The 60,948-nt window shown below is 47.1% G+C and overlaps 2 protein-coding genes across 7 annotated transcripts; one reads left to right on the top strand and one right to left on the bottom strand.

The window, feature by feature from the left end:
* Window positions 1-307: 307 nt before the first annotated feature.
* ZFYVE21 (zinc finger FYVE-type containing 21) lies at window positions 308-26,921 on the bottom strand. 3 transcript variants are annotated; one of them, XM_083166874.1, is made up of 8 exons: window positions 26,586-26,914; window positions 11,772-11,822; window positions 10,629-10,797; window positions 9,526-9,601; window positions 8,504-8,595; window positions 6,946-6,993; window positions 4,009-4,151; window positions 308-1,762 (listed from the first exon to the last, which is right to left on the bottom strand). In XM_083166874.1, the coding sequence occupies exons 1-8, from the start codon at window positions 26,709-26,711 to the stop codon at window positions 1,727-1,729; spliced, it is 741 nt and encodes a 246-aa protein (XP_083023000.1). In that variant the 5' UTR covers window positions 26,712-26,914; the 3' UTR covers window positions 308-1,726. The 3 variants fall into 3 exon arrangements, with proteins under 3 accessions (XP_083023000.1, XP_083023001.1, XP_083023002.1); XM_083166875.1 differs by lacking the exon at window positions 6,946-6,993 and having other exon boundaries at window positions 26,586-26,906; XM_083166876.1 differs by lacking the exons at window positions 308-1,762; window positions 4,009-4,151; window positions 6,946-6,993 and adding an exon at window positions 7,002-7,187 and having other exon boundaries at window positions 26,586-26,921.
* A 78-nt stretch (window positions 26,922-26,999) lies between these two features.
* On the top strand, window positions 27,000-53,451 carry XRCC3 (X-ray repair cross complementing 3). Of its 4 annotated transcripts, none has more exons than XM_083166870.1 (8): window positions 27,000-27,176; window positions 30,996-31,056; window positions 35,759-35,896; window positions 37,863-38,075; window positions 38,699-38,853; window positions 39,839-40,051; window positions 52,247-52,293; window positions 52,805-53,451. In XM_083166870.1, exons 1-8 carry the CDS (start codon window positions 27,087-27,089, stop codon window positions 53,025-53,027), a joined length of 1,140 nt encoding a protein of 379 aa, XP_083022996.1. In that variant the 5' UTR covers window positions 27,000-27,086; the 3' UTR covers window positions 53,028-53,451. The 4 variants fall into 4 exon arrangements, with proteins under 4 accessions (XP_083022996.1, XP_083022998.1, XP_083022997.1 ...); XM_083166872.1 differs by having other exon boundaries at window positions 27,118-27,176; window positions 31,000-31,056; XM_083166871.1 differs by lacking the exon at window positions 27,000-27,176 and adding an exon at window positions 27,182-27,300.
* Window positions 53,452-60,948: the final 7,497 nt, after the last annotated feature.

Here is a 60,948-nt window from a genome sequence, read left to right as displayed (position 1 = left end):
AGAGATAAAATAGAAGGTAATAACGCATCAGCTAATAACTAACTGTCATTTTTCAAACACAGCTGATTGGATGGTGCTTTAATCGCCTTCCACTTTTATCTCTTCACCAGGCTGAATACATTTGCCCCTGTTTGTGATCTGGTCTCCGTGGAAGGAAAAGCCAATGGTCACTGAAAGAGTTAAACCAACAAATGTCGCTGAAGCAGTTTATGGCAGATCCCCATAACAGAGCTGGAACTGCAGCGTTCCGGTCATTGTCTGATCACAGAGAGACTAGCGCCATAGAATTCACAGTCACAAAACCAAGGTTTGTTGTGCTTTTTATTAGGCAAACACTGAATCTGTACAAAAGCTGTAGAACATCCCTTTTATGTCTAATGAACAGAAAATCGAGGCTCCCGCAGAACCACGAAGATCAGTGATGGAACCGAGGCTATCTTACCGTCACACACAGCAATGCATTATAAAGTCTACAGATAAACGATATAGCCTAGTTTATAAATGTATAGAAATCTGCAGCATCAAGCAAAATAACTGCTCTGAATAGACTTGGTCCACAGCTCCGGATTAATGGAAAATAAGATTTTTAATACACAAGTGATATGTAGAAACTCCTGTAAATATCATCAGTGATGTCATCAGACCGGACTGTTTATACAGCGTTCGTTAGGGAAGATTGTGCGATATAAGGACCAACACCGCTCCTGCTGTACGTCCAATAGAATGCTTCCTTTCCCTGGTATAACGGCGGTCGTATAGGTCAGTGATGTCAAACCTTGGCCCTCCAGCTGTTGTTGAACTACATATTCCAGCATGCCCTGCAACAGAGCTAGCATGGACAAATAACAAAACTGTTGCAGGGCTTGCTGGGATGTGTAGTTCAACAGCTATAAGTGCTAATCCCCTCTGACGGTAATAAAAATAAAAACCAGTAGGGGGTGCATTATCCCATCTATAATGTGCCGTCAGTCGGACACAATATAAGTTCTAGCATAAAGAACAAACATCACAGGAATGCGTATCCCCGGTAAATAAAGCCTTAACATTAACCTATTGCTTACACAAGCTGATAGCAGCCACCTTGCAGGCTTTACAGACACCAACCAGTGACATCACTGTACCCCAAGGTCATGCCCGTGGGGAATGGATAGTGTGACCGTTGGGTGCAGCCTCCCTTGGATAAGCAACAGGTCCGCATTAATACCAACTACAACGATAATGTACAATTATGGAGAGTGCACACACTCCGAACCTGCTTCAAGTGCAGGAATCGGGCATATCATGAAAACATGGCCTGCAGACGAGATTTTATGTCCGCAGATGGAAGAGAACGTTTTTCTGTGATTATAGCTTCTATAAAAACGAGTCACATTTTGTATTGCCCAGAAATACTAGTGAGGGAGTGAGGGAACCTGAGATGTAGCAGAGAAAGTCGCCGTTCTACAGCAAATCCGAGAGTCGAGTCTCGATCCACCTGCGTGACCACCACGGTGTAACCCCTGCGGCTACATTAGGACTACGGTACAAGGTTCTGCGATTTATACTGTAGTCTGAAGCGTTATTAAGTGTAACAATATTGCACAATTGGGGAGAAGAATTCTGCCTGTATAAAGTCTTCAGTTAGGACTTTGATTTACATACTGTATAAAAAGGAGGTGCTGTTATATTGCATCAACAATGACAATTACAAATAAAACTTTGCACTGTTCATCTTTCCTCGCTGCGGTCACTGGTCACGGGACTCGTACAGGAGTTTGGCAGCCTGTGGAAACAGCAATGAGAAATTACAACCCAGACATTCTGTGGGCAGAGGCTGACATCTGTGGGCGGAGCATTGTACCCCAGAAGGCAGACCCCAAGAGGAAAATTTACTATGGGATGGTTTGCTTAGAGCAACCAATCGGAATCTACTTATTTAGCACCTTCTAGAAGATGAAAACCAGAAATTAAGTCTTTGGCGCTGGAGACTAAGTGCTGTAACTTGTTCCCCTGCAGCCACCACATAAGAGGATTGCCAACCTCTAAAACAGAGAGAATAAACAGAAAAAATATGGGGCACTCAAGGGTGAACAAGAATAACAATTTATTAAAACAACACACAATACACTTACATACAATACAATTAATAAAGTCACATTAAATGGTGCACCATATTTACTATCACTGGGATGTGAACACGACCATATTTAAAGATCCTTTCTCATATGGGATGCGTCTACCACTTGGGTCCTAGTGGAGTTCCTGTTGGGGACTACAAATGTCCAAACAGATAGATTGTATGATTTTCAATGAGGGCTGTTATCCGCATTCAATTTTTGGCACTGAAACACACTGATTTAGGTGTATGGGTGCCCGTGCAGAACATGCGTCCGTGAATCAGGCCCAAGTGCATCACCTACTCGGAGATTCTCCATATTACGTTCCATAGGGGTATTGTCAGGAAGCACAGGCCAGGCTGACCTTGTGCAGTGCTGAACCATTCCCATCAGGCACTGCTCCAGTACATCATGGGTGAACATAACAGGCTGCCCCTGCCCTCCATATCGCCCCTCTATGCCGCATCACCAGGTGCCCCCATACGCCGCTGTTCTTGTGTACAATGCATATGGATCATCCCTCCCATTTTCCAGGCAGATTGGGACAGCGGACAGAGCCCTCAATGACAATCAGATCTCCCAACCGTCCTGATCTCAGCACAACAGGCTGCAGGACTAAGCCGCGTTCCCAAGGAGAGAATAGGAAAATCTGAGGGGTACATTTACGAAGTTGGGAGTGCTATTGAAAATGGGATGTTGCCCATAACAACCAATCAAATCTTAGTTTTTATCTATTTAGCACATTCTAGAAGACAATGGATATAATCTTATTGGTTGCTATGGGCAACATCTCATCTTTTTACCCCTAAGAGCATGAAAACTGCAACAGATTGATATAAAAGGACATTGAGCTTTGCAAACATCCACAGGAGTGGATCAATAAGTCAGGTAAGACGACCTTTCACGTGTAAGGGAGATTTCCCACCAAGCCAGAGCCGGTAGACTGCGGCTTCCTCTCACGGCCATTAGACTGTGCCTCATATCCGCCATACTGCCCCAACATCCAGTGGTGTAACTATAGCACCGCGGGGGGGGGGCGCTGTGCATATGGGGGCGCCGGAAGCTGCGGTGCTATAGTTACACCTCCCCCCAATCCCCCGCAGGCTTACCTATTTCGCTGGTCCCGGCGGCTCCGTTCTTCTGCTGAGGACCACCACAAAATGGCCACCCCCATACAGCAGACAGAAACTGTCTGCTGTATGGGGGCGGCCATTTTGTGGTGGTCCTCAGCAGAAGAACGGAGCCGCCGGGACCAGCGCGGAAGGTAAGGCTGCGGGGGATTGGGGGGGGGTTTGCATGGGCGGCGGGGGGCGCCCCCTCCCCCCCCCCCCCCTAACGGCAGGGGGGCGCCCAAAACGTAGCTACGCCGCTGCCAACATCAGTTGTAAGGCGGTCGGGCTGGCGGAAACCAGTTCACACACTGAGATGCGTAGCGTGCTTCGATTTCTGCATCAAAAGGGCACATCAGCAGCGGACGGGATATTGGCATGTGACGGAATCAGGTTTGGGTTTGGTGCACCTTCTCTGATAACAGCAGGACAGACTCAAGTCGAGCAGCAATTTAGCTGGCCAAATACGTCCAGCACCATGACCATGTTTCCGCCAGCCCCAACATCTTACAACTGATGATGAGACAATAAGGCTGATACGAGGTGCAGTGAATGCCGGGAGGGGAAGCAGGGATCCACCTGCTCAGCCCTGGCTCTCCAGCTGCTGTGAAACCTCAAGTCCCAGCATGTCTTACCACAGTCTTGCTATAAAGGGTAGGCTAAAACTGTAGCAAGGCATGCTGGGATGTGTAGTTTCACAACAGCTGGAGCGCCGCAGGTTAGCCAGGCCTGCATCAGGGCATATGAACACTGTGGTTTAAATGGTATAAATGAATGAATGAATAAATCCCAATACTCTGTACCTTGTGCATGGCGGCCAGCCAGGATGCCGACATGTTCTTGTTGCCATTGAAGTCTTCACTGGTGGTAAACCTCATCTGTAGAAGGTCATCGGAGCCGGGGGTTTTATACTGCAGCAGCATCCCAGTGGCACGGCTGTTTCCTCCTGTAGGATAAATGCAATTATATTAATATGTATAGATTTTTTTGGTCATCCACGGAAAAGAATAACCCAATAGGTTACCAACCCCAGTATCCAAATTCTTATTTGCAAATCAGGAAATTAGAAGCAGTTGTCCCCTGTGAGAATATTTCTGTGCACTATATTCGCTAGGGGCACCTACAAGTTACTGCAGCATTGTGTGGGCTGTGTCTGTAACCTATGGCGGCTTTGATAGTGGGGGGGGGGGGGGGGGGGGGGTGTGAGAGGCCTGATTTGCTGTACCCCATCATAGCGGAACAGCATAGACTAATATAAGAGTATCATAATGGATGCTATAGGTTACAGGACATGTCCTCCCTACACCAGCTGTGCAGACCTAAACTTCTGCATGAGATATTACAAAAAGTAATAGGAAACCAAACGGATTCCCGTGGCAACCATAGAGTAATCACAGAGGGTTCTTTCATGTATCAAGCAATACCAAAAACTGATCAACATATTCTTGGTGCCACTCATCCAGATAAGATCACTGGACATACATTATACATGCAGTACATGTATGATCCAACCTCCTAAGAGTACACACTGGGGAATTAGTAAGATTAACTGACCAACCACTGACAAAAAGGGGGGGGGGGGCTTACTGCATCTAAAAGGTTTGTCTAATGCTTGTAACCCAAACACAATGTTAGATTAGGGAGTTTAGAAAAGACAGAAGAGGCTACAAACAATGTGATTTGTTAGCTAGACTCTGACTACATGCTGCACTTATGGATATATAGATACATACAGAGAGATAGATCTAGATAGATACATAGATAAATACATACAGAGAGATATATATAGATAGATAGATATCTTTCTTTCTCTATCTATCTCAACATCAATAGGTCATTGCCAGTATTCACTCATGGATCTAAGGCTACGTAAAACATTTATCAGTGTGGGCATTACAAGTTGTCGGACAATTAAATTGGACAGTAAATGCAACCTATGTATCCCATAAGTGCTGATTATAATCATGTCACATGGTGGCTACATTACTTTGATACAACCATCACATTACCATAGAACGTATACATCAGTAATATCTATACATTGACATAAGGGCTTAGTAACAATGGGTATACTTTTATGTCACACATGCGCATGGAATACTTCCTGCTTTCCAGTGGTATTGGTTGGTATATACGTAATAAGGCCATTCCCAGCGTCCCCACAGAAGTCAGGGTAACTACAAGCAGTAGCAGGCAGAAGGCCGCTACACACATGGGGGGGGGGGGCAGCTGCTTCAAACAAGATGTTCCTCTTAGCTTTCCAGCCAAGCCGAAGGAGGGCTGAGACCCCCGTAACAGGGAGCATTGTATACAGAATCAGACGACACTGATTGGCTTTAGAAGACTCATTTTCAGAAAAGAAGGAACATCATATTTTTGGGCATTTCTGGTCCTTCCTGCTGAGTGAAGAGATACACTCCCAGTGCGGAGGATGCCATGTTTAGGTAACGTGCATGGCATGGGGACAACTCCAGTATTCGATGGCCGGCAACCAACGAATGATGTGGGTGTTTCCACATAGGCTGCGAATGGACGTGTGTTAAACATCCATTCGCAGGCCGCACTGGGGGGGGCAGTCCGGTATCTGGGGGACTCGCAACCAGAATAAGGTCCATTTTCCAGCAGTGAGTATGTATGTATGTATGTATGTATGTATGTATGTATGTATGTATGTATGTATGTATGTATGTATGTGTATGTATGTGTATATATATATATATATATATATATATATATATATATATATATATATATATATATATATATATATATATATATATATATATATATATATATATATATATATATATATATATATATATATATATATATATGATGGTTTAACCCTGAAGTCAAACAAATGAAATCCGCACACCAGCTGAATAAATTTTAAAAGAGTGTATTGAGCATCATAGTAGAAAAAAAACACATGGCATCATATTGGCAGACAAAATATGCAAAAAAAAGGTCCAGGTATAACTTATCTAGCGTAGCTCCACCAAGGAGACCTGCGACCGGCCATATAGCCCAGATACCCGACAGCCTGTTTCGGTGGGTGCTCCACCTTCCTCAAGGGTACCCTTAATATATTATGTCTATGTGACCCTGCACCCTATTAAACGGATTGGGACAGTGTGCGGTTTTTCTGGAATCTATATATATATATATATATATATATATATATATATATATATATATATATATATATATATATATATATATATATATATATATATATATATATATATATATATATATATATTTCACTCAGCAGGGACAACTCGGCAACGCAGGCGATTACCTGTATAATAAACCAAAGTCTCCCTCACTATTAGTCAGAATCCGCATATTTCTTATGAAAACGAATCACATTCAAAAGTTTTAAATGTATAATTTCACCAGAGGGGAAAATCTAGAAAAAAAGCCTGCCAACATGCTAAGCCGTGATGTGCCCGTGTGCATGGCTTGGCACAGATTGGCATAACAGGCCTTACCGGAATCAGATGCATGCAACATGCGTATATCTGCAGGCACAGAGTGTTTCAGCCCAGTGCCTACAGACTGCTAGTGAGTCAGCAATGATTGAAGTCATTCATTTGGATTAATAGAAGGTAAATCAATGTTAGGATAGAAGAGGTGGAAATCTGGGTTGTAATATTTTTGTGATTTGCATGGAAAGCAGCCGAACACAGGCAATACAACATGCGGGCAGGAGCGAGCTCCACATCACCTCCGCTGACCTTCAGTAACGCACTGGCTCTCCAACAGGCTGGTGTATGTGTGAATGTCTGATCATCAAAGCAGCGTGGGGAGGAAAGAAAGTCACAGGCTGAGCATGTGCTACATTATCACTGAAACAGCAAGTTCATGTTAGTGGGGGCAAACACAGGGGGTCACGAGGAGCAAACAAAATGGCTGACAGGAAAAGGAGGGAAAAAAATTACATCATGCTGTGCTATTCTGAGAGGAGTCGGTCTGAGCTCTATAAGAAAACATATAAAACCAAACATTAAAATAAAAACAAAATACCACTTTCCAAAAAGTAATGATATTGCCCAATCCACTTCATAATCATCATTAGGTTTGTGGTTCTCAAACTCCGTCCTTAGGAACCCAAACCGATCACATTTCCCAGGTCACCTAGCAGGCTCACAGGTGTACACATTACTAACTGCCACATTTCCCAGGTCACCTAGCAGGCTCACAGGTGTACACATTACTAACTGCCACATTTCCCAGGTCACCTAGCAGGCTCACAGGTGTACACATTACTAACTGCCACATTTCCCAGGTCCCCTAGCAGGTGCACAGGTGTACTCGTTAGTCAGACTCATTTCCAAGGTGCACAGGTGTGCTCATTTCGGGGCAGATGCAGTATGCCTGGTAAAGTGTTTAAGTGTTGATAAATCCGTGATAAAGCACCAGCCGATTGACTCCTAACTGTCATTTTTCAAAACACAGCTGTCTGGTGCGATATCACCTTCCACTTTATCCCTTTACCAGGCTTAATACATCTGTGAGAAGCCTTAGAAAACATGCACTGTTTGGCAGGGGCCCGAGGGCTGCATTTGTTAATCTATCCATTATATCACAGGTTCTGAAACTCGGTCCACAGGACCCCCACATGGTGCATGTTTTGCAGGTCTCCTCACTGTGGGGTAGACTTATGAAGTGGTGATTAGGGGCATATGCGCTATCCCCATGCGCTAAAGCCGGGGCTAGCGCTTCCCCTGATCTATGACACCTGCTGAGCGGGTGTCTAGCGTGCGGCGGTGCGGGGCAGGAAGCAAAGCGCAGCTACGATATTTTGTACTGCGCGCCTACCGCCTGCCCAATTTATGAACGGTCGATATCGCGGACCGTTCCGCCGCCTGCAGCCACCAACTTCGACAGCTGCAGGCGGCGATGCCCTATACCTACAGCAGGGACAGCGCTGTCCCTGCTGCTGGCTCTGAGCTGCGCTGGGATATCGCGAGAGTAGCGAGATCCCGCACATGCGCTGCTGTAATAAATCAAGCCCAGAATCATAAGTGAAATAATTAGCTCTACCTGTGGCTCTTTTAAAATGTGTCAATGAGTAATGAATGCACCTGAGGACTGAGTTTAAGAACCCCTGCATTATAATTAACTTGTAAATATTTCATGAATGGATTAAAAGTATTTATTTCTAAATACGGATAATACACTATTTTATGATGGAGGTGTGATGGGGGGAATATACCCACAAATCCTGAAACTACAAGTTTTGTACTGTAAGTCTGCTACACAGGAGAACAGGATAGGAAGGCTAATAATTACCCCCAGGAGTAAACCCTTCTGTCAGTATCTGTACAGTTGAAATTCGAGCAACTTCGATTTCATAATGATTTTCTCCATCAAGGAAAAGATATCTATGGAAAAAGAACACAATGAATGATACAGTCTCAGAATATTACGCACACAAAGCATTCTGTTTCGGAAAGCACGTGGGTAATGGGAATATTCATTTATTCCTTCATTGGTTCAATGATTAATTGTGTAACAACATACGCAATGCTGTTCACAATAAGTGTTTATTAGGGGTGCCGGGTGACGTCTGCCACACAGTCAGGATTCCGATGGTCAGTACTCCAACATCGGAATCCCGACTGTTTAAATGCGCAACAGTCAGGATCCCCTTTTCTCCCTTGTGGGGGTCCAGCGAGCCCGCAAGGGGCTTCTTTGCGCTAGCCCCCCCCCCTGTTCAAGCATTGGTAGTCGGGATTCCGATGTTGGGATACTGACAGTCGGGATTCGGATTGTCGACCACACCCGTTTATTAGCTACCCATAACAAGTAAATGTATTCTGTTATTTTTAGTAATATTGGCGGTGCCGGTGTAGATTCCTAAACCGCAGATGTGGGTCACATGATGTGATGTCAGAGGTCAGACTTATGCTGGGGAATCTATACAGATGTGTCCACATACAGATATTCTCCGTGTAATACAAGTTGCATTATACATAAGAAATGGAATGTGTCAGTGGTTTCCTGGGAAAACAGTGTAACGTAGCATTTTGTATGCAAATACAGCCACAAGCACACACTGACTGTAAACAGAACGCATAACATTTTAATCAGCAGAAGCGGTTTGTGTGTCTTATTACCAATAAGTCGCTATTTAACAGAAAACGCCACAGAAAATGCACCTGACCCTGCCCAGGCTGTTAAACGAAATTAAGTTAGATGTAGGTGGACACATCTGTGGAATGGGTAGTCAAGTTTCTTCCCTGGAAAGTTAGTTACAGACAGCCATATCTATTGTGGTCTAAACATATGCCGGATAGAGAGGAGAGAGTCACCTGTGGTTGTTGGAAAGTCGACATACTACATTTTCAGATTTCTCAGAAGATCCCTGGGTGATGCTGAAGGCAGCGCCTGGGGGATACAGGAGGAAAGAGACACAGTGAGTCTCAGACATGTTGTACCTGCATACAACGAATACATTTACTTACTTGAAGAGGTCACTGGACTCCAATTGCAAGGATTAGGTATAGACTCTTTGACCAGAGATCTACACATGTTGGATGTAATTGGTCGTTACACTTCCAGCATAACCTGCACTTATATGACCTATATACTGCATTTATTATTATATATGCTACCCAGGGGCACTGCTGGCAACCAGCACTCACTGATGGAGATTTAAAGCTTTCTAGATTTACTCCCAGGTGATTTAAACCACATTTATTTCTGTTAACACCTGAGACCCAATCAGGAACCTGCGCTGTGAAACAGACATATGAAATAACCACTGATTGATGGAGGATATCATACAGAGCTTTCCAGTGCATACTGAGGGGTAGATGTATGAAGCAGTGATAAGGAAGGAGAAGGGATAAATTGCCTGGTACTTTATCACCGGCCAATCAGCTCCTGACTGTTGCTGTTTGAACCCAGCCTGTTACTTAACAGTCAGGAGCTGATTGGCCGGTGATAAAGTACCAGGCACTGTACGACTTCTCCTCCCTTATCACTGCTTTATACATCTACCCCTGAATCCCTTGAAAAGTAGACTATAGAGAAATCTGGAGAATCTAGAAACAAGTAGTAATGACAGATTAATATATACAGCCTGATACAAGTCACAGCTGAACATGTTCGGCCCATTTTAAAAAGTGCATTCTCAGAACAATGATGCAGATGTATTAAGCCTGGTAACTTGATAAAGTGGATTGTGATAACGCACCAGCCAATCAACTCCTGACATTTAAAAATAAACAGCTGACTGGCTGGTGCGTTTAACACATAAACAAGCTACGTGGAGACCCAGTACCATTAGTACGGACCTGCCCCGCACCCTAGATCCCAGCATCATCACTGCGGAACATAATATGGCACTGCTTCCTAAGGGATTAATAGGATTAAAAGTGTAATAATGGGGCTTCCCCCAATTCCTACGTACCATTCATTAGCACCTTCAGTTGCCGATCATAGAACTCCATCTCTTTCTGTGAAATGACGGAACATTCTCCGCACTGGCGCACTGGATCCACGAAACACATGCGGGGCAGGGGGACCTTCTTACTGCAGCACTTATCACAGAAGCACTTGCCACATCTCCGGCAATGGTGCTAGTTGCAGGGAGAGAATAAACAGAGGATTTAAGCAATATTTTACGTATAAATATGTAAGCAGGGATTTCACGAAATGAAGGAATTTTAGAATATTTTATATTTAATGGTTAAGAATTGTTTTTTTTTACACAAGGTAGAATTCAAACACACCTATCATCATCCCACAACAGGCATGTCAAACTACGGCCCTCCAGCTGCTTGTGAAACTACAAGTACCATCATGCCTTGACAGTTTTGTTATTAGGGAATGCTAAAACTATGGCAAGGCATGCTGGGACGTGTAGTTTCACAGCTGGAGGGCCAGAGAGTAGACATGCCTAATATACAGTATCAGGGGTGTGTTGTGTCTCCAATTCAACAGTTACTAATGGTAAAGAGACAATTTCCTATTTATCCTTCTATGAACGCTCAGCTGGATAAATGCTATAATTACTCAAACGGGATTGTTAAATCAAACCCAAATCCCCCAGAGACCTAACAAACTGGATGTGGACTTGAGGGGAGGGGTATTCAATTTGGTGTTGCTACAGTCGGAATCCCGGACCATTTTCGATCAGCTTGCCTGCAACTCGACAGGCAGAATTCAATGTTCCACCTGTCGAGTGGTGAAACGAACGTGAATTTGACTATCCACGGCCGATCCCGACAAATCAGATCCAACTTGTTATAAAGTCAGATCTGTTCTGTCGAAAACCGCCTTCAATGCTGTCGGAAATGGGGCCAGTCGTTGAAACCACAACCATTTTATCTGGCAGAAGCTGCATCCTACTCCGTTCCACGGAGGACCCAGCCCTTTCCACTTTATCAGTTTGCGCCTTTGCCTTTATACCCTGCAAACTCCGCAACCCATGACCTCAGTGCTGTGAGGCAGTAACCACTACACAGTCAGTACTGTCCTGTACTATGGCATATTTGTCTAATTTAGGAAATAGATAAATAAAATCACAAATATTCAGCAGCCATTTTCTTACCTTCCTATTTATGAAGTCAAACTTGGCATCACAGTGCATGCATCGCGGGCACTGAAAGAGATGAAGAATTCCTATTAGTCGACAGCTACAGAGCGGAATGACTGTTCACAGACAGCGCAGAAGGAGTTATTTTAATACACTACTGCCCACAAGCCCCATCTGGTCCAGAATGTTGCAGGTTTCACAGTCATTTAGTACAGATTCCCATCCCATGCAAGGACTGCTGTATAATACAAACCGCTTGCTGGATAAACTAATAAAAACACAACTATAATATAAAGTTCACTACAGCCAGGAATCGGGGGGGGGGGGGGGGGGGGGGGGGGCAATGGGAACCATGGGGCGGACGGTTATAAACCAGCAAATCGCTGGAAGGATTCAAGGTTGATTGCAAAAGCAAACTCCTTTTTTAATGGATAAAACCCTGCTGCACTGCAGGTGGGGCAGATGTAACATGTGCAGAGAGTTAGATTTGGGTGGGGTATGTTTAAACTTAAAATCTAAGTTGCAGTGTAAAAAGCAGCCAGTATTTACCCTGCATGGAAACAAAATGACTCACCCAAATGTAACTCTCTCTGCACAAGTAACATCTGCCCACCTGCAGTGCAGCATGGTTTTGTCCATTAGAGAAGGAGTTTGCTTTTGCAGACAGCTAATGTTGACAGAAGGAAGAGATGGAGGCAACTACCTTGGCTACCAAGTACTAGCCTGGGGACTGCTGTCTATACTACATCAGCTTCCGCCTCTACCCCCCGCCGTGTGAGCACTGCCATGTGGGTGTGGCCAGAACCAAATCCAGTGCTGCATGGGTGTGGCCACTTCCTACATTATCTACCCTTCTTTCTCCATAAACACATATAATAGAAAAAGTGCATAAGAAAGTAATAGGAAGCGGCGATGGGCCTGTTTTTATGTGGTCGGCGAGAGCTGTTAATCAAGCTCCGTAACATGTATAGTGCACTCCAAGCACACGATACAGACATCCAGGCTGCTCTGTGATGGGCCCAACATGTGCAGCACCAGAGGTATAACGTGTGTAGCCATGGTAACATCACTATATGGCGGAGCTACTGTACTGCAGAGATGGTATAACAGAATGAATGGGGACAATGCAGTGTAATGAGTCCGGAGGGCGGTCTGTCCTGTCGGGGGCGAGGTCGCATGTTAACAAATAATAAAAGACCTGTGATATACGCTAGCCTACCGGGGACCTTCCCTGTCGGCCCTATGACCAATCAGCCCCTGAGTAAGTGGTTTCCCACAAAACGACAATTTAAACTAACGGAACCAAAAATAGAGCACTGGTTCAATTTAACAAAATACTCAGGGCTGGAACTGTACACATATAAAAAGAATATTGATGTAAAAGAAAAAAGAAAAAATAGTGATCAAGTCACGTTAATTAACTATATAAAAAACACACACACACAAAAAAAAAAAACACAGGCTGGTATAATGGAACAAACACACGGATGTAAAAATACATAACCAGATGAATATTTAGCTTAGCCACTCACTAACCGATCACTGCTAGAATTATCAGTGTTGTGGAGAGAACGGTCATTACTATTACCTTGATGGCTAAACTTGACACCATCTGTTGTTGAACTACACATCACAGCATGCCCTGCATCAGATTTAGCATGGCCAAATAGCAGAACTGTACAGAGAATGCTGGGATGTGTAGTTTAACAACATCTGGTGTCAAGGTTAGCCATCAAGGACCTATACTGTACTGGTCATACCCAGTGTTGTCCCTGTGGTAAGTAGGCATTTCTCTCTGTGACTTACTACATGCAAGTAACATACACCAGAGACCACAGTAATTGATGCCCCCATAACCCATGCTGCACCAACACACACAGTTCCCACTGCAAATATGACAGAGGGTATGAGAGGGAACGGTGTGATAAACAGTCTCTGTGCTCTATACAGACTTCTAGTGTAGTACAGGTTACCAGGGACAGAGCAAACAGTATAGTTTATAGTATAAAGAGATAGGCCGGAATACAAGTACATATAACCTCTGGAACACGGTACTATAACAATAAGCTCTCCCTAATTACACCAAACCGCTCTGTCCTGTCCCTCATCTAATGACAAGGTAATTACACCAAACAACTTGTGCTGCATTTCCACCCATAAACAGGGGTGATAAAAGGCAATGCTAGTTAAATCATAGACAAGAGCTTGCAGATGGTCTTACTCAGCGTTAAGGTGCCCACACACTAGAAAGATCTGCGCATAAATGAAGGTGCCCATACACAGTGCAATGAACGTTGTGCTTTTAGTACTAGATTGCATAGCGTCTAGTACAAACAGCATACAATGTGCCACAGCAGCGTGCTTTATGTACTAGATACGTAGCAATCTAGTACCAAAAGCTTTATGTGCCGTGCGATGTGCGCGGGAGCGCGCACCTCATCGCACCGTGTATGGCACCTTTAGCCTTGAAATATTTTGTCCGTCCTGGACAAAGGATTTCAGACAAGCGCACATCTTTACCAAAGATTTAAATCTTTAGATCCTGTGTGCGTTCCTATGGATCTTGTAATATACAAACTCTGCACAGTAATAGTGTGTACAGACGGTAAGATTTAGCTTCCAATGTTCCCGATATAGGGAACATCGGAAGCCAAATCGCATGCTTTTTTAGGGCTTGCGAGCCCGATGCGTGCTCCTGTGTGAGCAGATATCGGCAGCCAGATAGAGAGGGCAGGCAACACTATATAGTGCCCCTCTAGCATGCCGTGAAATGTGAGTCCCGATGCGATCTAAGAACCATGATGGGAATCTGACCTCAGCTCCGTGAGGCAGTAATGCTAACCATTACACCGTCCGTACTGCCCCGTATATATAACACATGGTGGGGATAGAACCCATGACCTCAGTGCTGTGAGGCAGTAATGCTAACCATTACACCGTCCGTACTGCCCCGTATATATAACACATGGTGGGAATAGAACACATGACCTCAGTGCTGTGAGGCAATAATGCTAACCATTACACCATCCGTACTGCCCTGTATATATAACACATGGTGGGAATAGAACCCATGACCTCAGTGCTGTGAGGCAGTAATGCTAACCATTACACCGTCCGTACTGCCCCGTATATATATAACACATGGTGGGAATAGAACCCATGACCTCAGCGCTGTGAGGCAGTAATGCTAACCATTACACCGTCCGTACTGCCCCGTACATATAACACATGGTGGGGATAGAACCCATGACCTCAGTGCTGTGAGGCAGTAATGCTAACCATTACACCATCCGTACTGCCCTGTATATATAACACATGGTGGGGATAGAACCCATGACCTCAGTGCTGTGAGGCGGTAATGTAACCATTACACCATCCGTACTGCCCCGTATATATAACACATGGTGGGGATAGAACCCATGACCTCAGTGCTGTGAGGCGGTAATGTAACCATTACACCGTCCGTGCTGCCCGTATATATAACACATGGTGGGGATAGAACCCATGACCTCAGTGCTGTGAGGCAGTAATGCTAACCATTACACCGTCCGTACTGCCCCGTATATATAACACATGGTGGGGATAGAACCCATGACCTCAGTGCTGTGAGGCAGTAATGCTAACCATTACACCGTCCGTACTGCCCCGTATATATAACACATGGTGGGGATAGAACCCATGACCTCAGTGCTGTGAGGCAGTAATGTAACCATTACACCGTCCGTACTGCCCCGTATATAAAACACATGGTGGGGATAGAACCCATGACCTCAGTGCTGTGAGGCAGTAATACTAACCATTACACCATCCGTACTACCCCGTATATATAACACATGGTGGGGATAGAACCCATGACCTCAGTGCTGTGAGGCAGTAATGTAACCATTACACCATCCGTACTGCCCTGTATGTATAACACATGGTGGGGATAGAACCCATGACCTCAGTGCTGTGAGGCAGTAATGTAACCATTAAACCATCCGTACTGCCCTGTATATATAACACATGGTGGGGATAGAACCCATGACCTCAGTGCTGTGAGGCAGTAATATAACCATTACACCATCCGTACTGCCCTGTATATATAACACATGGTGGGGATAGAACCCATGACCTCAGTGCTGTGAGGCAGTAATGTAACCATTACACCATCCGTACTGCCCCGTATATATAACACATGGTGGGGATAGAACCCATGACCTCAGTGCTGTGAGGCAGTAATATAACCATTACACCATCCGTACTGCCCTGTATATATAACACATGGTGGGGATAGAACCCATGACCTCAGTGCTGTGAGGCAGTAATGCTATAACCATTACACCATCCGTACTGCCCTGTATATATAACACATGGTGGGGATAGAACCCATGTGCTGTGAGGCAGTAATATAACCATTACACCATCCGTACTGCCCTGTATATATAACACATGGTGGGGATAGAACCCATGACCTCAGTGCTGTGAGGCAGTAATGCTATAACCATTACACCATCCGTACTGCCCTGTATATATAACACATGGTGGGGATAGAACCCATGACCTCAGTGCTGTGAGGCAGTAATGCTAACCATTACACCGTCCGTACTGCCCCGTATATATAACACATGGTGGGGATAGAACCCATGACCTCAGTGCTGTGAGGCAGTAATGTAACCATTACACCGTCCGTACTGCCCCGTATATATAACACATGGTGGGGATAGAACCCATGACCTCAGTGCTGTGAGGCAGTAATACTAACCATTACACCATCCGTACTGCCCTGTATATATAACACATGGTGGGGATAGAACCCATGACCTCAGTGCTGTGAGGCAGTAATGCTATAACCATTACACCATCCGTACTGCCCTGTATATATAACACATGGTGGGGATAGAACCCATGACCTCAGTGCTGTGAGGCAGTAATATAACCATTACACCATCCGTACTGCCCTGTATATATAACACATGGTGGGGATAGAACCCATGACCTCAGTGCTGTGAGGCAGTAATGCTAACCATTACACCGTCCGTACGCCCTATGCTTGACAAGAAGATGAGGTAGAGGTAAGGTGCTTATACACTGCTCCGATTTGGCCAGTTTCCACCTGATTCCGACGGATCTGGGTGCCTGAATCGGGTGAATGGACCAGAATGGACCCGTTAAATGCATAGTTCTGAGCAGGAGATCATACCTGCTGTAAGTAGGCCCCCCTCCGACTTGGCCCTCCCACTACCTGCAGCAGGGAACGGGGATTGCATGCAATGTATCACATGACGCCTTCAGCACAGTTTTATGCAAAACATTCATTTGCAATGCGGCTGGGATGTTTGCACGGCGGCGGTTCGCATGAATTCCCTCGTGCCCGGCAGGCAGGTGGCGTTAGATGGCTCGCTAAGCAGCAAATTAGCCAGTCAGCCAGAATCAGGCCCCTGGATCCGGTGGATCGATCTACAGTGTACAGATAGACAGTCAATAGGTCCCTAAAAGGCCGACAGGGTCAAATAGGTCGACACGGTCAAAAGCTCGACACAGAACAAGGTCGTGATTTGTTCTTACTTATCCATTCATGTCAGCAGAGGGAGAATGTATGTAGGATGAGCAGAGCAAGGGGATGCATTACCCTAATTGGGGATCCATGTGGACAATTGTCGACAATGGCACAAAAAACTCATGTCGACCTTGACTCCATCGACCTATTGACTGTCTATCTAGACGAGCGGTGGTTCTCAACCTCAGTCCACAAGACCATCACACAGTTCACGTTTTCTAGGTCACCCCGCAGCTGCACAGGTGCACTCATTACTGACGGACACATTTTAAAAGATCCACAGGTGGAGCTAACCGTGATTCTGTGTGGAGACATGGAAAAAGTGCACTGTGTGGGGGTCCTGAGGCTTGAGAACCACTGATCTAGAGGCTGTGGGGTTATTCTGGTTCACTTGCAAAGGCAAATTCCTTCTCAAATGGACAAAACCAAGTGCACTGCAGGTGGGGCAGATGTAACTTGTGCAGAGAGAATTAGATTCGACCCTGTTGACCTTAGCCTTAACCTGCAGTAGTCAACCCAATGCAGTCGACCTTAATAGTCTCAACTTAATGACCGTATACCTACTAAAGACCCAATGCATCGCTCACACAAATCTACTTTGGAATTACAATACAACAATAAAGAATGTGGTCCAGTCATTGGTTGTATTTCCACGTTTTTGGTTTAGGAAGGAAACCTTCCAGCCCGTATGTGTGCACGGTATTCTCCTAGCCCTTTTCCTGTTCTGTTTGGAGTCTCTGATGTGAGTGACATGAGCCCTGCTCTTGAGAAATAACCAGATCTGCTGGAATGGATGTGGGACTAGATTCAATGAGAGGAGAGTGAGTGCAAAAGGAATACAGGGAGGAGACACTGAACATCCTCCTCTCCCACACAAACAGCACTTGGCCAACTAAAGACACATTTTAGCAGGAATGCCAGAAAAAGAATACGAGAACGGGATTGTTCGCTGTGCGGTTAGTGTGGGACTAGAACTGTAAAAAATCAGATGCAAGTTGGCTACATTAGCAAGCCAGCCAATTACTACTGAGCCTGCTGGCAGCTGTAGTTCGGCTTCAGCCTTATCGGAAATCATAACCAGGATTCATCTGCAACCAGGAAGTGCGCACCAGAGGAAGCCAACAATGTGTGCAGTACCCATAATGCAATGTAGCATACTGATTTTATAATCAAACATAAGCAGGCAGGAGGGAGTACTCAAAAGCTACAGATGAACAGATGGAGCCATGAGCTACTCCCTACACCCCAAATTAAAATATGACGGGTGCCTGGTACAATATTCATGTATATAGAAATCCAACAACTCTGGAAGTGACAGAAGACAATTGGAGAAAGTAAGCCAGCCTTAACTAGTTCTGGAAGTCACTGAGCTCATGCAATGGTCAACTGTAGAGGATAAATAAGCTTACGTAAGGGCTGTGTCTCGCTAATCAGCGTACATTTGCTGCACACATGGGTCATGCCTGGGCATTCCTGCTGTGAACCGGGCACAATCTGCTCTCCTTTATCTCCCCAGATGTTGGATACTAAAGCTGGACAACAAGTACAATCCAGCATTGTGCTAGCAGAGAACTATTCATCACTGCCTTGAGCGCCATTTAAATCCGTGGTTCTCCACTCCAAAGGTACCTCCGACAGGACATGTTTTGGGGATTTCCTCAATCATGCACAGATAAGTAAAGCTGGGTACACACTATGCAATATTTTGGACAATCTTCGAATCCTGAAACAATCTGTATGACCATCTTATATAGCACCTACAACCGATTCAATGGGCACAATCCAATTACCCGCCATTTACTTTTGGGTGCAGCCCAACAAATACAGGTCTAGATAGGGCCACGAGGGGAGCGAGCCCCCTTGTGTTGCCAGCATTTACATGCAATCCCCATTCGCATATGGGAGCAGGTTCATCCTATTATGTAAAGAGCTTGCACAGTCCCCACTGGATGTACTCAGATGGGGAGGAGTAGATGTAGGATACAGTGTGCGCGCACAATCCATACAATATGTCGTCCCTTTACATCACGCCAGAATGACTGCAGCGTGTACTCAGATGGGGAGGAGTAGATGTAGGATACAGTGCGCGCGCACAATCCATACAATATGTCGTCCCTTTACATCACGCCAGAATGACTGCAGCGTGTACTCAGATGGGGAGGAGTAGATGTAGGATACAGTGCGCGCGCACAATCCATACAATATGTCGTCCCTTTACATCACGCCAGAATGACTGCAGCGTGTACTCAGATGGGGAGGAGTAGATGTAGGATACAGTGCGCGCGCACAATCCATACAATATGTCGTCCCTTTACATCACGCCAGAATGACTGCAGCGTGTACTCAGATGGGGAGGAGTAGATGTAGGATACAGTGCGCGCGCACAATCCATACAATATGTCGTCCCTTTACATCACGCCAGAATGACTGCAGCGTGTACTCAGATGGGGAGGAGTAGATGTAGGATACAGTGCGCGCGCACAATCCATACAATATGTCGTCCCTTTACATCACGCCAGAATGACTGCAGCGTGTACTCAGATGGGGAGGAGTAGATGTAGGATACAGTGCGCGCGCACAATCTATACAATATGTCGTCCCTTTACATCACGCCAGAATGACTGCAGCATGTACTCAGATGGGGAGGAGTAGATGTAGGATACAGTGCGCGCGCACAATCCATACAATATGTCGTCCCTTTACATCACGCCAGAATGACTGCAGCGTGTACTCAGATGGGGAGGAGTAGATGTAGGATACAGTGCGCGCGCACAATCCATGCAATATGTCGTCCCTTTACATCACGCCAGAATGACTGCAGCGTGTACTCAGATGGGGAGGAGTAGATGTAGGATACAGTGTGCGCGCACAATCCATACAATATGTCGTCCCTTTACATCACGCCAGAATGACTGCAGCGTGTACTCAGATGGGGAGGAGTAGATGTAGGATACAGTGCGCGCGCACAATCTATACAATATGTCGTCCCTTTACATCACGCCAGAATGACTGCAGCATGTACTCAGATGGGGAGGAGTAGATGTAGGATACAGTGCGCACGCACAATCCATACAATATGTCGTCCCTTTACATCACGCCAGAATGACTGCAGCGTGTACTCAGATGGGGAGGAGTAGATGTAGGATACAGTGCGCGCGCACAATCCATGCAATATGTCGTCCCTTTACATCACGCCAGAATGACTGCAGCGTGTACTCAGATGGGGAGGAGTAGATGTAGGATACCGTGTACGCGCACAATCCATACAATATGTCGTCCCTTTACATCACGCCAGAATGACTGCAGCGTGTACTCAGATGGGGAGGAGTAGATGTAGGATACAGTGCGCGCGCACAATCCATGCAATATGTCGTCCCTTTACATCACGCCAGAATGACTGCAGCGTGTACTCAGATGGGGAGGAGTAGATGTAGGATACAGTGTGCGCGCACAATCCATACAATATGTCGTCCCTTTACATCACGCCAGAATGACTGCAGCGTGTACTCAGATGGGGAGGAGTAGATGTAGGGTACCGTGTCCGCACAATCCATACAATATGCCGTCCCTTTACATCACGCCAGAATGACTGCAGCGTGTACTCAGATGGGGAGGAGTAGATGTAGGGTACCGTGTCCGCACAATCCATACAATATGTCGTCCCTTTACATCACACCAGAATGACTGCAGCGTGTACTCAGATGGGGAGGAGTAGATGTAGGATACAGTGTGCGCGCACAATCCATACAATATGTCGTCCCTTTACATCACGCCAGAATGACTGCAGCGTGTACTCAGATGGGGAGGAGTAGATGTAGGGTACCGTGTCCGCACAATCCATACAATATGTCGTCCCTTTACATCACGCCACAATGACTGCAGCGTGTACTCAGATGGGGAGGAGTAGATGTAGGATACAGTGTGCGCGCACAATCCATACAATATGTCGTCCCTTTACATCATGCCAGAATGACTGCAGCGTGTACTCAGATGGGGAGGAGTAGATGTAGGATACAGTGTGCGCGCACAATCCATACAATATGTCGTCCCTTTACATCACGCCAGAATGACTGCAGCATGTACTCAGATGGGGAGGAGTAGATGTAGGATACAGTGCGCGCGCACAATCCATGCAATATGTCGTCCCTTTACATCACGCCAGAATGACTGCAGCGTGTACTCAGATGGGGAGGAGTAGATGTAGGATACAGTGCGCGCGCACAATCCATACAATATGTCGTCCCTTTACATCACACCAGAATGACTGCAGCATGTACTCAGATGGGGAGGAGTAGATGTAGGATACAGTGCGCGCGCACAATCCATACAATATGTCGTCCCTTTACATCACGCCAGAATGACTGCAGCGTGTACTCAGATGGGGAGGAGTAGATGTAGGATACAGTGTGCGCACATAATCCATACAATATGTCGTCCCTTTACATCGCGCCACAATGACTGCAGCGTATACTCAGATGGGGAGGAGTAGATGTAGGATACAGTGTGCGCACAATCCATACAATATGTCGTCCCTTTACATCATGCCACAATGACTGCAGCGTATACTCAGATGGGGAGGAGTAGATGTAGGATACAGTGTGCGCACAATCCATACAATATGTCGTCCCTTTACATCATGCCAGAATGACTGCAGCGTGTACTCAGATGGGGAGGAGTAGATGTAGGATACAGTGTGCGCGCACAATCCATACAATATGTCGTCCCTTTACATCACGCCACAATGACTGCAGCGTGTACGCTTCAAAGTGCGTTCTGGGATTGTAGGATTGTTCGTAAAATAGGAAGAGCCGTCAGCCTTTGTACAATGGTTGTACCCAGCTGCTGGGTACAAGTGTGTACTCCGCTTTAAATCTACTTGGCTGGGTCAGTAATTATCCAACAGGGATAAATCCTTAAACCATGACCTGTCGGGACACTTGAGAACCACCGATACACATTTACAAGTAAAAGCTATTGTGGGTCATGAGAGAGCTCTAGTTACACACTGCACTCATACTGGGATGTTCCATGTTTACCAGCCCACGTCTTGTGAGCACATGCAAACATATAGGCAGTAACATTTACAGGGGAGGTAAAGAGACAATGAAAGAACTCTTAGGAAATCACAACCCGTTAGATTGGAGTCCTTGGTGCGGATATTTGTAGATGTGATCCCAGCAACATGACCGTTCCAGACGCCAAGGTCAGCAGTAACGGGTATGGATCATTGGATAGACAACAACTAGGTAGACAGGACTGAAGGTCCACATGGGGTTATAAACTTTTTTGACCCGAATGTCGACACAGTAGACATGGACACTGAAAAAGTGCACCACTGCGCTTGCCATGCTTCGGGCACTATTTTATTCTCCCACCATGCCCTAGTGGATGGCCCTGTCGGCACATGTAGGCTCAAAAATAAGTGAAAAACCACACGGCTACTTTTTGACTGTCGACCTTCCCCATGTCAACCTAATGCTTGTGTCGACTTAATGACCCTGTCGACCTTCAGTCACATCAACCTAGTGACCATATCCCACTGCATTCTACACAAAAATTCTCCATAGGTTTAATGGGGACATCTTTTCACCGCCTCCTGAGTAGGGATGCCAATCCCGGGATTCCCAGGATATGCTTCCGCCCCGGCCGCCCGCATATTTACTTACAGGTGCGGTGCAGCTGGGCGGGCGATGGAGCTGGGCTGTAGGATGCAGCCTGGATGGGTGGGCGTCGGTATGGGGTCTGGGAAGAGCCGAATGCAGGCAGCCTGGGTGGGTGGGCGGTACAGCGGGAGGTCAGCGCGGTGCGCACAGGATCAGACAGCTGTTGTGTGGCCTGCGCAGTGTGACCTCTGACGTCATCACGCTGCACAGAGCCGCACTGCCTGGGATGGGAGAAGCCGGGCTGCATCTGTGCACCAGCTCAGACGCTGCCCGGCATAATCCCGAAATCCCGGGATTGGAAACTCCAATCCCGGGATTGAAATCCCGGCGTTTCAGGGGCCAAATTCCGGGATCCCGCCGATCCCGAGATTAAACCACCCTACTCCTGAGCACGTGAAAAGTTGGTGAAAATCCCTATTTTAAAAGGTAAAATGTTGGGAATTGATTTAAAACCCCCTAATGACTAATTAGGCTCTTTGATAGGTTTAATTAGCTGAATGTGGCCAATATTGCAGGAAGATGGGTTTAAAGATGTAGGACAGGTATATGGGGATGCTGAATGAACCGGGAAAGTGGTTTAGTCCTGCAGTGGGTTTTTTTGGGGAGGCGTTTTTTTTTTATAGATTCCTGTAATATGAGTAAAAAAATGTTAATTGGCATTTTATGCACCCCTGATTTAATTTATGCACTTATGCTGACAAACACTTGTGTTAATGCATATAACAGTCATTTGACACATTTGAATAACCTCAAAAACTTTTTTTATAGCCACAAATGTCCTTACTTTCACCTAGACTTTTAAATGGTTTAGTTGGCAAGTATTTTTCAAGCAAGTTCACCAGTTTGCTCCTAGGTGTTGGAAAATGGACAAAAGCAGTCATTGCATAAATACCCATACACATTAAAGGATATTGGCAATCAATCTTATTCAGAAAGGGGCAATGCAGGTCAATCTGCCAATATTGCTCATGGCGTTTGTACCCAGTGTTTATTGTGGATGCACAACATCTTTCATGATCAGCTCAAGGGATATTGTTCACCAATGTCTTTAAGTGTATGGGCCTTAAATTGTCCAATTTGTCTGTAGGACCGATTTGTGTCTGTTTTCCATGTTTAGGTGCAAATGGTCATTTGTCATTTGCTCCCAAAAAATTGTCCTCCAGAGTGCAGGACAAAGAGCAGACTTTCACTCTATGGGCCTTATTCAGATCTGAGCTCAGTACAAATTTGTTTGGAAAATGGGCAAAACCATGTGCACTGCAGGTGGGGCAGATTTAATATGTGCAGAGAGAGCTAGATTTGGGAGAGTTATTTTGTTTCTGTGCAGGGTAAATACTGGCTGCAATATTTTAGAACTGCAATTTAGATTTCAATTTCAGCACACCCCACCCAAATTGAACTCTCTTTGCACAGGTTACATCCGCCCCACCTGCAGTGCACATGGTTTTGCTCATTTTCCAAACAAATTTGTACTGAGCTCAGATCTGAATAATGGCCTATGTTCTTTGTGGGGACAGAACTCCAGAAAAGTAACCAGTTAAAAGAAGATACAATGGTGCTTTTAAAGTAATGTGACAAAAGCAAGGAGAAACAAATGGTTTTATACAGACAAAATAGGAAAACAAATAAAAAACACCCTAGTCCATTTCATTGTATTGCCAACTATACGGCATAGGATACCAGTTGTGGACACAGTGTCTAGCAAGGAGTTTGGCAGAATGCTCACCCATACAGTGTATTGGAGTGCCAAAAACGTCAATTCTAGTCCAAAGGTTGTTACCAGGCCAGTTTTTATTATATGCAAACAGCAATAAAGCAGCGCACACAGCTGCTGGCATGGGTCAGCACCTGATTACACAAGTGAGGATTCTGCCATTACCGGTGACATGGGAACAGTGCTGCATTGTGCCCTCTAACTACGGTCATCTATAGTAATAACAGAACCCCACACCCTTTATACAGAACCAGCAGGTTACAGGGCATACAGATGGCTTCATCGCATTGTAAACCACCCTTATTACAACACCTATTATACCCATCATGGCCCGAGCTGGCCTACAGACAATGGTCAGCAGTAACAGACATGTCGGCAATCACAATGTCAACAACCAAAAAGCTCAGCACATTGTTAAAATGACAACGCCTGCAAAACGGGGACCAAAACTAACACAAGGATTCCAAGGATAATAATTAGACAGGATGATAATGAAAGCGATGATACTAATGACGATAATATTACCGATATGGATAATAGGGATATTGATGATAATAGGAAAGAGAATTATAGTAATGAGAATGGTAGGAATGATAACAGGGATGATAATGACAGATCCTGATGATAATACGAATAAGGATAATGATGATAGTGATGTGGATAATGATAAGGATGATGATAATGACAGTGGTGTAATAGGAATGATGATGACGACGACAGGGATGGCGATAATAATGATATTGATGAGGATAATGATGATAGTGCCGATGACAGGGATGATGATAATAGTGGGGATGATGAGGATAGTGGTGTGGATAATAGGGGTGGAGATGATGATAGTGGGGATGATGAGGATAGTGGTGTGGATAATAGGGGTGGAGATGATGATGATAGTGGGGATGATGAGGATAGTGGTGTGGATAATAGGGGTGGAGATGATGATGATAGTGGGGATGATGAGGATAGTGGTGTGGATAATAGGGGTGGAGATGATGATGATTGTGGATGATAGTGGGGATGATGATGATGATAGTGGTGTGGATGATAGGGATGATGATGATGATGATGATGATGATGATAGTGGTGTGGATGATAGGGATGATGATGATGATGATAGTGGTGTGGATAATAGGGATGATGATAGTGGGGACGATAGGGATGATGATGATAGTGGGGATGATGATAGTGGTGTGGATGATAGGGATGATGATGATGATAGTGGGGATGATGATGGTGGTGGTGTGGACGATAGGGATGATGATAGTGGTGGTGTGGACGATAGGGATGATGATGGTGGTGGTGTGGACGATAGGAATGATGATGATAGTGGTTTGGATGATAGGGGTGGAGATGATGATGATAATAGTGGTGTGGATGATATAGATGATGATGATGATAATGGGGATGATGGTGGTGGTGTGGATGATAGGGATGATGATAATAGTGGTGTGGATGATAGGGATGATGATGATGATGATGATAGTGGGGATGATGATATTGGTGGTGTGGACGATAGGGATGATGACGATAATGATAGTGGGGATGATAGGAATATGACAATAGTGCTGGGAATGATGATGATACTTGGAATGATAGGAATGATGATAGTGGTGTGGATGATAGGGATGATGATTATAGGAACGATGATGATGATGATGGCAGCACATGCATACGTGAGAGGTATGTACAGTAACTATCTGCCTGCTATCCCGGGAAAGTGATACTACTGTGGAAGGACTGCAAGTCCCAGCATACCCGTTGAGCATGTGGCAGACAGACCATGCTGGGACTTGCAGTGGGGTACCCGGGACTGCGAGTGTGGAGGTATCGGGGGTAAGCGGTGGTAACACTGACACAACTCCTACAGCGCCCGAGTTCCCACCGAAGCCGGACCCCGGGCGGGGAGCGCTCACCTCTTTATCCGGCACCCACTGCGGCTCCTCCAGGCAGAAGGGGCTGCTGAGCGCCCGGTTCTCCGGCAGCATGCGGAGCCCGCTGGGGGACCGGACCAGCTTCTTCCCATCGCGGTCGGTGGACATCTTTCCTCCCTCACACACCACCGCGGGCACCACCAGGGCAGCTCAGCCAATCCGGCCGAGGCTTGCCCATGACTGACAGGCCGCCTCTGACGAATCACAGCGGAGACCTCTCCGTGATCCCTGATTGGCGGGGGCACAGTCACAGGACATTAACCCCTTCAATCACCAGGCGAGGCGGATCAGTCTCGCTCATTTTTCCTCTCACCGGCGGCGAAAGCGTTAACCGGAGCTGCACATCCGAGCTAGCTCATTGGGCAACCTGCTTTGTAGCTGATTGGTTGGCCGCACCAAGTGACGTCTTCTAACATTGCTCCGGCCAATGAGACGGCCGCGTGTGAGGGAGCGGTGGGCGGTGGCTGGCCATGTGGCGAGAGTATGAGCTGTGATTGGACGATAACTTTGTTTGTCAGTAACGCGATTGGTCGGTGTGGGTGCCCGCCATTTGCCTTGAGCTGCCAGTGCTTGGTAAGTATGTTGTATTGCAGTATCTCCCGCAGGGCAGGGTCAGGGGCCTATTAGAGCCTAGGTGCCATGTCCGGCCAGGGGTCGGTGTCCACTCACCCAGCTGCAGTCACTGCCTATAAGTAAGGTGAGCATGGTGTGTAATATTAGTCCTGGTGTCCCCAACTTCCCACAACACACAGGAAGGGATATGTGAAGCAGTGATAAGAGTGGAGAAGTTGCCCATGGCAACCAATTAGCTTTGATGTAACTTTTATGATGCATAGCAGCTGATTGGTTGCCATGGCAAACTCCTCTCATCACTGCTTCATACATCTCCCCCATAGTCTGACATTCTTCAGGCTCCAGTCTGACGTGGTACTAGTACAGTTGTGTAAGTGGCACCGGTATATGTGGGAGCAGAATAATAGTAATCGGTTCCTGTAAAACTTAATTTGGGACCCAGAAGGAAGTGTCTGTTTCTCTGTAAAGTAAAAATGTGTTGTGAGCATTTAAAGCCGTTTCTATCAACTAACCAATCAAACAACACAAACAGTTTAAAAACAAATAAACAAAAAACAGCAATATAGTTCTGACGTCTGCTGGTTGACGTGTCACCGGTGCCCACACAGGGATAGATATCTAATCCAATCCGATATTACCTTTGAAATCCAGAACACCTGATCATGGCCACACACAGAACGATTGAGTAAGCAATCAGCGGGTTTACTCAATAGTTTAATGTGGCCATGATCAGGGGTGTTCAGGGTCTGCAGCTCCGCACCCCGACGCCGCACCCCGCCGCCGCACCTCCACACCCCTGCCGCCGCACCTCCACACCCCTGCCGCCGCACCTCCACACCCCCGCTGCTGGCAGAGAGAAAGTCAGGTCGGTGGGAAATTTCATATGAATAGAGCGGCCGTTGATTGGTTGAGAGAGCTCTCCCAGCCAATTAGCAGCGGCTCTATTCATTTAAAATTTCCTGCCTGTCACCGGGTATCTCTCGCCACCTCTCTCTCTCTCGCCACCTCGTTCATTATGCCTACACATGGAACGATGTTGCCATGCCTGGGTCCTTGATCTTTCAATGAACTACCCGCGGGCACCGAATCGGATCATCATCAAACACAGGAAGTTCCGATCGGTCGGAAACGGCCATATTCTTTAAAAATCTTACCGTATGTAGGCACTTTTGAGTTGTGTGTTCCTTTCTTAGGAAATAGGGAATATTGGCTTATCTGACCCATTTAACAATGCTTCCAATGACACAGTACTTCCCATATATTCATTCATTCAACCTGAAAATGAACCCTAATACACTAACCTCTGATCCTAATCATAGTCCTAACTCTAATACCAACCAGTTAACAGTTTCTTATATAGCGCACACATATTCCGCAGCGCTGTACAGAGAATATTTGAACATTCACCTCAGTCCCTGCCCCAGTGGAGCTTACACTCTATATTCCCTACCACATGTACACGCACACACAGACATTCTAGGGTTAATTTTTGTTTGAAGACAATTCCCCTACCAGTATATTTTTGGATTGTGGGAGGAAACTGGAGCACCCGGAGGAAACCCATGCAAACACAGGGAGAATATACAACACAGTTAGGGCCATGGTGGGAATTGAACCTATGATCTCAGCGCTATGAGGCAGTAATGCTAACCATTACACCTAATACACTAACCTCTGATCCTAACTACAAGCCTCTACCTAATCACAGTCCCTAACCCTAATACCAACCCTAATATCCTATCCCTAATACCCTAACCCAGTGCTTCCCAAACTTTTTTGCATCACGGCACCCTAGATTATCAGGATATTTGTCACGGCACCCCTAGGTGCAAAGTTGCTACCGAGAATTTCAGAAAACAATATTAAATTAAATGGTACTTATGTAGTATCTGGGCTGCCGATTTTTTGATTGTATGCCTTAAGTTAAGGCATACAATCAGATGCGATGCGATGCGATATCGCATCGCATACGACCATGCGATGCGATGCGATGACCCGATTTTTCCATAGGATTCAATGTTAAAATGGACTGAGTCCATTTTAACATGGAATTCAATGGGAAAAGGGGTCCTTTTCATACCCCTACTATCCAAGTGGGCATGGAGTTGGATATAAACCTGTGGCGAGCGTAGCGAGCCACCGAGCCCGAAGCGTGGCGAGCGAACGGTATTCTGTGTCCCCTCGCGGGGCTCGCTACGCTCGCCTCGCTACGCTCGCCACAGGTTTATATCCAACTCCATGCCCACTTGGATAGTAGGGGTATGAAAAGGACCCCTTTTCCCATTGAATTCCATGTTAAAATGGACTCAGTCCATTTTAACATTGAATCCTATGGAAAAATCGGGTCCATCGCATCGCATCGCATCGCATGCGATATGGTCGGGTGCGATGCGATGCGATGGACCCGATTTCAAAATCGGCAGCCCAGTTACTACATAAGTACCAATTAAATAAGTTGCGCTTATATTTCATCCTTAGGTCCAGTTATGTGGTGAGGGACAGGATTCACTTCTTTTTATCCACATATTTTAAAACTGGAAGCCACAAGCTCTGATTTTGCCTATTACATTGACCATAAATAATTTGAATCGATTCTAGACCACCAAACTGTGGCACCCCTGCAAGTGCTCTGACGCACCCCAGGGAGCCTAGGCGCACAGTTTGGGAACCACTACCCTAACCCCATCCTCCATACCTCCCAACTGTCACGCTTACCGCGGGAACGTCCCGATATTCGGGGACGTTCCCGCGTCCCGCCCGGGGCCGCCATTGTCCCGCGGTGGGGGGGGGACAGTTAGGAGCCCCCCCAGCTTGCCGAGAATAGACGCTGTGCGCATGCGCACAGCGTCTATTCAGCGCCGACGAGCGGCGAAAACGGGGGCATGGCCGGAGTTCGCGTCACCCCGTGAGGCCATGCCCCCTTTTCTCGAGGCCGCGCCCCCTTTTCGGGGGCGCGGGAACGTCCCGACCTCCCAACTTCAAAAGTTGGGAGGTATGCATCCTCCAATCTCACCTTAATACCCGCATCCATAACCCAAAACACTAAAACAACTCGGTGCCCATACACGTTACAATTATTGTATACAATATTGTATACAATATCGCATCTCATTGCATATCGGTTTTGCGATGAGATCTAGTACAAAAAGTATGTGCAGCACATACTTTTTGTACTAGATCTCATCTTATCGCAAAACCGAGATTCGATACGATACGATATTGTATACAATATTGTATACAATAATTGTAACGTGTATGGGCACCTTAATACCTTATCCCTAATACCGTAACCCCTAACCCAATCCCTAACATTAATACCCTAATGGACATACTGGATGGGTCTTGGTTCTTATCTGCCATCTAATTCCATGTTTCCTAAGGTGGGTACACACGGGGGCGATTTTGTCCAAAATCGCGGGAAATATGGTCGCTGAGCGACCATATTGCCCGCAATGGGAGTGTGCACCGGCGATACATCGCCGGGTGCGCGCTCCCGTTTTTGCCCCTGTGGTGATCGCTGGTCGCAGGAACATGCTCCTGCGACCAGCTGATTACCGCTGCCGGGCTCCCCCCGGCAGTTTCTTTTTCATCAGCGACCATCTCTGGTCGCTGATGAACAGGAGAAACTGAGCAATATATTGCTCAGCCATATATTGCTCAGCAATATATGGCTGAGCAATATATCTCCCCCGTGTGTACACAGCAATAGACAGCTACAGGAACACCTTGTCTATAGGGAAGTATTTTGACTTGTCTTTTTGTAGCGATTAATGTCAATTCACTTTTCTTTCTTTTAAAAATGATAATGATGTTTTCCAGGAAGATATGGACTGGGAGCAGCTGGATCTGCATCCTCAAATCATTGCAGCTGTCAATAAGGGTAAGCTGTTATATTTCCTTGCAAAACATTTCCCTCTGCACTACAGTTTGGATTGATTTGTCCCATCACTAACCTAGATAAACGTACACATTGTCACTGTCCCATTGCTTTAGCAGAATTATGTATGAGCCAAATATTATTCCGGGGAGCCACCAATGGCTTTAGCAAATTGGCGGGAAAAAAAAGATTAGCACCATTTAAAACAGGGACAGGGAACCTTTGGCCCTCCAGCTGTTGTTGAACTACACATCCCAGCATGCCCTGCTACAGGTTTGCTATTTGGCCATGATAAAACTGTTGCAGTGTGTGCTGGGATGCGTAGTTCAATAACAGCTGGAGGGCCAAAGGTTCCCCGTCCATGATCTAAAATGTGCTGGAAAATAATTAGTGTAATGGTTGTAGTTAGTATATTACTGGAATACCCTGACAATGATCAGCCTCAAAGCTGTGCTATTGCTGACAGCCCAGTCAATGGTTATAGCCAGCCAAGTCCACAATGCAGTGAATGTGTTCAGGTATACCAGAGGTGATGCAGTCGGCAGGTCGGCGATAAATAGATTGACAGTCAGTAGGTCATCCACTATTGGTTGACAGGCCATAGGTCGGCCCATAAGAAAGGTTGACATTGTGTGTCGACATGATCAAAAGGTTGACGCATACATGGGGTTTTTTAGGTTTTTTTCTTCCTGGGACAGGTTTTTTTTTTATACTTTAGTATCCAAGTGGACACAGAGGGAGAATATATTGTGCCGACGCACAGCGGTACACTTATACGGTGTCGTCGACATGACTTATGTCTAACCTAGCCTGAATAAGATCTAGAATTAAGATATATATATTATAGCCAACTACTCCGCACCTCCACTCACTACTAGAGGTCACTTGACGGACCAAATTACTCCTTTGTGTGCTAAAAGATGTCATAACAGAAAGTGGAAGCAATTTTGCAGGGACACTGATCTGTTTCAAACTTGCTGGATATGGAGAGAGGGAGCTGTGGAGACAGAGATTGGAGGTAGGAGCAGATAGGGACTGGGGGTGCTGTGGAGAGTTTGTGGGCTAAAAACTGTCACTGCTCAAAGTGAAAATACATTGCAGAAGCCGTCATTTTGATGGACAATATATATGGTACTTGTGTATTATCACGGCGCCCATCGCGTCGCATACCACTAATTAAGGTATGCGATGGACCCGATTTGAGCCTTTCCCCGGGATGAGTGTACAATTTTAATATCGTGTCGCATTGCATGCCATTATAATGGCATGCGATGCGATGCAACGCGATTTCAATGTCAAATGCCCACCCAGACCCGATTTTTAATTGTGGGGACCCTGATGGGTAATGACTATGTTAAATGCCCCCCCATTGTTAACGCCACCCCACTATCAACGCCAACCCGAAGCGCGGCGGTACGCGTCCTCCAATCTTTTCATACCCCCACTATCCACGTCGGCGTGGAGTTTTTTACATAGTGTGGCGAGCGCACGCGCATTACTTCACAGGTATTACGCGTCCCCTCGCCACACTATATAAAATCAACTCCACGCCGACGTGGATAGTGGTGGTATGAAAAGGTCGGTGGATGCGTACCGCTGCCGCTCGCCACGCTTCGGGTTGGCGTTGATAGTGGGGGGGCATTTAACATAGTCATTACCCATCAGGGTGGGGATACAATAAAAAATCGGGTCTGGGGGTGCATTTAACATAGGAATCAGGCATCTGATTAAAAATCGGGTATAATTGCGTCTCATCGCATGACCCCACGTGCGCCCTTATAGTGTGAGCAGCTACTCTAAACCCCCCCCCCCTGTTAGTGGGAGGCAACAATGGAAATGGAGAAAAAGAGGTATAGAGAGCACTTTTACCACCAAATGGAACTTCCACCAGTTACAGTCATATACAGTACAATAACCCAATACAATGTATAATCATAAAACCAGAATGCTTTATTTGTGTTTCAAGAACCACATCTGGACATTGTATCCTTTTCGGAAATACGATATCAATAACCCCATATTATTTATTTATATATATATATATATATATATATATATATATATATATATATATATATATATATATATATATATATATATATATATATATATATATATGGTACTCTTTACTTAGAAGGGCGCCCATCTCGGCCATCTCGGGCATTGAATGCACTAAAAAATCAGGTGCGATGCGACAGACGAGATGCCCGAGATTTCCCATAGGGAACAATGTTAAATGTCTCAATTGACCCGATTTTCCTGTTCAATGCTTCAATTGACCCAATTTTTCCATAGGAAACAATGTTAAATGGGCCACAGAGGCCAAATAGGCACCCTGAAGTGAATAATGGCCACCCGAATTGTTAACGCCACCCCACGATCAACGTCAACCCGAAGCGTGGCGAGCGCAGCGAGCCCGCGAGGGGCGGCGGTACGCGTCCTACGACCTTTTCATACCCCCACTATCCACGTCGGCGTGGAGATGAGAATAGAAAGTGTGGCGAGCGCAGCGAGCCACCGAGCCCGAAGCGTGGCGAGCGGCCGCGGATACCTTCACAGGTATCCGCGTCCCCTCGCGGGCTTCACAGCTGTCCGCGTACGCTCGCCACGCTTCGGGCTCGGTGGCTCGCTGCGCTCGCCACACTTTCTATTCTCAACTCCACGCCGACGTGGATAGTGACGGTATGAAAAGGTCGTAGGACGCGTACCGCCGCCGCTCGCCACGCATCGGGTTGACGTTGATCGTGGGGTGGCGTTAACAATTCGGGTGGCCATTATACACTTCAGGGTGCCTATTTGGCCTCTGTGGCCCATTTAACATTGTTTCCTATGGAAAAATCGGGTCAATTGAGGCATTGAACAGGAAAATTGGGTCAATTGAGACCTTTAACATTGTTCCCTATGGGAAATCTCGGGCATCTCGTCGGTTGATCGCACCCGATTTTTTAGTGCATTCAATGCCCGAGATGCCCGAGATTTTTTACTAACTATGCCCACGATCAAAATCGTGGGCGCCCTTCTAAGTAAAGAGATATATATATATATATATATATATATATATATATATATATATATATATATATATATATATATATATATATATATATATATATATATATATATATATATATATATATATTCCTATAGTTGTGGGTACAGATCGATACCTATACATCTAAGTCAAAATTCAGAAAAACCCATAATTGTTATTCTGTAACACATTATATTGCCCTCAGTCAGGATGCAGAGTTAATACATTTACAAAGATAGTTCTTCCAACTCAGGGACGTTCTTTTACTCTATGACATTGGGCGGCTTGATGTGGTTTGGGGCATTATTATTGATTTCCAATGGAAGTCATTGTTCTATATTTGCACAGTACAAATGGTGATGTCATTGTTACCCCTGGTGACTGGGCTCTGCAGCAGGAAATGACATTATTTTGGAAGCTGTGCCTATTCCAGCTGCTGCTCTCTATGACCTCAGGATATCCTAGTGCAGATTATTGGCCATGCAGAATTGGCAACCAGCATCCTCAACGCTAAAAGTAAATTACTGGAGGTTTATGTTCCAACTGCCGTGATTTACCAAACCTGCTAGTGACACATTTCTGTACTAAACCATAGCACTAAACAGATCACCACTGATTGGATGAAACTAAACAGATCACCACTGATTGGATGAGACTAAACTAAACAGATCACCACTGATTGGATGAGACTAAACAGATCACCACTGATAGGATGAAACTTAACAGATCACCACAGAAGGAGGGGCATGCATACAAGTCGCTCACGCCCCGTTTTGTTGGAGCCTTCTGCCAGCTACCCGCTGCTCCCCCGTTGCCCCCACTAACTCTGCCAGTCTCCTTGAAGCAAAGATGGGCAGGGAATCCGCTCTCCATTGCCGTGGTGACGGGGACACGTGCACACGTGTGAGACCCATCTCCGTCAGATGGAGCATCTAACCGCCAGCTTGCACCAGCTCAGGGGATCTGGCGATTCCTCAGGCTGGCTGCGAGGCGCTCCATCTGTAGGAGCAGGAAGAGTGTTTGAACCTTCCAGGAACATGTGCATCCAGTGACCTTAAAAGAAAACTGCCAGTGATAGGCGACAGCAGGATTTTAGCATCAAAAGTATATTTGTCGAGGCTTAAAAGAATTTATTTCAGTTTAAGACCCATCTCTATGGAAGTTATCTGTCCCATGTCCAGTGACGTTCCCTGACTGCTCAGATCTCTGGGCAAGCGCATGTTAATTAACCCTCCACACCCCACGTTTGCCCTATGATTGTTTCTAGATGATTGAACCAGAGGGAGGAAAAGAATAGGCAGCTGGGAAAGGCGCACACCACATGGTATATTACTAAGATCTCCGGGCATGTCTGATTCATAAATGACAAGTTCAGGCTTCTCTTAGTGATGATCTATAGATAGATTGTTTTGTAATAGGCCCAGGTATAGGGCCCAATGCCCACAAAACCGGTCCTGTAGTACGGTACATTTGCAGGACCTGTATGCTAAGTGTCTATAGTCTCCCATAAACAACCATTGTGCATTCAGCTTACACACTTTTCCAATAGGCACAAGGCAGAAGGGTGGATGTACCGAGAGTGTAAGGAGACGCGTACCCAATGGAAGGAGACATTATTTGTGGTCTTGGGGGAGGTTTTGTTCAGTGCAACTGACCTGTACTTTTTATTTTCAGCAAATCTAAAATCTGCCCGAGAGATTTTAACCTACTCTGTTGTGGATCTGCAAAGGATTACGCAGCTGTCCATTGGTCACATCCATTGCTTACAGAAGGCAGTCTCCGCCACTTTGCAGAAGAATCCAGTGGTTACAGGTAGTGTAAAGCCCTCCCCAGCTGACGGTTACATGGGAGGATGGATCTTTTCTGGCCTGCAAGGCTTTGCACAAGATTCCATGGCAGCTGCAGAGAACATTCGTACTTGCTTTGGTCTGATTTCGTGAAGCCACCCATTTTACACGTAACTGGTTAAAAGTAAAGCGCTGCACAGTGTTTGCGAGGCACTGTTCAACCGTTTTGTGGGTGCGGTCCCGGCATCACGGGCATATCTGGAAAGTTCGGGGGGGCCCTGTGGCAGCTGCTTGACGTCACATGCAGCCGCTGCAACACCAAACATTGCCAGCTTGCATCTGGCTTTGCAGCAAGTCTGCGCAGACAGGGGGCAGCAGGTAGTGTGGGCAAAATTACAACTCGTGCTGAATTAGGCCCTTTGTTCAGTACCATGGACTGTCATTTTGCAGCCGGCTTTACATGATTATAATGCTTAAGCCATTTTTAAATAAAAAATATAAAAAGCATTAAAATATCGCTTCTCTCAAAATACTTTATAATAGTGTGTACAGGGTCTGCGGTCGGTTGTCTGAATACTGGATCTTGTGGAGGGTATTTGCCACTGTTTGAGCCTATAGACGTTTGGCCAGAGTATGTTTGGTGTCCTGACTGTAGACCTTAAGGCCCCCACACACTAGAACGATTTTTTGGCGATTGTCCGATTTCCAACCGATCGTCCGATATTTATCGGCCAGTTATTGCCGATTATCGGTAAAAATAGGCCGATATACCGGACGATCGGTTGGAAATTGGCCTTTAGAACAGGGATAGGGAACCTTTGTCTCTCCAGCTGTTGTCAAACTACACATCCTGCTACAGTTTTAGCATGGACAAATAGCAAAACTGTAGCAGGGCATGCTGGGATGTGTAGTTCAACAACAGCTGGAGAGACAAAGGTTTCCCTATCCCTGCCATAGAGGAATAATACACAAACAGATTCTCTTCCCAAGATTTTGTTTCTGACGGGAGTTTTGTAAGTTGTGATCAACCTTCCAGTCCATTATACCAAGGATGCAGCAATGCCCTAGCGCCGCTGGGCTTACGTCTACCAGCATTTTAGACTAGCAGCAATGTTGTCTGTGCCGAATGCGTGTGGACCAACTGTTGGTGTAAAAGGGACGACCGTGAAATATCTTTGGTGACAACCTCTGTATTGGAAGCTTACCACTTCCAAAGCGAAGGCAAAAGGTTTTGGTCGAGTTCCCCATAATGTTACATAGAGGGCCTGATTCAACCAGGCTCGCTAAACAGCAGCCTTTCGCTGCTTAGTGAGCCCTGAGAAGTCGCCGGGCGATGAGCCCTGAGTTGCGTTCCCGCGTCAACGCCGGCCGTCGGGCTGTTTTTACCATCCACTTTTTCATGTTGCTTACTAGGGAAGGTGGTTTACCCCCTGTGAGAATCGCTGGGACGTTATCACATCCTGTGGAACACACTTCCCTATGTATTAACAATTGCCCATTTTATGGAGGCTGTATATAGCGCTGGACTGGGGAAACGCAATTCCTCAGGGTGTCCCAGGTGGTTATTTCTCGGTAGTTTGATATCAGATTAGTTGCTGTAGGTTATGTTTTCCCTTTCGCGTACATCCCTCTGTCTGTTGAGTCAATCCTGCTGACTGGTATGGGTCATAGGGGCGACGTTTTTCACCTGTGCAGGCATTGAATAGGGCGAATCCAATACACCTAAAAAGGGCTGAAAAATGGCAGGCTTTTCACATGGCCAAAAATCCGACAATAATTGAATACCCCCCCAAAATGTTATGGGTTTTTCTTTTTAGCCCCGGGTTCCAACAGAAACATTTTTGTTTTGGGTGTTGTAAATGATCATTTAACCTCCTTTGAATGTCCATGCTTACACATTGTTGGGCTTATTTAGCGAGTCTGAGCTCTGCTGGAGAAACGTATTATTAATCATACTTTCCTTTTCTTTTACTCTCTCCGTTGTTTTGCAGCATTGCAGCTGTACAGAGAAAAGACCAAATTTCCTTCCCAGCACCAGAAGCTGAGCCTGGGGTGCAGCGTCCTGAATAATCTCCTGAGAGGTGGGATCCCCCTGGTGGGCATTACGGAACTAGCTGGGGAGAGTTCTGCAGGGAAGACCCAGATCGCTCTCCAGCTGTGTCTGTCTGTGCAGTACCCAGTAGAATATGGGGGTCTTGGTGCAGGTAGGTGCTACAGCCTTATACCAGGTTACTTCTACCTGTGCTACGGAACTATCACACAGGAAGAGTTTGGCTGTGACTTCATCAGAGATTTATTTCTAATCCTTTAAATAAAATTCATTCGTGTAGAGGAGTATAGCCATACCTCCCAACATCTGACCGGGTTGAAGAGGGACGCCAACATTTTGGAGGTGTGGCCTAGCAGACAGGGGTATGGCCTTTTCCCACAAGACCACGCCCCCATTTTCGCCGCAGTGGGGGCATGGCTAGTGGCTGAGCACTAGAAGCCACTCCAACATCCAAATTATTCCTTTGTGTGCTAAATATATCCTAACAGAAAGTGAAAGCCATTTTAGCAGGGACACAGGTCAGTTTCAAACTTGCTGGATATGGAGAGAGGGAGCAGTGAAGACAGAAGGAGGTAGGAGCAGATAGGGACTGGGGGTGGGGTGGAGAGTTTTTTGGGCTTAAACGTGAAAGTACAATGCAGAAGCTTTTAACTAGTTTGTTAATATCCGTATGTTACTTTGTTAGTCCTCCATTTCCACCAACCTCCCATTCTATAATCATTAAATCCGTGACCTAGATGTGCAGGAATAATACAATGTATCCATGTAACGGTCTAGGAGCTGTGTACATCTGCACAGAAGACGCGTTCCCGAGTACACGCCTCCAGCAGCTGATACGGTTACAGCATAAGCAGAGAGCAGACGTTCCGGCTGACGCCATTCGCAACATCCGCTTTGGAGACCATATTTTTATTGAACACACAGCGGACGTAGTAAGTGGCACAGACGTTAGGAATCATCAGAAATATACCGATATACCAACTTCATGCTGAATCTGCAGTGCCCCAGTGCCGCCCCTGGATCTTGGTGAATTCATAGACTGTATCCTAATGACTATTGGTTCGGACTACAACATGGCTGCCTTTCCTCTGACCAGAGGGACTGGAGAGGGCTCATCCCTGATAAGCTTCTCACCTTGGCTGCTCTAGCCCTGTGCAACTCCCCATGAGCCTTCCCTTTCTCTCCATATATTACAGCTGTTGCTCCATTTTGTATGGGTCATAGGGTCGATAGTATGATAGTCGAGTACTAAAGGTCGACACATGAAATTTTTGAACAGGGTCGGAAGATCAATACGAGCATTAGGTCAGCAATGTGAACGTCAACAGTCAAAAGGTCGACATATGTTACACACCCCCTCACCCCCCCAGAATGTTACCATGGGCTCCGTATTACTGCACTGCTGCCTTAGTCATGCTTCAGGCCTGTCGACCTTTTGACGGTCAACCTTTCTATTGTTGACCAGATGCTTGTGTTGACCTTAGGCCTGGCCACTGTATCTTTTTGGTATCTGCGTGTGTGTGTGTGTGTATGTATATGTATGTGTGTGTGTGTGTGTGTATATATATATATATATATATATATATATATAATATACTGTATGTAATGTGAGTCACTACCTATCATTACTATTTAGTGCTTTCTGACTTGGGTTAATAAGACAGTACACACCAGGCAACGTGTGACCCGGAACGGTTAGGCAGCACCTGACCAGTTTTTCTGAACCTGAACTTTGGCCACTATGGGGCAGATGCATTAAGCCTGATAAAGGGGAAGGTGAGAACGCCACATCCAATCAGCTGTTTGATAAATGTTAGGAGCTGATTGGCTGCTGCGTTATCACCGCCCACTTTATCAGGCTTACTACATCTGCCCCCACTGTTACAGAATAACCGATGTCATTATACCATATTGCAGGACATGCTGACAGACTGCATCACAAAGAAACTCCCCATCCTCCTCCGGCGCGGTCAGGTCCGCCTGATCGTTATTGATTCCATTGCGGCTTTGTTCCGCTGCGAGTTTGCTGCCAGCGATGCTGTCCTGAAGGCTAAACATCTGCAGACACTCGGGGCCAGACTGCTTCAGCTCAGCGGTAGCTTCACTACCCCTGTGTTCTGCATCAATCAGGTAATGCGGCATGCCTCTCCCTCTTCCCCGTGTCAGAGAACACATACTGTACGCTCGCATGTGGCCAAAGGTGACAGAAATCATTCACTGGTCCCGGACCATCACATGATTTCTCCGTATGAGCTGACTTTTATTTCCGTTGGAGAACGGCGAAAAGGGGGTGGGGGCTGATGTCATGTGATGTCAGCTGCCCATTCCGAGCAGAGCGTTTTCATGGGGACGCTTTAGTACATTCTGAGTGTGGCAGCAGTCTATGGACACAATCGTGTATGTAATAACCTTATCTAGAAGCTGTTCCAGCAGACCATGAGATCCCTCCCTATTGTATGTAATGTTGCTCACCAGAAGTACACAGTCCATAGAGTTGGATTTTACATGGGTTCACCTCCACTGGTCTTCAGTGTACCTGACCTCTGCACTCAGAGTCAGCCTGGGGTTACTGGGTAGGTTTTCCTGCATTGGATCTGCCAAACAGTACTCTGTTGGCTGTAGCCTGCTACTGCTGGAACATGATATAAAGGCCTGCCCTAAAAGGGGATTTTGTACTTACTGTTAAATCCTTTTCTCAGACTCCATAGGTGACACTGGAGAGTTACAGTGGGAATAGAAGGGCAACCACAGGGAGCTTGGGCACTTTAGAATAAATTAACAGTAACTAACTCCTCCCCTTCTACTTCCTCTCCTAGGCAGTCTAGGTTTGTGCCCGGAGGGAGCTGGATGAAAGAAAAAAATATCAGATTTTTACCTGATAATGTGTTTTCCTCTACTCCACCATGGCAGCCATCACTTATGGGTTCTTCCCCTATTGGGTAGCTTTGGAAAGGAAAAAAAGACGCCCCTTCTCCATAAAAGGCTCCTCCTCCTTCTCTCTGTGTCTTTCGTTTCTAGCTCTTAAACACAAACAGTTAATCGCATACAAAAAACATAATTTCTTTTAGGGTCGGGAACTATGCTGCCATGGTGGAGTAGAGGAAAACACATTATCAGGTAAAAATCTGATATTTCCTCTACCTCCCCCATGGCAGCCATCACTTATGGGAAATGCCCCAGCAGTTCAATTCTCACTGGGCTGGGTACATAATCAATCAATTAATTCATTAGAAATACAACAAAAGAAAAAAAGATATTTTTTTTTTTTTTTTTTATATTACCGCAGATAAGACCTTTCTTCCGAATTTGGCCTCTGCTGAAGACATGACATCTACTCTGTAGTGTCTTGTAAATGTGTGCACGGACGACCACCCTGCTGCCTTGCACAGATCTGATATGGAAGCCGCCCCTTTCTCTGCCCATGAGGTTGCTACTGCCCTCGTGGAATGTGCTTTCAGACCTTCTGGAGGTACCTGATTGCTTGCCTTATATGCTTCTGCAATGCAGCTTTTTATCCATCTTGCGATTGTTATTTTGGAAGCTGCCTCCCCCTTGTTCTTCCCCTCAGTTAGTACGAACAGATTTTTTGTTTTCCTAACCTTCTTTGACCTCTCTAAATAGACTTTTAGTACTCTGACTACGTCCAGTTTGTTCAGCCTGTCTTCCTTCGCATTTGCAGGCTTTGCACAAAACGATGGTAGTATAATCTCTTGATTTACGTGAAAATCTGAAACTACTTTGGGTAAGAACATGGGGTTTGTCCTCATTACAACCTGGTCTTCGAACACATTCATAAATGGTTCTTCTGCCCAGAGGGCCTGTAGCTCCGAGACCCTTCTGGCGGACGTTATGGCTATCAGGAATGCCACTTTCCATGACAGAACTCTAAATGGAATTTCTTGAATGGGCTCGAAAGGAGCCTGCGTCAGAGCGTTAAGAACCAAGTTCAGATCCCACGGAGCTATAGGTTGATGAAAACTTGGCCTTATTTTCTTGGCCGCTTGTATAAATCTTTGAATATATTTGTTGCTCGCGATATTGATGTCCAACATGGCCGATAGCGCTGATATTTGCACTTTCAAAGTGCTAACTGCTAACTGTTTCTCCAACCCTTTTTGCAAGAACTCTAAGATAGTCGATATCTGCTCCGGTAAGCTCTTATTTTCCTTGCACCAGTATGTATACTTTAGCCAGATTTTATAATAAGATTTGGAGGTGGATGTCTTTCTGGCTTTTAGTAAGGTATTCACCACCTGCTCCGAAAACCCTTGGCCTAGCAGCGCCCTGGTTTCAGTAGCCACGCCATCAAGTTCCAATCCTCCGGTTGATGTTTCTTTACTTTGCCTTGAACCAGTAGGTCTGGTCTTTTTGGGAGCTTCCACGGCCCGTCTACTGCCAGACGTAGAAGCTGCGCAAACCATGCCCTTCTGGGCCAGTACGGCAGGATCGCAATCACGGTTGCCCCTTCCCTTTGTACCTTCCTTAGGAACTTTGGTATTATGGGGAACGGAGGAAACGCATAACCTAATTCCTTCGGCCAATCTGCCGTCAGAGCGTCCCACTGCTCTGCCTGTGGGTCCCGGAATCTGGAGATATATCTGTTGACTTTCCTGTTCTGGTAGGTCGCCATGAGGTCTATCTTTGGATTGCCCCATATCCTTGTTAGTGTCCTGAACACCTCCGTGTTTAGGCCCCATTCGCCTGGTAGACACATTGTCCTGCTCAAGCCGTCTGCCACTACATTTTCCTCGCCTGCCAGATACACTGCCCGTATATCCGCCACGTTGCATTCCGCCCAGGCAAACAGTTCTTCTGCTTCCATCATCATGTGTAGGCTGTGAGTGCCGCCTTGTTTGTTTATATAGGACACCACGACCTGGTTGTCCGACCTGACTACCACTTCCTTGTTGATAAGCTGGTTTTGGAAGCTCTTGCATGCACATAGGACTGCTTTCATTTCCCTGAGGTTGGAGTGTTTCCTCTTTTCCTCGTGTATCCATGCTCCTTGAGCTGTCTGGTCTTGACACACTGCTCCCCATCCTATCATACTTGCGTCCGTGGTAATCACCACCTGAGTCGTTTTGGCGAAGGACCTTCCTCTTTCTAGTCTGCGACTGCATGACCACCACCTTATGTCCTCCTTCGCCCTTCTTGTTAATACTATCCTCTGTGTTAGGTTTTTGCTGATTCCATTCCACTGTGACAGGAAGCATTTCTGAAGTTTTCTGGTATGAAACCTCGCCCATTGTACAGTCTCCAGAGCCGACGCCATGAGCCCTAGCATCTTCATGCACCACTCCGCCGATATGACAGACTTCCCTAGTGTAGATCTCATTATCCGTACCATGTTTTGCTGTCTTTCTGGACTTAGACTCACTCTCATATCTTGCGTATCCAGTATCACCCCCAGATATTTTATCCGGTTTGTAGGTTCCAACTGGCTCTTTTTCTGATTTATCAACCAGCCGTGTTCTGTTAGGTACTGCATTGTCCTGCTGGTGTGTTTCATAACTAAGTCCCTTGTTTCTGCCATAATTAATAGGTCGTCTAAATATGGCCAGACCACTATCCCCTCTCTTCTGAGGTTTGCAATTACCACAATCAGTACCTTGGTAAACGTCCTGGGGGATGTGGCTAACCCAAACGGAAGTGCCGTGAACTGGTAACTTATTCCTTTGATGAAAAACCTCAAATACTTCTGATGCCCCTTGAATATAGGTACATGCAGGTATGCATCTTTGAGGTCTATAGAGGTCATGTATGAACCTCTTTTTAGGTCCGGGAGTATACTCTTCACTGACTCCATTTTGAACGACCTCACCTTTAGAAATTGATTCAGTTTCCTCAAGTCCAGAATCGTCCTGTAACCTCCGGACGCCTTTTGGACCACAAAAAAGCGGGAATGCCAACCGATCCCCACTTGATCTCGGGGAGTTTCTATCACTACCCCTTGATCTATCATCTCCTTTAGACTTGACAACAAAGCTTCTTTTTCTGACGAGTCTCTTGGTATGGGGGATTCTGTAAAAAAATTTCCTGGAATCTTCCCGAACTCCAGTTTGTATCCTGTCCTTATTATTTCGAGGACCCACTTGTCCGTTGTGGACCTCTCCCAGGTGCTTATATATCTCAGCAACCTGGCCCCTACCGCCTGAAACTTGGCGTCATTGTGAGCTTTGCCCTGTGGCAAATCTATTCTCTCTTCCCCTTTGGGAACGAAAATTTGCCCTTGATGACCAATTGCTCCTGCGAAAACCTCTACCTGGTCGGTAGCTTCTCGCCTCTCTATATTCCTGTGGTTGGTATCTAACCGACCTATTCACTGCCGTTCTCTTAACCACTTTCTCTTGTGGGAGCCAAACCGATTTCCCTCCGGACATCTTTGTTATAATTTGGTCTAGCTGTGCTCCAAATAAATAGTCACCTTGGAAAGGAAGTGACAATAACTTCATCTTGGATTGCACGTCTGCCGCCCAAGGTTTGAGCCAGAGTGCTCTCCTCACTACCGTCGCTGTAGCATTCGCCCTTGCTGTCAGCCTCATCGTATCCAAAGATGCCTCACATAAGAACTCGACGGCTAGTTGTATATTCTGCACCGTCTTCAGCATGTCTGACCTTCTTAAACCGTCCAGCATATCTGCTTCCAGTTGCTGGCACCATTCACGCAACACCCTGGATGTGGTAGCCATAGATGCCGCAGGCTTCATAGCTGCCCCCAACGTCAGGTGCTGCTTCCTCAGCCCCAGCTCCACTCTCCTCTCCATAGGATCTTTGAATATGTTTGCGTCCTCGAGAGGCAAGGTCGTCTTTTTCGATATCCTTGCTATCGCTGCGTCGACTTTAGGAACCTCATCCCAAGTGGACGTCTGATCCTTCGGGAATGGGTACATCTTCCCTATCTTTGCCGGTACAGTGATCTTTTTATCCGGATGTTTCCACTCATCCGACACCATATCCTTTAATGTTTGAGACAAAGGGAAAGTTTTCCCTTTCTTTCTCTTATCCCGGAACAGCAACTCTTGGAGTTTCACCTCCTCCTGTGTGTCCTCGATATTTAGGGATTTGTGTACCAATGTTAGGAGGTTTTCCACCATGTCAGCATTGAAATCACTCTCTGATTTATCTGCCACCAGCTCGTCAGCCTCATCTGCCGCTGTATCTGCTACCTCCTCCCCAGACTCTGCCGACGCTTCGCTCACTCTAGAGCGACTTCTCTTCCCCGTACTTTTTGCCAGGTCTTTTTTGGTCACAAAAGTGTCGGCAAGAGCCGTCTTCAGCATGTCGACCAGCCCCGACATCTGTGATAGGGGTAATAACTGTGGGGTTTTGCATTTCTCGCATACACTCCCCATGTATTTATCCGGCAATGATAAGTTGCACATAAGGCATTTAGCTGTGTGCAGTTTCTTGTGTCTGGATTTCTCTCCCTTCTCCTTGCTGTTATCGGATCTGCACAACAATATATAATTATCAGCAGGATCTATCCACTTCATAACCATGCTCAAAAAATAAAAAAAAAATAAAAAAAAATCTTCTTCTTCTTGTGGCTTACCCTGACTTCTGACTGATCTGCCTCCTTTCTTCCTCCATGTTTTGTACTGACCCTCAAAGGTTGTCTACAATCAAATATACACCTATATCAGGGTATTTGTACAGTACAGCCAAAACAAATTCACATCATCGGTCGTGGAGCCAGATGGCACACTCACCGCCTCTTGTATGACACCGCTGCCTAGTTGTGAAGCTGCTGCCTTCGTTGGTGGTACAGCGTTCCATACACTTCCCCGTTTTTAAAAGGAAGTGCCTTTCTGCGCGTCAGGGGCAGCCGCGTCATCCGTCGGCGCCGGCGCGGCGTCCTGACGTCACCGCGCTAGACGCCGACGCCAGCGTTCGCCGCGTCAGACGCCGGCGCCAGCACCTGCCGCGTCATCATCCTTCTGCACCCATAAGAGACGCGCTGTCCAGCCGCGTCGCGGCCTGCTTGTCTGTCTGTCACCCGCCGTCTGCCGCGGATGACGACGTCCGCCCGGTCTCACCTGGATTCCGGGCAGGAGACTTCCACCTCGCCTCCTTGGACGCCACCGCTTGTTAGCCGCCCAAACCTGAGGACGGCATGCGGCTTGCTGAGGTTTCACCAGTTCCTGGCTACTTTGTCCCCACCTGAACGCTCAAGGCGACGGTGGGAACCAGATCTCCTTCACAGGGTAAGCCACATATAAAAAACCACATGCTACCCTCCTGGGAAAGGAAAAAAAGACACAGAGAGAAGGAGGAGGAGCCTTTTATGGAGAAGGGGCGTCTTTTTTTCCTTTCCAAAGCTACCCAATAGGGGAAGAACCCATAAGTGATGGCTGCCATGGGGGAGGTAGAGGAAAACACATTTCCAAGAGGAGGTTAAACCTAACATAACAAGTCACACACACTTACATAGAGTGAAAACATAGTTTGAAAAACAGCATTCATAACAGAATGAAACAAACCCATAATTGCTGAGAAAACTTAGAATTAAAGCTAAGTACTAAGGTCTCATAATACATCTGGAAACTGATCAAACCTGAAACAGCAATAAAAATGAGACAGCGTCGGGTGGGCGTCCAGTGTCACCTATGGAGTCTCTTTCCTCCACTAGGTGACACTGGAGAGTTACAGTGGGGACGTCCCAGAGCTCCCAACAGGGGTGGGATGACGCTGAGAGCCCCTTAACACAGAACGGCCAAACTGCGAAGCAGTTGCCGCAAAAGTGTCAAATTTGTAAAAATGGACAAATGTCCTGAGGCCAGACCAAGTAGCCGCTCTACACAGCTCTTGAATAGAAACTCCAGGGGCAGCCGCCAAGGAGGTACCCATCGACCGCGTAGAATGGGCGGAGATAGAAGACTGTGGCACCCTAGAGGAAGCCACATAAGCCTGACATATGGTCAGCCTGATCCACCTAGCCAGGGCCTGCTTGGAGGCAGGCCATCCAGGATACAGGGAGTCAGAGGACAAAAAGAGCATCAGACTTACACACAGACTCTGTTCTGGATACGCATATGCGCAAGGCTCGGACCACGTCCAGCGCTCTAGTCTCCTCCCGAAAGGCCGGCACCACAATAGGTTGGTTAATGTGGAATGCCGAGACCACCTTTGGGAGAAAAACACTAGAAGTGCGCAGCTCCGCTCTATCCTAATGGAAACGCATTAAGACCAAGTCCCATGGTGCTGTGGGAGGTTTGAAAAGAGGTTGCAGCCGCAACACCCCTTGGAAGAAAGTCTGAACCTGAGGAAGAAGCGCCAGTTTTCTCTGGAAAAAAATAGAGCGAGTGGATACCTGTACCTTCAAGGACCCCAGCCGGTGTCCTGAGAAAAGACCCTTCTGTAAAAACAAAAGCAACTGGGCCAGTTTGAAATTTACAGGAGAAACCCTCCTGGTCTCGAACCAGGCCACATAGGCCCTCCATTTGCGATGGTAATCTGTTTCCTGGCTCCGATCATGGTGGGGATCACTGCCTGAGGTGTCTCTGCTTTTCTCAGAATGGACCTCTCAACAATCTTGCTGTCAAATGTAGATGTTGTAAGTTCGGACAGGTGAACGGACCCTGGGTTAGCAGGTTGTCGAAGAGTGGAAGAGGCCACGGCTCGTCTACTAACAGGCCTGTGAGAACCGTGTACCACGACCAGCGAGGCCAGTCCGGGGCAATGAACAGCACTGTTACCGATTCCCTGCGGATTCTCTGCAGAACCCGAGGAATGAGAGGCAACGGAGGAAAGAAGAAGTAGAGATACTGATCCGTCCAAGGGACGGTGAGAGCGTCCATTGCCACCAGCTGAGGATCTCTTGTTCGAGCGCATTACCGAGGCAACTGATGGTTGTGCCTGGAGGCCATCATGTCTATCTGAGGACATCCCCACCGACGAGTCAAGGTCTGGAAGACCTGGGGGTTCAGACACCACTCTCCATGATGGACGTCTCGTCGGCTGAGGTAGTCTGCCTCCCAATTTTCCACGCCTGTATGAAAATGGCAGACACGGGCCCCGCGTGCTCCTGCACCCAAAGCAGAATCCTCTTCACCTCTCTCATCGCTGCGAGTGCCTCCCTGCTTGTTTATGTAGGCCACAGCCATGGCATTGTCGGACTGTACTCTGATGTCCTTGTTCTGGAGAATGACCTCCGCTTGAAGGAGAGCAGAGTACACCGCTCGGAGTTCCAGCACATTGATGGACAGCTGTGCTTCCTCCGGTGTCCACAGGCCCTGGAAGTGGAGGCCCAACGTGACCGCTCCTCAGCCCCTGAGGCTGGCGTCTGTGGTGAGGAGCGTCCAGTTATGTACGGCGAACCGCCGTCCCTCCTGTAGGTTGCTGGAGTCGAGCTACCACGCTAGGGATGCACGAGCCTGATGGGAAAGGGTTATTCGCTGATGAAGAACAAGATGCGAACCTGACCACTGGCAGAGCAGACATAGATGGAAGGGGCAAGATCGAAAACGCCCATACTGCACCGCCTCGAACGTGGCCACCATCTTTCCCAACAGCCTCTGCAAAGTAGAACTGAAACTCTCCGATGCTGGAGCACCAGGCGAACCGACTCCTGTAGAGACAGGACCTTGTCCACTGGGAGGTAAACCCGTCTTTGGACTGTGGCCAAGGTCATCCCCAGGAACAGTATCCTCTGCGAGGGGGTCAGTTGAGACTTCTGGATATTAAGCATCCAGCCATGGGACTCCAGTGTCTGACTTGTCAGCTGGATGTTGTGCAGCAGGATCTCCCTGGACGGAGCCTTCAACAGAAGGTCGTCCAAGTAAGGGACAATGGTAACTCCCTGAGCCCTGAGTATTTCCATCATGACCGCCATGACCTTGGTAAATACCATGAGCGCAGATGAGAGGCCGAAGGGAAGGACTCTGAACTGCAGGTGGCAAGTCTGAACGGCAAACCGCAGGTAGGCCTGATGAGGAGGCCAGATGGGGATGTGCAGTTATGCATCTTTTATATCGATGGATACGAGAAACTCCCCAGGCTCCAGGCCTGCAATGACTGACTGCAGACACTCCATCTTGAAGCGGGTGAACCGTAGAAACGGATTGAACTGTTTTAAATTCAAGATGGGCCTTACCGAGCCTTCCAGTTTGGGAACCAGAAACAGGCTGGAATAGAATCCCTTCGACCTTTCCGCATCTGGGACGGGAATAACCACCACCATGTCCCTGAGTTTGTGAATGGCCGCCTGTAGTGCCCTGCTTTTCTCTGGAGAAGCTGGCAAACCTGTGGGAAAAAAACGTAGAGGAGGAGGCAACAAGAAGTCTATCTTGTAGCCTACTGCCACCAGGTCCTTTACCTATGCATCTTGGCAGGACATGGACCAAACCTGCTGGTAAAATAGCAGACGGCCTCCCACCCTGCACTCTGGGCAGGGACTGGGAGAGTCATGCAGAGGGCTTGGAGGTAACCTTTGCATCCAAGATGGGTGTGCCGGCTGAACCTCTGCCTCGGAAGCCCCAAAAGCTGGTTGCACTTCCATGTGACCTACCCCTGAATCTGGGGGTGGGGCGGAAGGATCGAAAGGACTGCCCTCCTGTAGTGGGAAAGGACCTGCATGGAGGTGGGGCTGCTGTGGGCAGAAACTGTGACTTACCCCCAGTAGCCTGTGAGAACATTTTGTCCAGCTCTGGACCTCGCCAGCAAAGGGTAACGCTTCCACCGCCTTCTTGGAGTCAGTGTCCGCGTTCCACTGTCTCAACCAAAGCTGAAACTGAAAGGGCAGAAACACAAGCCGCCAGCATACAGACGTCTGAAGAGGCCTTAACTAAGTATCCTGCAGCCTCACGTCGGTGTTCTACTAGGAGTAACATCTCGCTTGACCCGGGGTCTAGAGAGAAGGCAACCTGGGCCGCCCAGACCTCCATGGCCCTGTGGACCCAACAGCCCACCTGGGCCGGCCTTTGTAAAAGACCTGCAGCCGAATTAATATTCTTCAGGGTGCTCTCTAACCGTCTGTCAGAGACATCCTTGAGGGTAGAAGCTCCAGGTATGGGTAGCACTGTCGTTTTAGACAGGCGTGATACCGAAGAGTCAACAGCAGGGGGCGTTTCACATGACTTCCTAGCATCCTTAGGAAAGGGATAGGAAGTGAAAAACCTTTGGGACATCTGAAACTTTTTTTCAGGGTGTAACCAAGCTTTTTGCAGGTGATCATCCAGCTCCTCTGAGGCTGGAAAGAACACAGACTGTTTCTGCTTTTTAGCAAAAACTGAAGGACGCGCAGCAGGCCTCTCCTCCTCAGAGACATTGAGGGTTAAACGGACTGCTTGTATCAAATCCTCTAAACCCTGAGAGGGGACATCAGTGTCCTGCAGCACTGGAGCCTCAGGCTCATTAAATTCACCCTCCTCTAGATCTGGCATGTCATCATCTGTATCATCTAACAGAGGGACGTGAGGAAAAATCCTATTGCAGGAGCCAGTGTAGGGGTAGGGGGTGCTGGGGTGTCTGCATGTTATGCTCTAGACAGACCCTCAACAGCAGAGGTTAACTCTGCCTGTGGGTCCCTGGCTGCATCTCTGTCCTGTCTGACTGCCGATAACTCAGATGCCAGCTGAGAAATCACTGTGGACAATTGAGAAGCCCATACAGGAGTATCCTGCCCCGCTGCTGAAGGAGGGGGAACTGGGGCGGCAGCACATGGGGGACACAAAATGGCGACCCTCAGAGTGTGGGGTGAATTTGGAGCCGCACTTTTTGCAAGCAATCTTTTTAGGAGCCCCACCAGCCATCATACACTCATCAATCATCCAAGAGAGAGAGAGAGAGAGAGAGGTTAAGCACCGGACAGGAGAGGAGTTATATAAGGCCGAGTCTGCCACAAGCCAGAGACGCGCACTGTATATAAATATAACCTGCGCCGGCTAAGGGACCTTTTTGGACACAGTCCAAGCCGCCCTGACCTCCTATGTCCTGCTGTGACTCACTGTTACCAGGGTCACCGCACTTTTCAGCCGCCTGGAGAGAGCCGGGATCACGCTGCTGCTTCAATGGCCGCCGCACCTTGAAGGAGGAGGAAGCGGAAGTTCCCAGCATGCCGCGCGCCTCAGCTCCGCTCCTCGCTATGGCGCTGAGTTTTAAAAAGTGCGTAGCCGCGTCAGCTGAATCCCCCACTAGCAGGGGATCAGCGTTCTACTAACCCCTGCCATAGTGGTCGAGTGCGGCCTGCTGACAGGTCCCCGAGGCGCGCTGCGTGCAGCGGCGACGGGACCTCAGGAACTGTACCCAGCTGCGACCGGACCCGCCGACAGCGCCCTTGTCGCAGGCAGGTAGGGACAGGGGGCTACCTGCCTGTCCTGCTGATTGCAGAATCACTAAAAATAAAAAAGCTCAGGAGTGAGCAATGAATGCAACCAGCTCCCGTAGGGCACATGCTAAGACAGCCTAGGAGAGGAAGTAGAAGGGGAGGAGTTAGTCACTTAATTTATTCTAAAGTGCCCAAGCTCCCTGTGGTCGCACTTCTATTCCCCACTGTAACTCTCCAGTGTCACCTAGTGGAGGAAAGAGAAATATTTTATACTTAAAAAATAAAATAAAAATACGAACTGGTACGAGTATATGAATTTCTGCAGCATTATAGTAAAGGCACATACACACTGGGCGATTTTGTGCTGAATACAGCTCTGTTTGCTTGTTTGAGCTGCTTTCAGCTCAAAAGCCGCCCAGTGTGTACGGGCCAGCGGTGAACACTAATGCGCGCTCCCGCATCATCGCCGGCCACCAGCACATGAGCGACAGAGTGGATGGCTTTTCATAGCGTCCTGCTATGGAAAGTCGTTTATCCCCGGGCAAATCACTCGTGTGTTTGCATACATGCTGAGCAAAAACGCCCAATGTGTGTGGACCTTAAAGGGGGGTATTCAATCCCCTGCCGCTATTTCTGACGGGGGAAATAGAGGCGGGCGCCCATTCAATGCTGTCTTGACTGAAAGCATTGAAGAGGCAGATCGACAGAACAGGCCCGACTTTAAAGCATTCTGGCCTGTTTTGCCGAGAACGGCCGTGAATTGTCGTGATCACGGCCAGATCTCGACAATACACACCCGCGAACACCCCCCCTTTTTCACCAATCAGCATATGGGACATTGAAACCCCCTTGGACATTTGCGATCGAGCAAAATAAAAAAACAGACCAGAGTCACAGCTGAGGGGACGTACAGACGGATTGAATACCCCAATAGTTTAGTGGTAGAAGTCTCCATGGGATTCAATGTCTGAGAATGTTATTAAAGATCTCAACTGTAAGTAATACTCTAGTAGCGCATAAGACTCTATATTACTATTATTACTATTTGCTCTGCCCTGTAGGTCACAGATGCGGTAAAAGAAACAGACTCTGTCCTGATGCACTGTGGGTAAGTGCGAGATGTGATCACACCATTCTAACTTTTTGTAAGTCTTCCTAATATCCCTTTCAGACATAAGCACAAAACCCAGCTTTGTTTTGGTGTGAATGCCCATCGACCCGGGTCCAGCTTATATCTGAAAGGTTCTACCTGTGTTAACAGTCCTGTGACCCTACAACTGACCAGGGTTATTTCAGTGACTGTCAACCCAGGTAAGTACCCCCCCCCCCCATGTTTAATAGGTATAACCTGGGTAATGCCTAAAATAAATTAATTGGCTGAGACAGTAGTGATTGGAGATGGCATCTCAAAGAGCCCATTGTAAACTGGAAACCACAAATCACTGGAGGACCTGGGTTCTGTGTGAAAGGCGATGACCGCAGAATAACCTGGGTGAACGGTGACAGAAAGTCCCGGCTTTAATCCATGCTCAGTGTCTCTGGTCCGAGCCGGGTTTACTATATGAAATGAGAAGTAGTTAACTCTGTACTGAGCGGATTTCCTTTGTGTATTTAATCAGGCTTCAGGATAGAAAGGTGTTGCCAGCCTTGGGAATCTCCTGGTCTAACCAGCTGTTGATGAGACTCATGGTGACACGCACGCAGCGCACAGCACCTCCGCCACACACGGGAAGTATTTTACGGATGATGGAAGTAATCTTTGCACCACATGTTCCCCGGGCCACTTGTTACTACACAGTAGACCTGGAAGGTGTGAAGGGAATTGGTAGAGAGGAGACATGAACGATTAACAAGCTGATCTGGAAATACCTGCTGTGAGATACAGAAGTGAGGTCAGACGTATTGGAGACGTTCCCCAGTAATGGTTACAGAACCTTCAGAAGACAGGAACATGAATAAAGCCGGCTGGGCCTACACAGAGGGACGCAGTAAATATTAAGTGAATCCTCTAGCTATAAATACAAAGGCAGCTGTGGTATTGATCTGACCCCAGTCACAACCGGAGCAGGCCTGTATTTAGAACCTGCTCACAGACATGACCTCAATACTGCAACACTTATGTCTGGATTTTGGACACATTTGCTCTAGAAATTGTGGAAATACAGCCTGCAAGTATTTATCTAGAAGAAACAGTGTTGTGCAGAGAAAATGATGTGAACAATTACAATGCAATAAGTATTTTTCTATTTTGTACTTATTTACGTAAGTCTTGTAGCGTTTTCTTATGTCATGTCTTACCACGTCTGTGCTCACGGCAAGATCACCCAGAAGTTACAGAACCTGTATGAATACAAAACTTTAGATCAGCAACCACCCCATTCCCCCCCCTCCCAGTTGAGCCCAGTTGGGCCGGCCCGACAGTCGTGTCCCGTTCTTGACCAACTCGACTGCATGGTAGCGGGGTATGGATCCGTACAGACACTTCATATAGAGTACATTTTGTTTGCTCATCAGATAAACCAATATATAAGACTACTTTCACATATCATTTTCGTAGTCTGGATTGGTGGTGCACCCAACACATTCAGTAATTGTGACTGAATACAATGGGGTTTGTTTGCCAAGATGCCAACGAGAAGACAAATGTGCCTTTTTGGGCACACTCTTTTGTACAGTAATAATTGTAAAAGTATATGTATTTATTTAAAACAAATTTTATTGAACTTATTAATCTAAAAAGAAAATTCAGTTTTCTAAAGTTCAATGAAACATCAGCATCTGCGTATTTGCCGTTTTGCTTAGTCATACATCAATAACTTCTCAGGTTGGCAAATTGTATGAAACGAATCCCAATCTTTCTAATTAAATATTATTTGCCTTGGCATCCACATTTAGCATTGGGACCCATTACCCCAGGTGGTCCCACACCTCTATGGCCTCTGTCCATTAATTAGTACTGTATATATGTAATTTTGGTTCTTCTATTGGTATATTTAGACCCAGTGAGTAAGTGCTCAGTGAGGAGACTCCTGGCGAATAGCTGGTGTGATAACGCTGCCTCAGTGCCCAAACAGCAGATACACAGGAGCCACCGATTGTGGGAGCACTTACTCACTGGGTCTAAATATACCGAATAGAAAAACCGAAATTACATATATACAGTACTAATAAATGGACAGAGGCCATAGAGGTGTGGGACCACCTGGGGTAACGGGTCCCAATGCTAAATGTGGATGCCAAGGCAATTAATATTTAATTAGAAAGATTGGGATTCGTTTCATACAATTTTGCCAACCTGAGAAGTTATTGATGTATGACTAAGCAAAACGGCAAATACGCAGATGCTGATGTTTCATTGAATTTTATAATAGTGAAGCGCTCATTTTCTTTTTAGATTAATAAGTTAAATAAAAGTTGTTTTAATAAATACATATACTTTTACAATTATTACTGTACAAAAGAGTGCGTCCAAAAAGGCACATTTGTCTTCTCGTTGGCATCTTGGCAAACAAACCCCATTGTATCCACTCGACTGCATCTCACCAGATGGGATTCAATGTCCCGGCTGCTGAAAAGGGGGCGTGGCCGCGAGATCCATCCGTGAGCTCCACGATCCACTGCCACTCTCAGCAATATGAGGGCTAGTTTTGCTGAGATGCCTGTTCAATGCTGTCAGGAAAGACCGCATTGAATAGGCATCCGCATCTATTTTCCCCATCGGAAATAGCGGTGGGGGATTGAATACCCCCCTGTAAAATATGTATATACTAAATGAATGCACATAGAATACAACAAAACCTTAGTTATTCTGCAATTAAGTATTTCTATTTATTCTGGACTCCGACCTTCAGATAACTTACATTGATATTTTATATGTCCAGCTGTCACAATAAATAGATTGCTTTACGTCTGTGTTTGTTCTCCCGGTTTGGCCCACCCTGATCTACAGTGTCTAGGTCTACAATCATATGGTCGACCACTAAGTGTATCGCTGCGCTCGGCACACAATTTTATTTTACCTCCACGACCTAGTGGATGGTAAGGCATGCAATACCAATTTAGTTAAAAAAATGGTACTTGTTTCCTAGCACGGCACCACCGATTTTAATTGTATGCAATCGGGTCGAAAAAAATCGGGTGCATCGCATGCAACCAAATCGCATGCGATCGACCCGACCGACCCGATTTTTTACATTGGAACCAATGTTAAATGCCCCCAGACCCCATTTTTCATTGTATGCCCCCCCATTGTTAACGCCACACCACGATCAACGTGAACTCGAGGCGTGGCGAGCGGCGGCGGTACGCGTCCTCTGACCTTTTCACACCCCCACTATCCACGTCGGCGTGGAGTTGATTTTATATAGTGTGGCGAGCCACCGAGCCCGAAGCGTGGCAAGCGCACACGCATTACTTCACAGGTATTACGCGTCCCCTCGCGGGGCTCGCCAGACTATAAAATCAACTCGACGTGGATAGTGGGGGTATGAAAAGGTCGGAGGACGCGTACCGCTGCCGCTCGCCACGCTTCAGGTTGGTATTAATTGTGGGGTGGCGTTAACAATGGGGGGGGGGGGGGGGGCGGGCATTTCACATAAAATTTACCCATCAGGGTGGGTATACATCGCATTGGTCGGCGATTAACCCGATTTTACATTTGCTGGGAAACCTCAAAAAAAGCCAGAAATCGGGTCGCCGGGTCCCATCGCATACCTTAAGTTAAGGTATGCGATGGGACCCGGTGGGTGCCATGCTAGGAAACAAGTAACAAAAAAAGAGGATTTTGTACTTACTGTTAAATCCTTTTCTCAGACTCCATAGGTGACACTGGAGAGTTACAGTGGGAATAGAAGGGCGACCACAGGGAGCTTGGGCACTTTAGAATAAATTAACAGTGACTAACTCCTCCCCTTCTACTTACTCTCCTAGGCAGTCTAGGTATGTGCCCGGAGGGAGCTGGAAGAAAGAAAAACACACTTCCAAGAGGAGGTATAACATAACAAGTCACACACACTCACATAGAGTGAAAACATAGTTTGAAAAACATCACTCATAACAGAATGAACACACTGGGAATTGCTGGGAAACTTAGAATGAAGGCTGAGTACAAAAGTCTCATAACCTCTGGTAACTGATCAAACCTGAAACAGCAATAAAAGAGACAGCGTCGGGTGGGCGTCCAGTGTCACCTATGGAGTCTGAGAAAAGGATTTAACAGTAAGTACAAAATCCCCATTTCACTTTCCTCCACTAGGTGACACTGGAGAGTTACAGTGGGGACGTCCCAGAGCTCCCAACACGGGTGGGATGACGCTGAGAGCCCCTTCACACAGAACGGCCGAACTGCAAAGCAGTTGCCGCAAAAGACCAAGTAGCCGCTCTACAGAGATCTTGAGGTACCCACCGACTGCGTTAAATGGGCGGATAGAAGACGGTGGCACTCTAGAGTAAGCCACATAAGCCTGACGAATTGTCAGCCTGATCCACCTGGCCAGGGCCTGCTTGGAGGCGGGCCATCCAGGACGCAGGGAGTCATAGAGGACAAAAAGAGCATCTGACTTACACACAGACTCCTTCTGGCAACGTATATGCGCAAGGCCCGGACCACGTCCAGCACTCTAGACTCATCTGATTCCTCCCAAAAGGCCGGCACCACAATAGGTTGGTTAATGTGAAATTTCGAGACCCCCTTTGGGAGAAAACCACTAGAGGTGCGCAGCTCCGCTCTATCCTTGTCGAAACGCAAGAAGGGTGCATTACAAGAGAGAGCACTCGGCTCCGACACCCTTCTGGCCGTGGCCAAGGCCAGCAGTAAGACTGTCTTCCAAGTGACATATTTCAGGTCCACGTCCTCCATGGGTTCAAACAGGGAGGACTGGAGGAAGGTCAAGACCAGGTCCAAGTCCCACGGTGCTGTGGGGGGCTTGAAGGGAGGTTGCAGCCACAACAACCCTTGGAAGAAAGTCTGAACCTGAGGAAGAAGCGCCAGCTTTCTCTGGAAAAAAATAGAGAGAGCGGATACCTGTACCTTCAAGGACCCCAGTCGGAGTCCTGAGGAAAGGCCCTTCTGTAAAAACAAAAGCAAACGGGCCAATTTGAAATTCACAGGAGAGACCTTCCTGGTCTCGCACCAGGCCACATAGGCACTCCATATGCGATGGTAATGCACCGAGGTAACCTGTTTTCTGGCCCCTATCATGGTAGGGATCACTGCCTGCGGAATCCCTGCTTTTCTCAGAATGGACCTTTCAACAGCCATGCCGTCAAATGTAGATGTTGTAAGTTTGGACAGGTGAACGGACCCTGTGTTAGCAGGTCGTCGCAGAGTGGAAGAGGCCACGGCTCGTCTACTAACAGGCCTGTTAGAACCGTGTACCACGACCGGCGAGGCCAGTCCGGAGCAATGAACAGCACGGTTACCGACTCTCTGCGGATTCTCTGTAGAATCCGAGGAATGAGAGGCAATGGAGGGAAGATGTAGAGGTACTGCTCCATCCAAGGGGCGGTGAGAGCGTCCACTGCCACTGCATGAGGATCTCTTGTCCGAGCGCAGTACCGGGACAACTGATGGTTGTGTCTGGAGGCCATCATGTCTATCTGAGGACATCCCCACCGACGAATCAAGGTCTGGAAGACCTGGGGGTTGAGATACCACTCTCCGTGATGGACGTCTCGTCGGCTGAGGTAGTCTGCCTCCCAATTTTCCACGCCTGGTATGAAAATGGCAGACACGGCCCCCGCGTGCTCCTGCACCCAGAGCAGAATCCTCTTACCTTCTTTCATCGCTGCATGGCTGCGAGTGCCTCCCTGTTTGTTTATGTAGGCCACAGCCGTGGCGTTGTCGGACTGCACTCTGATGTCCTTGTTCCGGAGAATGACTTCCGCTTGAAGGAGGGCAAAGTACACCGCTCGGAGTTCCACATTGATGAACATCTGTGCCTTCTCTGGCATCCACAGTCCCTGGAAGTGGAGACCCAGCGTGACCGCTCCCCAGCCCCTGAGGCTGGCGTCTGTGGGTAGGAGCGTCCAGTTGTGTATGGCGAACCTCCTGCAGGTTGCTGGAGTCAAGCCACCACGCCAGTGATGCTCGAGCCTGATGGGAAAGGGTGATTCGCTGATGGAGAAAAAGATGCGAACCTGACCACTGGTGGAGCAGACACAGATGGAAGGGGCGAGATCGAAAATGCCCGTACTGCACCGCCTCGAATGTGGCCACCATCTTTCCCAACAGCCTTGTGCAGAGTAGGACTGATACCTTCTGGTGCTGCAGCACCAGGCGAACCGATTCCTGCAAGGACAATATCGTGTCCCCTGGGAGGAAAACCCTTCTTTGGACAGTGTCAAAGGTCATCCCCAGGAACAAAATACTCTGCGAGGGGGTCAGTTGCGACTTCTGGATATTGAGCATCCAGCCATGGGACTCCAGAGTCTGACGTGTCAGCTGGATGTTGTGCTGCAGGATCTCCTTGGACGAAGCCTTCAACAGAAGGTCGTCCAAGTAAGGGACAATGGTAACTCCCTGAGCCCTGAGTATTTCCATCATGACCGCCATGACCTTGGTAAATACCTGGGGCGCAGATGAGAGGCCGAAGGGAAGGGCTCTGAACTGTAGGTGACAGCTCTGAACGGCAAACCGCAGGTAGGCCTGATGAGGAGGCCAGATGAGGATGTGCAGGTATGCATCTTTTATATCAATGGATACGAGGAACTCCCCCGGCTCCAGGCCTGCAATGACTGACTGCAGAGACTCCATCTTGAAGCGGGTGAACCGCAGAAACGGATTGAGCTGCTTCAAATTCAAGATGGGCCTCACCGAGCCGTCCGGTTTGGGAACCAGAAACAGGCTGGAATAGAAACCCCTTGACCTCTCGGAGTCTGGGACTGGGATAACAACCTCCATGTCCCTGAGTTTGTGAATGGCAGCCTGTAGTGCTCTGCTTTTCTCCGGAGAAGATGGCAAACCTGTGGGAAAAAACCGTAGAGGAGGAGGCAACAAGAAGTCTATCTTGTAGCCTACTGCCACCAGGTCCTTTACCCATGCAACCTGGCAGGGCATGGACCAAACGTGCTCTATGATCAGTCCGGATACCCATTGGCTGGCTGTGCAGTTCCCCAGTTTATTGTGGATGGACTAAAGATAGCATTTATGAGGTTACAGGCTTCTTCAAAAGTTAAATAAACTTAAATTTTTTTAATTTTATACTATACATATATCCAGTGGCGGCTCTTACCTCGTCGTCGGAGAGGGGCTGCTGAGAGGCCCCACCCCCGGTGCTGCAGCTGCTGACTCCATCTTCTTATCCCGATCACAGTCACGGGACTGGCACATATGCAGTTGCCTCTCCGGTATTGCGCATGCGCTGGCCCAAGCCTCTATGGGGCTGCTTCGGGAGCAGACCTGTAGAATTGACGGTCCTGGGTCCGGCACATGTGCAGTATCAAGAACCTGTTTTTAGGGGCTGCCCAGTAGCTGCGCATAGAGAGGCATCCCAGAGGGAGGGAACACCTCCCAGTGGGACTGACATGAGTGACTGACAGGTCAGACTTCCAATAGGAAGTCACTGCCAGTCCCAGTGAAGCCATTGCAGTCTCACAGACTGCATCTGGCTTCACTACAGTGGCGGGGGGGGGGGGGGGGGGGGGGCTTGGTGAAGTACTGCCAGTGACCACTAGAAGCCACTCGACAGACCAAATTACTCCTTTGTGTGCCGAAAGATCTCATACCAGAAAGTGAAAGCAATTTTTTGCAGTCACTGTTTTGAACTTGTTGGATATGGAGAGAGGGAGCTGTGAAGACAGAGATTGGAGGTAGGAGCAGATTGGTGGTGGAGAGTTTGTGGCCTAAAAACTGTCACAGCTCTAAGTGAAAGTACATGGCAGAAGCCATCGTTTTGTTGAGCTTCTAACTAGTAAATAAAACAAAAGGCTGCAACAAGCTTCACAGTAAATGTAACATTAGTGTGTCCTGATCAGTATAAAAAGGGCTTTTAAAAAATAAAAAATTGTTCAATGGGTTGCGCACGTTGAAAATCACCGATCATCCGTTTTCTGTAATCTGCGTGACCTACGGAATTGGGACCTCCGTCCTCAAGGTACCGAACAGTTCAGGTTATAAATAGATCAGTGGCTCCGCACAGATGATCCTACTAAGGAAGTCATCTCCTGGTACGCAGCGATAGGCTGTGAGAACCGCTGTACTGGGACGATCCAGGCTTGTGCGTGGCCTATGTTCCCCAGGGTGTCTGATAAATATTATGTCCCAGCCTCATTCTGGTGAATTATCAGGTGGCACACATGAGTATCCGTTCATCCAACCAAGTAGCTTCCTCCGCCTCGTATAGACGACAGGAACAGCTTAACAGCTACGGGTCATTGGATCGACCACTAAAGGGCAACATGGCTTAGGGCGACACCTGAAAAAGGTCAACATGGATGGAAGGTCGACACAAGCATTAGATTGACATTGAAAAGGTCAACATGGGTTTTTTGTTTTCTTTTAATTGGCCCGAATGTCGACATGGACGTATAGTTGCACCGAGTACGCTCGCCACTATTCTATTCTCCATCCACGCCCATGTAGGCGGAAGGGCATGAAATAGCATCTGCCGACTCAAAAAGTGACACTCATGTCGGCCTAGACACTGTAGTCCTAATGCTTGCATCGACCTTCCATCGACATGACAGCTTATTTAAGGTGTCCATCTAAGCGACGTTGTCCACAATGTATGTCGACCTTTGGTGTGTCGAACCAACGACCGTATAC

Source organism: Crinia signifera, chromosome 12, assembly GCF_055691185.1.
Source record: "Crinia signifera chromosome 12, ASM5569118v1, whole genome shotgun sequence".
Taxonomy (NCBI): Eukaryota; Metazoa; Chordata; class Amphibia; order Anura; family Myobatrachidae; genus Crinia; species Crinia signifera.
The sequence above is the reverse complement of the archived record's forward strand: the minus strand, read 5'-3'. Positions and strand labels throughout refer to the sequence as shown.

Coding starts and splice junctions, on each gene's coding strand:
- ZFYVE21 (XM_083166874.1), bottom strand. CDS start 26,711: ATGTCCACCGACCGCGATGGGAAGAAGCTGGTCCGGTCCCCCAGCGGG. Junction 4,152..6,945: donor GAGCCAGTGCGTTACTGAAG/GTCAGCGGAGGT, acceptor TTTATCCTACAG/GAGGAAACAGCCGTGCCACT. Junction 1,763..4,008: donor GGCTGGCCGCCATGCACAAG/GTACAGAGTATT, acceptor CTGTTTCCACAG/GCTGCCAAACTCCTGTACGA.
- XRCC3 (XM_083166870.1), top strand. CDS start 27,087: ATGAGCTGTGATTGGACGATAACTTTGTTTGTCAGTAACGCGATTGGT. Junction 27,177..30,995: donor CCTTGAGCTGCCAGTGCTTG/GTAAGTATGTTG, acceptor GATGTTTTCCAG/GAAGATATGGACTGGGAGCA. Junction 35,897..37,862: donor GAAGAATCCAGTGGTTACAG/GTAGTGTAAAGC, acceptor GTTGTTTTGCAG/CATTGCAGCTGTACAGAGAA.